We start from the raw sequence: 54,513 nt of genomic DNA, 5'->3' as shown, positions 1-54,513 counted from the left end.
TTCCTTCCTAAGTGGAGCACTTTGCATTTATCTTTATTGAACTTCATCCTGTTTACCTCAGACCATTTCTCCAATTTGTCCAGATCATTCTGAATTTTGACCCTGTCCTCCAAAGCAGTTGCAATCCCTCCCAGTTTGGTATCGTCCTCAAACTTAATAAGCGTACTTTCTATGCCAACATCTAAATCGTTGATGAAGATATTGAACAGAGCCGGTCCCAAAACAGACTCCTGCGGAACCCCACTTGTTATACCTTTCCAGCAGGATTGGGAGCCATTAATAACTACTCTCTGAGTACGGTTATCCAGCCAGTTATGCACCCACCTTATAGTAGCCCCATCTAAATTGTACTTTCCTAGTTTAGCTATAAGAATATCATGCGAGACCGTATCAAATGCCTTACTAAAGTCTAGGTATATCACATCCAGCACTTCTCCCTTATCCGCAAGGCTCGTTATCCTATCAAAGAATGCTATCAGATTAGTTTGACACGATTTGTTCTTTACAAATCCGTGCTGGCTATTCCCTATCACCTTACCACCTTCCAAATGTTTGCAGATGATTTCTTTAATTACTTGCTCCATTATCTTCCCTGGCACAGAAGTTAATTTAACTGGTCTGTAGTTTCCTGGGTTGTTTTTATTTCCCTTTTTATAGATGGGCACTATATTTGCCCTTTTCCAGTCTTCTGGAATCTCCCCCGTCTCCCAGGATTTCCCAAAGATAATAGCTAGAGGCTCAGATACCTCCTCTATTAACTCCTTGAGTATTCTAGGATGCATTTCATCAGGCCCTGGTGACTTGCAGGAATCTAACTTTTCTAAGTGATTTTTTACTTGCTCTTTTTTTATTTTATCTTCTAAACCTACCCTCTTCCTGTAAGCATTCACTATATTAGACATTCCTTCAGACTTCTCAGTGAAGACCGAAACAAAGGAGTCATTAAGCATCTCTGCCATTTCCAAGTCTCCCGTTACTGTTTCCCCCTCCTCACTGAGCAGTGGGCCTACTCTGTCCTTGGTCTTCCTCTTGCTTCTAATGTATTGATAAAAAGTCTTCTTGTTTCCCTTTATTCCCCTAGGGGGCTCCAGCTCCAATCCAGCCCCAGGAGGCCCTAGGTCTGGCTTGCTCATGGGGGTGGGGAATGGGATGCGAGGTTTTCCCCTCTAGGGCAGGGGGTGCATTTCCCTCTTATACCCAGTTATCATCTATCTCGCCCATCTGCTGTAGCATTTTCTCCATTTCCTCCAGCACATCCTGCTGCTTTCTCCCAGCATCCTCCACGCTGTGGCTTTCGAAGTAGTGATCCCGGAAATAGTACAGGCCATTGACGAATTCCTGTGAGGATGGGGGACAGGTGGATGAGAGGGGCAGGGGTGGGAACAATCACATCAGTAAATTACACTCTAGCAGCCACAGCTACGTAAGGGGGCATGTAGCCTGGTGGTTAAGGCACTGGGCCTAACACTCAAGAAACCAGAGTTCAAAGCCCAGTTTTACCAGAAACTATACCAGTAACCTTGGGTGAGTCACTAGGCTAGGGATTTTTAAGGAATGAGGCCCCCAAATGCCACTGAAAGCCAGTTAGGTTCCTAACTTATTTGCAAATCCATGTAACAGAATCTCTCTGTGCCTCAGTTTTCTGCCTAAATTGGGATTTTCAAAGCTGGCTGAGGAATTTGAAAATCAGTTCCCATTATTAGATGTTTTACCATAGTACCTAGGAGCCCCCGTCATGGCCCAGGGCTCCTCTGCTGTACAAGCACAGAACAAAACAGCATCCCAGTTCCAGAGAGCTAATTAATGGGAACTGGGCTTCCTAATCCAATACACAGTTCTGATCTCATCCATTTTAGATGGCAAGCTCTTCAGGGAGGCACTGTCTCACTGTGGGTCTGTGCAGCACCTGGCACATGGGGCCTTCACTTCAGTCAGGGTCTGGGCAGCACTTGGCACAACAGGACCCCGATCTTATTAGGGGTCTGTGTGGTACCCAGTGAGGCCGTGATCACACTTAGGTGTCTGAATTCAAAGTGCCCAGAGGATCAACCTGTAGATATGAGCCCTACCAGCTGATGTACAGGCCTCGCACTCTGCAGCCACTCATGGCTTTCACCACTGTTGTTATTAATAATCTGTCTTATGCTAGCATTTGTCCAACGTCAGAGATCAGGGCCCTATTGTGCCGGGTGCTTCACAGACCCCAACTGAGATCAGGGCTCTCATTGTGCCTGACGCTGCAGAGATCCTGACCAAGATCAGGGCCTCATTGTGCCAGGCACTGCACAGACCCCAAAAGAGACCCCCTATTGTGCTGGGCACTGCACAGACACAGTGGGAGACAGACCCTGCTCCGAAAAGCTCCCCTGTGTAAACAGGCAAAGGAATGACCATTATCCCCATTTTATAGACAGGGAAAGTGAGGCACAGAGGGGAAGTGACTTCCCAAAGCTCAATGGTGGAAGTGGAAGTGGAAATGGAAATGGGACCCAAGTCTAGTGCCCCAGCCAGCCTCTTAATGCCCCAAATCTCAATGACTCCAACACAGTCAGACCCCTCCCTCCTCCCTCTGCTAATGATTTTAATTACAAACCCAGTGCACAGTTAATCAAGGTAGTGTACAAATGTTACATCCCAGGGCACTTAACAGGCTATTTCCCATTACAGGCCTGTTATTTGCACCCAACTTGAGCTGGGGGCTTTAAATAGCAAAAGGAAAATGGCTAAACTCACCCAGATGCTCACAGAGAGGGTGCAGGCCAAAACATATGGCAAAAGGGAGAGGTTAATTCAGACACAGGAATTGCAAAGGTAGATGGTAGTGTACGGGAGATATAGGGTGAGGCTCTGTGTGTGTTTGTGTAAGGATCAGTGTGTGTATTGGTGTGAATGCACAGTGATTAATGTGTGTGTGTGTGTATCGTGTGTATGAATCGTGTGTGTGCAGGGATCAGTGTGCACTGGTGTGTGTGCAGGGATAAGAGAGGGTGTGTGTACAGACAGGGATCAGTGTATGAATCACCGTGTGTGCAGGCGCTGGTGTGTATCTGTGCTTTTCTTGTGTGTGTGTGTATGGATTGGTGTGCATATGTGTGCACTGCTTTGTGTGTGTCTGTATATGTGTGCATTTATCTATGTATCGCAAAGTGCCTATACCCATGCAGTCGGTGTATCTGTGCATTGCTCTGTGTGTGTGTATGTGTATCATGGGGGGAGGGGGTCGGGGTATCTGTGCATTGCTCTGTGTGAGTGTGTGTGTGTGTTGGGGGGGTCAGTGTATCTGTGCATTGCTTTGTGTATCGGGGGGGTGGGGATCGGTGTGCCTCTGCATTGCTCTGTGTGTGTGTGTGTGTGTGTGTGTGTGTGTGTACACGTATCGGGGGGGTAAGGATCGGTGTGTCTGTGCATTGCTCTGTGTGTGTGTGTATCGGGGGGTCGGTGTGTCTGTGTGTATCGGGGGGTCGGTGTGTCTGTGCATTGCTCTGTGTGTGTGTATCGAGGGGGTCGGTGTATCCGTGCATTGCTCTGTGTGTGTGTATCGAGGGGGTCGGTGTATCCGTGCATTGCTCTGTGTGTGTGTGTATCGGGGAGGTGTATCAGTGTGTCTGTGCATTGCTGTGTGTGTGTGTGTGTGTGTGTATCGGGGAGGTGTATCGGTGTGTCTGTGCATTGCTCTGTGTGTGTGGGGGGGGTGTATCGGTGTGTCTGTGCATTGGTGTGTGTGTGTGTGTATGTGTCGGGGGTCGGTGTGTCTGTGCATTGCTCTGTGTATGTGTGTGTATCGGGGGGGTCGGTGTACCCGTGCATTGCTGTGTGTGTGTATCAGGGAGGTGTATTGGTGTGTCTGTATATTGCTGTGTGTGTATCGGGGGGGTCAGCGTATCTGTGCACTGCTCTGTGTGTGTGTATCGGGGGGTCAGTGTATCTGTGCACTGCTCTGTGTGTGTGTATCGGGGGGGTCGGTGTATCAGTGCAATGCTGTGTGTGTATCAGGGGGCCGGTGTAGCTGTGCAATGCCGTGTGTGTATCGGGGGGTCGGTGTATCTGTGCACTGCTCTGTGTGTGAGACTATCGGGGGGTCGGTGTATCAGTGCAATGCTGTGTGTGTGTGTGTGTGTGTGTGTGTGTGTGTGTGTGTATCGGGGGGTCGGTGTATCAGTGCAATGCTCTGTGTGTGTGTGTGCGTGTATCGGGGGGCCGGTGTAGCTGTGCAATGCTGTGTGTGTGTGTGTGTGTATCGGGGAGTCGGTGTATCTGTGCACTGCTGTGTGTGTGTGTGTATCGGGGGGGTCAGTGTATCAGTGCATTGCTCTGTGTGTGTGTGAGTATACCAGGGGGCCGGTGTAGCTGTGCAATGCTCTATGTGTGTGTGTGTGTGTATCGGGGGGTCGGTGTGTCTGTTCACTGCTGTGTGTGTGTGTGTGTGTGTGTGTGTGTGTGTATCGGGGGGGTCAGTGTATCAGTGCATTGCTCTGTGTGTGTGTGAGTATACCAGGGGGCCGGTGTAGCTGTGCAATGCTCTGTGTGTGTGTGTGTGTGTGTATATCGGGGGGTCGGTGTATCAGTGCAATGCTCTGTGTGTGTGTGTGTGTGTGTGTGTATCGGGGGCTCGGTGTATCAGTGCATTGCTCTGTGTGTGTCGCTCTCGCTCACAGCCCCCAGGAGCCGGCAGACACACAGTTCGCTCCCCCCGGCCGCGGCCGCGGCAGCCCCGCCGGTACCTGCAGGGTTTGCACGGCCTGGCGGCTTCCTCCTTCTCCCTCCGCAGCCATGTTCGCCGAGCTCCGCCCCTCCCTCCGCCTCGGCTGAGCGCGCTGCAGGGCGAGCCTGGCCGGGCTGCGGGGAGAGCAGGGACCTCTGCGGGGCGGGCGGGGGAATGCGGCGCTCGGCGCTCACCTCCCCCCCCCAACACCCCCCTTCACAGCCGTTGCATCGCTCTGCACACACACAACTCCTGCACTATACCCCGGGCATTGCTCTGCACACACAGCCCTGATTGCTGCTTCCCCCCACAGCTCCTGCATTGCTCTGCACACACAGCCCTGATTGCTGCTTCCCCCCACAGCTCCTGCATTGCTCTGCACACACACAGCCCCTGCATTGCTCTGCACACACAGCCCTGATTGCTGCTTCCCCCCACAGCTCCTGCATTGCTCTGCACACACACAGCCCCTGCACTGCACCCTCACAGCCCCTGCATTGCTCTGCACACACACAGCCCTGACTGCTGCCTCCCGCCACAGCTCCTGTATTGCAACATCCTACACAGCCCCTGCATTTCTTCCCCTTATACACAATCCCTACGTTCCTACACACACACTCTCTCTCTCTCCCTGTGCTGGCATTGGTCCCCACACCTTCCCCCATTTACCAGCCCTCTACAGCCTAGACTGGTGTCAAGGATCTCTCTTATCCCAGACGGCTCAGGTTTCGTTGTCCAACCACAAGGAGACAGGCAACGACCAGCAAGAATCCCACTATCAAGGTCTTTATCGTAGCATGCCATACAACAGAGAACTGCTCATCTCACTCTGTACAGAACCAGCCCCCCCTTCACAAATTCAAACTGCTTTTTATTAGCTATTCTGTCGCGTCATCACTGTATCTTCCCAGCATTTGTTCCCAGCATACAAAACAAAGAACTGTTAATTCTTTGATAACTTCATGCTTAGTACAAAAAAGAATACATGTTACTTTAAAAAGTGTCTGTAAGCATTTTCTTTCCCAGCCTCTACAAGCATTCTCTTATCTAGCAAGGTTACACAGATGTCTGTGCTAGCCTGTCTATCCCAGCCAGTAAATTAACCAGTAGGCCTTGCTGTGTTATTGCTAAGCTGAATGGGTTGCTAAGCAGAACTAGACCACAACCACACTCATCACTGGAGTCCCCACATTGCCCACTCCTGGGATCCCTTTTTAGTTCCATGCCCTGCTAGAGTTGCCAATGTCTATGTTTCTCCAGGATTGTCCCTTTATAGCTGTCCTGGGAAGTCGGTCTGGGAGCTATCAGCTATCCAGTGTGATGGGCTCAGGACCATCGCAGCTGTCCCGTGTTTTTGCATCTCAGAGGTTGCAGCCCTACAGACCTCCCAATAGTCTGCTTTGATTCTTTGACCCCCACTGCTATGTCCCGGTTGAAGCAGGTCCTATCCCGTGGGGCTTGCTGGGTTTGGTTCCCTGAGCCAGGCGTTGTGCCCTGACTCCCGGTACATGGGTTGAAGCTGTGATGGGTTCCCCCTGGGGTGCCACCTGGAACTGGGGTTCCACTGAGCCCTCTGACACACCAGCTCGGGCTCCCTCTCACACTGTGCTGCTGTGATGAGCTGTAGACCACTCCCAGACTTACACTCTCACCAGCACTTGTACAGGCAGGGATACACCCAGCTGCAGTTAAATGCAGTCTGACCAAACACTGCATGAACCAACAACAATAGAGAGGCTACAGCCAAGATACCCCCAGCTTCCCAGCCTAGGACCCCAGAGCTGTACTGCCCTGCCCTGGTTGAAACTTCAACCAGTATAAATTTATTACCTGGAGAGGAATATGCAACAGACTTGTGTTAACCAAGCTGAGATTTTTCCCCAGACACTTCACTTAAAGGCACACTGGTTTAGGTTAAAACATAAAACAAGTTTATTAACTACAAAAAGATAGATTTTAAGTGATTATAAGGGATAACAAACAGATCAAAGCAGATTACTTAGTATATAAACAAAAATCCAAACTGAGCCTAAGATACTAGAAAGCCTGGATATGAATTAGCTAGTTCTCACCCTGACTGATGATACAAGCAGACTTGCAGGTTGTCAAGGCACAAGCTGCACTTGCTTTGCAGCTTGAGCTTCCCACCCCCATTCCAAGTCCTTTTCTTCCAGAGCTTCTCTCAGGTGCTGAGTTGTGGGGGAGTGAAGAACAATAGATGATGTCCCTCCCTGCCTTATATAGCTTCTCCATATAGCAGAAACCATTTGTTTCAAACTTGGGTCTCAGACCAGTTTGTGGAAAAATACAGGTATCCAAAATGGAGGTCAGAGTCATGTGCCCTGGTCACATACCCTTGCAGAGTCATAGCAGCCATTACTTATGGGCTGTCTGGAGCGTTCTCAGGAAGGCTCACCAGGTGAGAAATAAGCTTCTCCTAAGGCCTGTTGATTTTCCTAATGGCCCATTACTCTGAATGGGCCCTTCCCAACCAGCTACCTAGACTGGCAACATCTTCCTGAGTGTTCTTCACTCCCCAGGTGTAACTACATTTGAAATACAGATACATAGTCAATAGTCATAACTTTACACACACAAATGATACATGCATACAAACAGGATAATCATATTCAGCAAATCATAACTTTTCCAATGACATCACATGATTCATCTTGTACAAATTGCATCATAATTATGTCATAATCATCATAATCATCCCCCCATGAATATGGGGTGTAGTGTCACAGAAGCGATGCTCATATTTAGCCTGACCCCATTGAGGCGGGAGTGGGGACACAGCCAGGCCAAACACAAACGTCGCTGTGACTCCGTACACCAGGAGCCATAGCACAACACCTGGAGCGAGGAGCCTAGCCCAGCCAGCCCCACAGGACAGAAGTAGCCACTGTAGAGTGAGTATGGAACAGGCTTGCTCTGCAACTCCCCTCAACAGTCCCCCCACTCTGGGGGCAGCACCTGACCTCTCAGGGGCCTTCCACCCCCAGGCAGCACCTAGCCCCCCCCACATCCCCAGGCCTCCTTTCCCCTGGAGGCAGCACCCATCCAACTTTAGCCACTTGAAATACTGGCAGGTGTGACCCTACCCAGCCTGCGCTGCCCACCTAGGGTTGCCAGCTTTCCAATTTCTGAAAACACGACACCCCTGCTCTGCCCCCTCCCCCTGAGGTTCTGCCCCCTCCCCAAAGCTCTCCCCATCCTCACTCCTCTCCCCTCCAATCGTAACAAAAACACCTAAACCCCAAAGCAGGAATTATTGCAGAAAATTGCATGTTTCCTACCTCCTCTTTCAATTTTAACCTTTATCACATGTTCTGAGGAAAAGGGGGTGTTTGAAAATTTGCTGCAATACTTATATTCATATTTGTCAGAGTGCTCTGGGAAGTGTCAAGGAGTTGCTCATTACTACTGCAATAGGTACCATTACCTATATCCCTAACACTGCACCGAACCAGAGATGCTATAGAAAAGAAGAGGGAACAGACTGCTGCCATAATAACCCTTCAACAGAGAACAGTTGAGATACTGATAGTTACTACACAAGGTACTGTGCATCAGCATGAAATATAAAAACAGAAAATGCATTTCAGCAACAGAAACCTGCTATGATTCTCCCTCTTTCCTCTGTACAATGAAAGCAAAACATGGACTTTTGCCTGCTGCATTTTCATTTTGGCTGAAAAGTTAATTCTTGCCCTCTCCTCTGTCAAAGAGACAGCACCTTCGCCTTACCTTCACCAAAATCACATTTAGATCAGCTGAAACATTCCTCTCTGCAGAGACCTCTGTGCTGTACAGAGAAAAAGTTCCACAGCTCAACTAGGCAAGTCCTGTAATAACTCGAAAAAGGCAGTGGATATTTAGGACCCTCTTTAATACACATCACTGAGGGAAAAATTTAGGGAGCGGAGATACTGACTCTACTGAGGTAGAGCACCTCCAGCGTGCTCCCACCCCCACCAAAAAAAGGTTCCTAAAAAAGTTACAGACCTTTGAATAAGCTCTAATACTGACACAATCTCTCACACACACACACACACACACACACACACACACACACACACACACACACACGAGAGGATGCAGCACATAGTAATTCCAGGGTGTTGGGATCTGGGGGCAGGAGTGGATTGTGGGATTGTGGTCTCTGTGTTTCTCCTGGGAGGGGAGCTGCGTCTAGGTCCTGCGGAGAGGGGGCAGGGTACATGCCCCAGAAGGGAAGTGAGGCTCAGAGCAGCAGCTGAAGGGGCTGGCTGGGGACACGGCGGCTCCGGGCTATGTGTGCGGGAGATGGGAGGGGATTGGCAGCGAAGTGAAACGCTACTTGCAGCCCTCTCCTCCCACCAGGGGGCCAGTGGAGCCCCTCCACCTATGGGAGCAGGGATCCTCCCAATGGGGCTGAGCAGGAACCTCCTTCTGCTGGGTGCTGCACAGGGGCTTGCTGGTGTGCGGAGATGGGGGGACGTGCCCTACTCTGGCCACTCACCTGTGCAAGGCAGGAGCTGGGGGATTACTGCTCAGGGAGCGGTAGGGCAGGAGCAGCAGCGGGAGAGGGAGGAGTGGTGCAGCTCACACTGCTCTGAGTGTGCTCTTGCTGCCCATCACCACTGCTGTTGCTGGCACTACTGCTGATGCTGCTGCCACTGGAGGAGGCAGCCTGGTGGCAAAGGAGGCTCTGTCACGGGCAGGCGCTGGGGGAAGCTATGTGGGGGCATGGTTGCTTGCTGCTTCCCACTGCCAACTCTGTGCCGCGGTCCCCTTGCAGTGCCTCCCTGCCTGCCAGCCCGCCTACCTGGCCCCAACTGTTCTGGTGCCCCTGCAGGTGGTAAGGGGAAGTTACTCACCCTGCAGTAACTGAAGTTCTTCAAGATGTGTGTCCCTGTGGGTGCTCCACTCTATGTATCGATGCGTCCCAGCGCCACTGATTGGAGATATTCAGTAGCAGTGCCTGGTCGGGATGCAGGCGCTCAGTTGGTATCTCCCGTCTCGTTGGAATATTCCTAAGTGCCTGTGTCCTGCACCCCCTACATTTCCTTCTCTGCTATGGAGCAAGTATACGAGCACTCCAAAGCAGAGGGGAGAGCGGTGGGGAGTGGAGCACCCACAGGGACACACATCTCGAAGAACTTCAGTTACTGCAAGGTGAGTAATTTCCCCTTCATCTTCGAGTGCTGTCCCTGTGGGTGCTCCACTCTAGGTGAATGTGTAGCAGTTCCCACTATGGTCAGTGGAACTTTGGAGATGCGACAGTGAGTACTGTGTAGAGTACTGTATGGCCTACTATGGTGTCTGCCGTGGTATCTTGCGTGATAGCATAATGTTTGGCAAACGTGTGTTCAGAGGACCATGTAGCCGCTTTACAGATGTCAGAAATGGGTACGTTATGTAGGAAGGCAACGGATGTCAACATAGCTCGAGTGGAATGAGTTCTAATGCCTTTGGATAGTTGAATATTTTGAATATGGTAAGAGGATCTGATGTAGTCAGAGATCCATTTGAACAGACATTGTTTAAAGATAGCCGTACCTTTTGATCTTTCGGTGATGAAGACAAAGAGTTGTGGAGATTTAAGAAATGGCTTAGTCCTATCTAAGTAAAAAGCGATTGCTCGCCTGACATCGAGAGTATGCAGGGCTGCCTCGTGTGGAGTCTTGTGAGGTTTGGGATAGGAAGTAGGTAAGTATATAGGTTGGTTAAGGTGGAAGGTGGATGCCACCTTAGGGACAAATTGAGGATGTGGTCTCGGAGTGACTTTGTCTTTGGAGAGGATTGTGTAGGGAGGATGGGCCATCAGGGCACTTATTTCACCTACTCTCCTTGCTGACGTTATTGCAACTAAGAAAGCCACCTTCATAGTCATATGGAGAAGAGGAGGTAATCAAAGGCTCAAATGGAGGTTTCATGAGAGCGTGAAGAACAAGGTTAAGATTCCATTTAGCCACCGCTGGGTAAATTTCAGGGTAGAGATTTGCAGGCCCATGAGAAATTGTTTTATGGTGGAGTGGGTAAAGAATGAATAACCTTCTAACAGGTCATGGAAGGTGGTAAGCACCGCCAGGTGCACTTTGATGGAGCTGAACGAAAGTCCGCCCTGTTTTAGTTTCAGGAGGTAGTCTAGAATGCTCGGGACGGTCACCATATTGAGTGTTAAGTGATTACGTGAGCACCAGAGGGCGAAACGCTTCCACTTCTGCAAGTAAGTTTTACGAGTGGAGTCTTTTCTACTGTGCAGGAGGACTCATCGGACTTGCTTGGAACAGGCTAATTCATGGATTTGGAACCATGAAGGAACCAGGCTGTCAGGTGGAGCTTTGGAGCTGGGGGTGAAGAACCTGAGGAAGGAGATCTGGCCTGTTGGGGAGAGCCCATGGGTGACAGGAGGACATGCTGAGTAGGTAATGATACCACGTCTGTTTTGGCCAAGCCGAGGCAATAAGGATGACCCGGGCCTTGTCATCTATGATCTTCCAAAGAACCCTGTGTAACAGAGGGATTGGTGGGAAGGCATACAGGAGAGGGTTGTTCCACGGGATGAGAAAAGCTTTTCCTAGGGATGCAGTCCCGAGTCCCGCTCTGGAGCAAAACAAGCAACATTTTCTATTCTGCGTTGTGGCAAAGGGGTTTATTGACGGGGAGCCCCAGAGGGAGAAGAGCTACCCTTGTCTGTTGATGTAGTACATACATGCTATGTTGTCTGTTATGACCCAAATAGATTTGTTCTTTATGAGGGGAAGAAAGTGAAGGCATGCTCGCTTCACTGGTCTGAGGTCTAAGAGATTTATATGTAGGTGCATCTCTGATGCAGACCACCGCCATTGTGCACTGTGTCCCTCGAGTTGCACTCCCCAACCGATTAGGGAAGCATCCTTGGTGAGCATGAGCATTGGGGATCGTTGCTGGAACAAACCCCTCGTGCAGAGGTTTTCTAGGGTATGGCTACACTTGAAATGTGAGTGTGGTCGGAGCGCCAGCACTGGGAGAGAGCTCTCCCAGCGCTGCACGTAAACCACATCCCTTACGGGTGTAGCTTGCAGCGCTGGGAGCCGCACTGATTACATTGAGGCTTTACAGCGCTGTATCTTGCAGTGCTCAGGGGGGTGTTTTTTCACACCTCTGAACGTGAAAGTTGCAGCGCTGTAAAGCGCCAGTGTAGCCAAGCCCTTAGTCTTGTCCAAAATGTAGGGAAGCTATAATATTGCGAGGAGGGGTTAGCAGCATCCCTAAGGTGAGGACCCCCAGTTAGGGTCGAAGCAGTTGTTCCAGCACCAGCGAACAACATGCCAGCCCAGTACAGGGTGCCGTTCAAGTGGAGGAGATTACATTGCCCTCCACCAGGGAGAGCACAACCCATTTGGTGACAGCCTCACCTAGGGCGCTGACATTTGGGGGGCAGTGACCATGGTGGCCAAACATCCGGCTGCCGCAGTTGTTGGCGGTATTTCGGGGGCCGGACCTTCCACTGCCTACGGCGCAAAAAAGGCTGCCGTCTCTCCTGCCCTCCACTCCGGATACCTTCGAGGCCGCTAGAGGGCTCAACGAAATGACAGCCGCGGTACCTACGGCCCCAGCACTGGCCCGAGTTCCGGTACCTTCCAAGGGCAAGCTGACGATGTTCAGACTCTTGGCCCCTGGACCAGCATCTCCACGCCGTTTGGAGTCCTGGCATCATTCCGAGTCCCAGCACCACCCCAGGTACTGGTCTGATTCACGGCACAAGTTAGACTTGTGGCACTGGTCTCGCAGCCCTGGCTCTTGGAGCCGCTCCTGCTCGAGATCGCGGTTGACTGCTGGAACATGGTCCCGCTCGAGGTCCGGGTCTCGTTCAGTGACCTGACGGCATCATACAGATGGCCACCGCATGGAACACCGATCACTGAGTTGGCTGTTGCCATGGCACTGGTCCATGGCCTGCTACCACTCTCTATCACGGCACCGCTCCCTATTGCAGCACTGGTCTTCTGAGCGACACTGCTCTCCATCACGGCACCTCTCCATCGCGGCACTGCTCTCCATCATGGCAGCACCGGTCATCCAAGTGGCACCAGTCACGAGAGTGAGTTGTCATTGCACATCAACATCAAAGAGCTCAGAGCTTTACACCTTGCATGCAAGCCTTTTTCCTTCACTTGCAGGGCCACTGCGTAGCAGTCCTAATGGACAACACCACGGCCATGTTCTACCTGAACAAGCAAGGCGGAGCCTGCTCATCGCTGCTATGCCAAGAAGCCCTCCTTCTGTGGGATTTATGCTTAGCCCACTCCATCAGCCTTGAGGCCTCGTACCTGCCGGGTGTCCAGAACTTTCTGGCAGACAGCCTGAGCAGGCATTTTCTCTCACAAAAGGTCGATACGTCTAGATATCATTCTTTCCATTTTCCGCACCTGGGAGTTTTCCCGAGTCAACTTGTTCACTTTGTAGACCAACAGGAAGTGCCCAGCCTTCTATTCCTTCCGGGGCCACAGTCCGGGCTCAATAGCAGACACCTTCCAGATCACGCGGTCGGGTCAGCTGCTTTATGCCTTCCCTTCTTTCCCGTTGATGCACAAGGTGCTCATGAAGGTCCGCCAGGACAAGGCAGATGTCATTCTAGTAGCCCCTGCCTGGCCTCATCAGTGTTGGTACCCGACCCTGCTGGACCTGTCAATCCAGGCTCCCCTGCATGACATCTCCCTTTCAGCGCCGACCTCATCTCTCAGAACCACGGTCTGGACGCTGAATGCGCCTGTTCAGACTCGGTAAGGCAGGTGCTTCTCGAAAGTCGCAAGCCGTCAACTAAGCTCACCTATGAAGCCAAGTGGACAAGGTTGTCCAGCTGGTGCGCTCAGAGGCAGGTGCCCCTGCTTCAGGCTCCAATCCAGTGCATCTTGGACTACCTGATGTTCCTAAAGGACCAGCATCTAGCCTTTGGATCCCTTAAGGTCCACCTCATGGCCATCTCTGCTTGGTCCAGTAAAAGATATCACTTCGCCCATCCTCTCTGGAGATTCATTTTGTGATCTTGGGCTAGTCGATTGTGTGTGCACATTTTGATGGGGAAGTATATGGCTATTAAGGCAGGGGTGGGCAAACCTTTTGGCCTGAGGGCCACATTGGGGGTGCAAAATGGTATGGAGGGCCAAGCAGGGAAGGCTGTGCCTCCCCAAGCAGCCTGGCCCCTACCCCCATCTGCCCACTCCCACTTCCCACCCCGACTGCCCCCACAACCCCTCATCCATCTAACCCCCCTGCTCCTTGTTCCCTGACCACCCCCTCCCGGGACTCCCCTGCCCCTAACTGCCCCCCCAAGACCCCACTCCCTATCCAACCCTCCCTGCTCCTTGTCCCCTAACCGCGCCCTCCTGGACCCCACCCCCTATCCAACGCCCCCCCCATCTCCTGACCATCCCCTCCCCGAACCTCTGCCCCATCCAACCACTCCTTGTCCCCTGACTACCCCCCGGAACAACCTGCCCCTTACCCAACCCTCCCTCCACTTCCCCCCCTTACCATGCTGCTCAGAGTGGCAGGACAGGCTTATTGGAAAGCCTGGAAGGTGGGCAGGCACAAGCCATGCTGCATGTGCAGCTGGGTGGCTGTGGGAGAGGGGGGACAGCAGGGGAGGGGCTGGGGTCAAGCCTCCCTTGCCAAGAGCTCAAGGGTCGGGCAGGATGGTCCTGTGAGCCCTGGATGGGGCCCGTGGGCCATAGTTTGCCCACCTCTGTAGTAAGGCAACTACTTCCAAAGTGTATTTGTACTTTTCTGCAAGGCTTTCAGTGCAGGTGTGGGGTGCACCAATGGCAGTTTCACAGGTGCCAGTAGATGGCTTATTTGCATATGCCATTATAGGCTATGACATGGGCCAACACAGATTTCTATTGTCCCACCAATCCCGATTTAGTGACTACCAGAGGTGTCTGCTCACACATCAACCCAGGATTCTTTGCTTTGGGTGACACCTCTTTTGACAATGCAGCTATGCAATGTTTTCCTGCTGATGAGCGTTTGGTGTTTGCCAATAGAGTATGGGCATGAGTTCATATGATGGATTTTTGTAAATCCAACAGGGTTTCATCCCATGGCAATTTTGAGACTTTGTGTCTGTTAATGTGAGTCTGGCTGACACCAGTCTCTTTTTTGGTTCATAAAGTGGCCTCTTTAGGGCATTCAACCACACTGGCTTGGCATGAGCCAACATCACCAAATTTAGCATAGCATAAGCACACCATGCACCATAACCAGTGCCTCAGACAGCTTTGATTTGACCCAATGGGTGTTGGTGGCTAAAACCACTGGTGAAAATAGTGTGTATAGGACAGACGAGGGAGTTGTCCCATTGGGTTTGACAGTGCCACTGAGTCACAAATGGCCCCTCACAAAACAGTGGCTGTACCTTGGTGCTGCGTGAGGTGAATTTGACACATGGTTATATTTGGGGGCAAGACTGACACAGGGTATCGGGAGTAGTTAGTATCACCCCAAATACTATGGGGTTAGTCTCTCAATGAACCAGCTTTTTTAAACCACGCAGCGGTTAAAAGCATTTAGAGGCAGGAAAGGGCAGGAAAACGAGCAGCTGCCTCTCATGGGTAAAGTCTCTGCGCGTGTGCCGCTGCTTCAGCATGTTTCCCCCTCACCCTGGAGCATCTCAGCCCCACGCCCACTCCCTCACACTCGTGGCAGTTCCTTCCTTCAGCCACCCAAAACATCTCAAGCTGCCCACCCTTCTTTGGTGCCAAAGCGGGAAAATCAGAGGGTCGGGGGGGGGTGTGTGTGTGTGTGTGTGTGTGTGTGTGTGTGTGTGTGTGTGTGTGTGTGTGTGTGTGTGTGTGTGTGTGTGTGTGTGTGTGTGTGTGTGTGTGTGTGTGTGTGTGTGTGTGTGAGTGAGAGTGAGAGTGAGAGTGGGACGTACCATTGTTCAGAAGGGGGAGGGAGAGGAGTGGGTGCGCAAATCCATCTAGATCTTCACAATATGCTGCAAAATATTTTAAGTAGAGGCTGGTATCCCAGAAAGCGTCTCAGTTTACTGTTTAAACAAAAATAATTCCCTTCTACAGAAGTGGTTTGGTCCGAAAGTTCCTCCCTGGCTTCTGCAGGGCCACTGTGGGGAGGGGGTGACAGATGGGGGGGAAAGGGCATGATATGGTGAACTGAGCGTCAGCAGCACACAGCCTTCCCTGCTGACAAGCAGACAGGCAGCCCCCTGTGTAGAGTGCTGCTAGGCTGGCACCCAGGCCCCATGCCTGCTCCCCCTCCACAGGGCACCCACCCACTCGTGATTCACATAAAAATGGCACAAATGCGTTCCCAGTGTAGAGGGCACCCACTCCCCATCAACAGGGGACCACATGCTCACTGCTGGCCCACATCAAAACGGGATCCCAGTGAGAACATCACACACATGTCCCCTCCCTAACCCAGGGATCGGCAAAATTTGGCATGCAGCCTGCCAGGGTAAGCACCCTGTGTCAGCCTGCCACGCCTGCAGGTTTGACGGATCGCGGCTCCCACTGGGATCGCGGCTCCCACTGGCCGCGGTTCACCACTCCAGGCCAATTGGGGCTGCAGGAAGCTGGCTGGCTGTATGCCAAAGGTTGCCAATCCCTGCCCTAACCCACATCAAAATGGCACTGAGCCCAAATGAATATCAAAATAGCACTCACACAGTGCACCTCTGCCAAACCCACCTCAAAATTGCATCCATGGTCCCCCATAAAAACTTTATCAAAATGGCACTCGCACACCACCCTCTCAACCCACATCAAAACAGCACCTATAGGATCCCGCCAACAGCCAGATCAAAATGGTGCTTTTCTGCATGACATAGGTGATAAGTGAGCAACCATTTCTTTATTCTCTCTACCCTGCCTCCAACACTGATGGAGCTGCTGCTGGAAGGGGACAGGATGCTAACAGACATCTCCATTTGTCCTAATTTCACCTCCCCCCTTCCATCCCCCCAAAATAACTATGTCATAAAATAACTCCATGTGGATTCAATCAGCCACCCAACCTGATAAGTGCAAACCTTACCATCTAGTTTGGAGGGTTCAATAGTGTTGGATTATGTTGTTAATTTGAATTTAGCTTGGTGGTTTGCATATTTCATTGCTTCTGTAGGCTGAGCTTATGGTATACATCAAGGACTCTTTGCATTTCTCGATGAGTACCCTATATGCCACCCTCCAATTCAGGGGCTTGCTGCAACTCCCCCCATGCCAGCAGCTGTGTGTGCCCCACTTCCCCATTCTTCCCCATCATCCCCAACTCAAGGGGTCTTTCTGCACTCTAGTTTCCTCTATGGAAGGAGCTGCATGCCTCCTTCCCCCAAACCAATTTTCCTCACTAGATTCTGTGCACTCCCTGCTCTTCTCCCACTCCACCCCCCGCCACGCTGAGGCTGTGTGCATGCCCCATTTTCCACACCCCATTATTTGTCTAGAAGCTATTCAGGGTGCCAAATGTTAAATTCTGTTGGTAGGACACACACATTAGATAGGGGCATTGTTATGGGGGAAAGGGGTTAATGGCTGCCATTAACCAGTTCTTGAGTCTATAGTCAATTGCAGAGTTGCCTGAATCTGCAGTTGTGCTACACAGCTAGCAGGGGCTCTGTGTATCCATCCAGCTCTCTCTCTCTCTCTCTCTCTCCACTTTCCCGTTCAGTTTTCCAATTTTCTCCAAAATCAATAGATTCTTGGCCCTCAGCACCTCAAACATTCCCTGAAAAAACTGGAAAGGAGAGCATAGTGTTGAAAAGTGATCACATTACACATGTACAGACAAATACACAGAAATGCTATCAAATTGAGTGAGACTGTCACACACAGTAAAAAGGCAATCACATTAAAAAAATAAAACTGCAAGTTCTGCATAAGGAGGAGTTCCACATGATTGACAAATAGGATAATTACAAAATTTTTAGATTCATTCTGCTTTAAAAACATGGTTTTGGGGAAATGCTTGTTTTTTTGTTTTCAGCTGAATCCCCATAAACTCGTTAAAACTCTTGATGACCAAATGGCCCATGTTTTCTCGGATGGCCCTGGTTTTGAGGGTCCAGCTTGGCATCTCTTCTCATGACATTGAGATTTTCTCCTGACTTCCATATTATCCAGGATGTCTAAACTCAAAACCACATGTTGCTGAAGTCAGTTCACACAGCCCTAGTGCTCAGCTCCATCTCTCTCACTGCTGTTCAACACAAGAGCGGTAATATGTAGGTGATGTGCAGTGGTGGCTGCCCACTCAGTGGGAAAGTATCTACATATTTGGGGTGGAGAGAAAAAAGGGATGAGAGGATGACAACACTGGGAGCACGAAATAAGGGTCTGTGCTGGTGTCAGGCGAGTGAGGGAGACGTAGTTTAAATACATTTAGGTTAAGGATTTTCAAATCTATGGCATATGCCTGTTAAATTCCCATTAATTTTTTAAATGGGAACTGAGTGTCCAAATCCTCCACACATTTGAAAATCTCAGCTTAACCTAAATGGTGCTGGTAGTAGAAGACAGACAGTGGACACGGGAGAGTAAATTCACAGAAAAGTGGAAAGTAATTTTGGACCAAGCAATAAATAGATCAATGTTGATTAACTATCCGTAGCCTCAATTTTGTACAAGTCCACAGATATTACAGTGACTAAGAGCTTTAAAAATATCTGGGATTTTCAAAAGGAGCCTAAAGCAGCATGCCATCTAAAGCCCTTAAGTCTCCTGTGAAAATCTCAACCACAACCACTATTGACCTGGGCTGAATTCACACCAGTGGATTACAGTTGAGAAAGCTCCATTTCCCCCTCAGTTCTACTACTGAACTTTTTACAAAAATACCCAACTCTTACACATCCATTCTAGTTTAATCCTGTTTTTAGTACAAACTTTCCTGGACATAACTTCGAAGAGTCCCTGTAATACAGATCAGAGACAGGCCAAAACTTTTAATCTTCAGGGCCCAAATTCTCTCTTACAATTGACGTCGGTGGAGAGAAAGATACATTTTCCTTGAAGGCCCATCTCAAATCATCCCTGTAAAGATAAGGAATCTCAGTATTAAAGATGCAGAATGCAGCACACAGTTGCCTCTTGGAAAACTAGATAGCTTAACTGCACTAACTCCTCCCAGCTGAGGCCAGCATAGCTCCTACCGCTTCAGCTCAGGCAATCTTTCAATTCACATTGTAAAATTACTATCTGGTTACCATAGCCCACTGCCCAAAGTTTACAGAGAAATATGTACAGAACAGCTGGTTTTTCAACCCCATTTCTTTCCCCAAAAGTCCAGTCCCCCTCTGCCTTTTTGAGTGTCTGACCCTGCAAAATTCAGAAGTGCCAACGGACGGCCAAACCCATCCAAGAGCACTCTGAGTGAAGAAAGGCCAAGTTTAATCTGCGATGACACAAAATCTCACTGCCCATGGCTCATGGCAGTACGAGGAACGGTCATCACGACCACTCTCCCTTAAAATGAGCAGCTCTGAAAGCAACAGGATTCCCTAGAGAGATACACCATGAATTTCCCTAATGAGCAAACCTTTACTAAGCAGTTTCCTTACTAAAATCCTGCAGAAAGGAGTTCCTATTCATATGTGCAGAAAGATACGGCTTTCTGAAGGCATCTGCAGCTTCAGGTAATGAAAGACAGCCTGGCAATGTTTGGAAGATCAATTCAGAGACTGTTTTGTCACTGAATGAGGAATGCATGGTATATGCTATGCCAGACATTTGTTACTGCTAGGTCTGCCATAGTACCTCTTTCTCGTCCCATACCTGCCCCCATGGTGACATTGGCCTGGGGTACCAATATGAGGCCATGCTAAGCAACTGGATGGATACGAAATTCCAGCAGTACTTACATCTGTGATTCCTATAAGGCATCCAGGGTGAGGAGGGAGAGGAGAAACCATCCAATTTTGTTTTTAGAGTTCCTGCCCTTATAGATACAGGGAGGAAATATTTCCAAGTCAATGGAGAGAAAGGGGAAAAAATAAAAAAAATTAAAAAATAAGAGCTATCAACTAAATGGAAGACTTTTCCTTGCATGTATACTCCTTCATTTGCACAAAAACCAGAACCAAGTTTCTGAAGAGTCTGCATGGATCTGCTACTTGTTCTCCTCACTGCCTGGGACTTATGGGGTTGCATTGGAGACCATTAGAACATCAGCTTTCCTCCAAATCAGACCTCTGCTGCAGGTGTTTGTTTCATTAGTCTGCTCAGGGCATGTGTGTAATCAGGGTATTCAGGTGAAACACGGACTGAACATGCAGTTCATCACAGCAGAGTCCTCCTAGTCCTACAAGTGGCAATGCGGCTGCCCCTCCCACACACAAAACACCACCCAGGACTCTGAAACCTCAAGTGGTTGAGAATTTCAGCTGCTTCCTCACCCACCTGCCTCATGTTCCAACATGGACTCCCGAGCTTCCCAACTCCACCTGCAAGAAGATGACAGATAAAATCCCCACAGGTACTAGCCAGTAGAAGCAGGGAGGTGATTTCACCCATGTATATGGCACTAGTGAGTCTGATACTGGATTATCACATCCAGTTCTGGAGTCCAAATTTTAATAAGGATGCTGAAAAATTAAAGACGGATGCCTTTCTAGGAGGGATGCGTTAATCAAATACAATCAGAGGGATCGCTAGGTGAAGTTCTCCGGCTGGTATTAAACTGGAGCTCAGACTAGGCAATCTAACAGTTCCATCTGGCCTACAAAGATCTGGCTTTTCAATAAGGCCATATGAGTAACTTGTAAGGGCACAGCAGTTCCAGCCAGGGAAATGGCACAGTGAAGTTACCTGGAAATGCAGTGAGGCGAGAAGGGCTAGTGCATGGAACTATTTAAAAGCAGCATGCAGGGATAGGGGGGATAATGGTTGAGTTTTAGAAATGGGAAGGAGTCAGGGATTCATAGGGGGGATTACTAGGTGACTTTCTATGCTTCCTACGATGCAGGGAGTCAGTCTATCTAGTCATAATGATTCCTCCAGGTCTTAAACCTTAACCACATCTACTAGATTTCATTGCAGGCTCAAAATGGGAGAGGGAGTTAATACATCTCTCCATCCGCAATGCAGTGGGGTCTGCTCAGGGCATGCGTCATCAGGTGAAAGACAGATTGAATATACTCATGGCAGACTCCACCCACACCCTCAAACCCAGCTTTGACACTACCAGTGACAAAGCACAGAAGGATCTCATGGGTCTGAGAAGAAATGTCTTGTGGGCCGGGTCTCCAATCAACACCCACCCTCAAGATAGTTGTGTAGTTAAGGCTCTGGACTGGGACAACTGGGCTCAGTTTTCAGTTCTGCCACAGGCTCCCTGGGTGACCTCAAATAAGTCCTTTAAAATCTCTGGTTTGGGTGCCTAACTCCACTGGGCTCCTTTGAAAAAATCTCAGTCTTCAGCTCTCCTCATCTGTAATGCTGATACTTCCTGTCTTCCATCCTTTACAACCTAAGCAGAGAAAGCTAACAAAAAATCTTTGGGACAGGGATGGTCTCTTTAAGTGACTCTACAACCTCCAGCACAGTAGGGCTTCTAGGCAACAGTGTAATATAACTACTAATAAAACAGTGGATGGGCCCATCAAGTCAAGCATCCTGCTTTCATAGGGTGACCAGGCAGCAAGTGTGAAAAATCAGGATGGGGGTGGGGAGGTAACAGGAGCCTATATAAGAAAAAGACCCAAAAATCGTGACTGTCCCTATAAAATCGGGACATCTGGTCACCCTATACCTCCAGCAACACACCTCTGGCTACTCCCCACTAGCCCTCACAGAGATCAGAGCAAGCCCTGAAAGCACAGGAGCTGATTATCCTTAACTCAGCTCATGTAGGCTGTTAAATCACTCAGTCCCTTTTCTTTAAGGCCCTACTCAGCAGGAGACTCTTACCCCTACTATCCTGTGTGCTCAGGTCCGGGATGTTTCATTTCAGCCCATTTTCAAGATTCAGTTACTTCATTTGTCCTCTTCAGCCTCAATCATTTTGTGGGGTTGGGGAGTCAGTCTCCTGCCTCTTCACCATCTGAAACAGGAAAAGTAACATTCATAAGACCATGATCCACAAACCCTCTTCCTCTGCCCTGCTGCTACAGCTATACTAGAGATCAGAGTTGCTTCTGGACCCATCTAAACCCAAATTCCCCAGCACACCACAGGCTAGTTCTACCTGGGCATAGCTAGGCAGGAAAAGCTAACACTATACAAGGAGGGGAAGACAGCAGGACTAAAATGAAGTCACTTCTAGGGTGGAGAGAGATAGCCAGAGCAAAGTGCAACAGGAGAAGGGGGAAGGGGGGGATATTTTAGCACAACGGTTCTCAACTGGGGGCCCGTGGCTGCTCCATGAAGCAGGGCTGGCATTGGGCTGGCTGGCGCTGTGATAAAAGAAGTTGGGCGGCAACTTCCTTTTATGGGCATCCAGCCAGCCAGCAGCTATAAAATCCCTCTTAGTCGCTGTTATCTAATTGTGCTACCCGTAAAGCAAGGGTGGGCAAACTTTCTGGCCTGACGGCTGCATCCGGTTTCCAAAATTGTACAGAGGGCTGGTAAGGTGGGGGGGCGAGGGGGGCTGTGCCTCCCAAACAGCCAGGCATGGCCTGCCCCCCCCCATCCAACACCTCCCCGCCCTGCTTCTTGCCCTCTAAGGCCCCGCCCCGGAACTTCTGCCCCATCTACCACCCCCCTGTCCCCTGACGGCCCCCTGGGACTCCTGCCTCATCCAACTCCCTTTGTTCCCTGGCAGCCCCTGGATCCCCCGCCACAACAACTCCCACCCTTCCTGACAGCCCCCCTGGAAACTCTGCCCCATCCAACCACCCCTTCTCCCTGTCCCCCCCGACCCCTGCCCCAGGGGACCCCTGCCCCCATTCAACCCCCGTTCCCTGCACTCTGACCACCCCAAGCCCTATCCACACCCTCGCCCCCTGACGCTCACCCCAAACTTCCCTGCCCTCTATCCAACCCCCTCTTGCTCCCTGCCCATTACCATGCTGCCTGGAGCACAATGGCTGGCAGTGCTATAGCCACACTGCCCAGAGCAGCAGGACAGGCAGCCGCACCATCCAGCTGGAGCCAGCCACGCCACCGTGCAGAACAGAGCACCTGGTCAGGTCAGGCCCTGCAGCTGCGCTTCCCCAGGAGCTCATATCCCTACAGCCAGAGCACTGCACCAAGGCAAGCTGAGGCTGCAGGGGAGGAGGAACAGTAGGGGAACAGGCCGGAGGCGAGCCTCCCGGGGCAGGAGCTCAGGCTGTAGTTTGCCCACCTCTGCTGTACAGTTAAAAAAGTTTCACTGCTATGCACAGGGAAAAAGAAGTGAGTGGGCACCTGGCCAAAAGAGCCAATGAGAAGACTAGAACTTTTTAATATTGAAACAAAGATTCCCTTTTTGTCTGTCTGTGGTTGTTCTCCCAGAGAGAGGGTACAGGGCAGAGCTATAGTGTAAGAAGCCTGGGGTCAGGTATGAAAAATCCTCAGTATCATACCTAGAAACTATTAATTTGGAACCCCGAGTACATAAGTAGATTAGGAAATGTTTAGGATGATGCATTTCGGTTTCTCATTTTGTATTGCTTTATGGCTTGTGGACTCCTCTGTGCTAACCCCAGGTGCTTTTGTTTTGCTTGTAACCTTTAAATCGTATCTCAAGAAAACTATTCTTGATGCTTAATCCTTGTAATTGTTTTTTTTAAATCTAGCAAAAGCCTAAATACCCAGATGTAAATATTAATTAAAAAAAGAAAAAGAATACCTTTAAGAGTAGAATTGGATTTGTGTGTCTGAAGAGGTTTGTGCACATGTTGTTTAACTACCTGGTGGCAAGAACTGATTTCCTCATTTTTTTTTCCTTCTTTCTCAGCTCTTCCCTGGAAGCGGGGAGGAGGGTTAAAGGGCTTGAGGGTACCTCACAGGAAGGAATCCCCAAGTGCGCCTTCCTGGGCCTCAAAGGGGTTCTGCATTTAGGTGGTGGCACCATCTACCAATCCAAGGTCAGACAGAAACTGAAACCAAGGGACTTTAATACAAGCCTGGAGTGGCATGTATTTGTTTTTAGAATCCTTGTGGGCTCCCCACCTTCTACACTCAGAGTGCCAGAGTGGGGAATCAGTCTTGAAAGGGGCCTAGGACAGAAAACGCAGAGTCTCGAGCCCCGCAGAGCTAAAGCCTCAAGCTCTGCCAGGCAAATACCCCTCCTGCTCCCCTGAAGCCCAGACACCGCCCCCATCCTCCCCACCCACACACCCCTGCTGGACCCTGGAGTTTTTAATAGCATTTTTCTGGAGACTTCAGAGAAAAAGGTTGAGAATCCTTGTTTTAGCAGACAGACAATTGGCTAAGCTCCCTACTATGCTTACAAACAGGGGTGGCATGTTTGTAGAAATTTTGGCAGTGCTCAGAACCCATCCCTGTCCAAACGCCACCTTCCAACCTGCCCAAGACTCTGGGAGGGAGTTTGGGTGAGGGAGGAGGTCTGGGGTACAGGCCCTAGGCTGGGGCAGGGGATTGAGGTGCAAGCTCTGGGAGGGAGTTTGGGGATGGGAGGGGTGCAGAGGGATGAGGTGCAGGGCTGAGGGATTTGGAGAGTGGGGGGGCTTAGCGTGAGAGTAGGGATATAGGTAGTGAGGGCTCTGTCTGGGGCTGGCAATGGGGGGCTTGGGGTGTGGGAAGGGCTCAGGGCAAGAGTAGGAGTGGGGAGGTGAGGGCTCTGACTAGGACTGGGGATAAGATGTTTGGGGTGCTGGAGGGGCTCGGGTAGAGGGTGCAGTGGGGGGGCGCCCAGCCCCAAATGTTGGAAGAGCAGGGCCCCTGGCTCTGAATATTGCCCGAGAACCACGTGGGTATGGCCCTTTTAACGTCCACAGTGAGCAGGCAGGATCTCAAATTTTGTTCACGCCCCAAGCAAGAGACCTGAACAGCTTCAGACCAATAGCATTAATTTCTCTGCAGAGGAAGAGAAGAACCAATCCTGGACAATGAGGATTTAAAATCTGATGTTCACATCACTAAGGCAACACCAGCCTGAAGGCCTCAAGACACTCACAAGCTAGTAGGTTAGCAAGGCCCAAAAGCCACAAGTCATTCCTACTACGCTCCATGATCGTAGCTGAATGCTGGATCGGTCAACACAACTGGCAACTGACACTTTGATAAAGTCAGAGCTGAAAACATCTGCTATAAGCCAAAGGCCAGAGCTGAAGGTTTGACACACCTCAGCCTGCACTAACTGGGGGAAGGGAGATAGGTGGTCTGGCAGGCAGGACCATGATCTAACAGGAATACTCTAGAGTCCTCGCTCCAGGTTGGAAATTACCAAGGCCGTCCGGGGGGGGGGGGGAGTGGGGCACTTTGCCCCAGGCCCTGGGCCCCCATGAGAGTTTTTTGGGGCCCCTGGAGCGGGGTCCTTCACTCGCTCCAGGGGCTCCGGAAACTCCCGTGGGGCCAGGGCCCTCGGAGCTTCTTCTGCTCCGGATCTTCGGTGGTGGGGGGTCCTTCTGCCCCGGAGCAGAAGGACTCCCCGCCGCCGAATTACTGCCAAAGCGGGACCCACTGACTAAGTGCCAGGTCTTTGGCGGTAATTCAGCAGCGGGGGCCCCTGCCGCGGGTCTTCAGGGCACTTTGGCAGCAGGTCTCAGAGCAGAAGGACCCCCCACCGCCGAATTAACACCGAAGGTGGGGCCCCCCCACCACCAAAGACCCCAGGCCCCATGAATCCTCTAGGCGGCCCTGGAAATTACCCATCTTGGTGAAGCCCTTAAAGAGAGGTAGACAATTAAAATCCAGGAGTCCTCCTTCTCTACAGCTAGGTTGGACTCCCTTGCTCTAGCCACTGGTTCACACTCCCCCAAAGTTGGGAATAAAACTCAGGGGTCCTGACTCCCAGCCCCCCTCTTCTAACCCACTATAGTTGCTCCTAGATTTCAACAGTTTTGCTGTTATATAGAGTTTAGATCCCTGGGCAAGAGATTCCCCTTCCTCTGTAAGAAGTCAATCTCATACCAGCTCATTGCTCCCCATATCTGGAACATGGCACTGGTCCAACGCAATTGTTTCCTCCCAGCAAATCAATTCCATTTTCAGCCTAAAATGAAGGGATACAAACAGTGGTTTAGGATACACAGACCAAAACCTGGCAAGCAGAACACATCCAACACCACCACAGATATTACATTAGAGACAGGAGGTCTAGAGGGACCTTCAGCTCCCATCCTTCCCCCAAACACATCCCCCGCATGAGCAATCTCACCACTGCCAGCAACGCTTCTGAACCCCAAGTCAACCCCCCTCCCAGCTCATTCCACACCCCGAAGGAGGCTGCTAGCCCTAGAACACGTGGCGGAAGTGGGAAGCCACCTTCCTAACCCTGCTCCCCCCGCAGTAAGGGCGTCCTTTGTTCAGCCTTCACCGCTGCCATGTACTTTTTCCTCTTAAAGGGACATACACCCGTACACAAAACTCCTGCCATTTATTATGGTTTGGTTATAGCAGCAGGAACTGGCCCCACGACTTTGCTCCCCCTCGAGGAGGATTCACTGGATTAAAGGGCAGAATTTAACTCCTGGGTTCGCTCCCGAGCTCTGCAGCACGCTCCCTGCCTGCCCTGAAAAAAGTCACCAAAGCACATCGGGGGCAGGCGGGGGAGAAGAGATGAGTAGAGAGGGGTAATAAACTCTTTCCACAGCACATTTCGCTTCATGCAGGCCTGAAGAGAAACGCTGCGGCCAGCCACATGGTCATTTATTAAAACCCAGGGACAAATCAGGCCAGCCGTTTCGCCCAGATACTGCGAATTCAATGGGAATTTCAACACAATCTCACAGTTTTAACAGAGCATTTTCCCACTAACCTTCTGCCCCACCTGTTCTGAATTCAACAGCCCCAGGGCCCGATTCCCTCCGCCGGAACACCGCTCTTCACCACCTACAGTCTGAACACGGGGTTCGATCCTAACACGTGGGTAGCCAGCAAACGATTCAAACCGCATTAGAGAACTTGCAACTTCCCCACCACACTAACCTCGCTCTCGGAGTATAGAAACAGGATACAGAAAGTACAGTGAGGGTGAAAGAGAGACAGATAAGAGGAAGTGGTAAGTGGGAGAGGGAAGACAGCTGCTTTGCGATTGGCTGAGAACACGAACTAGTCAGTGTTATTTCTCTGATTGAAGTGAACGAGAGGCAGAAACATTAATCCGTGGCTTCAAACCATGTGTCGAAAGACCTTTACAGAGCTGATTTTAGGAAAATGTGTATGACAGAAACCCGTGGTTTTCTGTGAAATCTCAAAGATTTTTCAGTCTGTATTAGGGAATACAATCTTGAGCCAACATTTGAAAAGCTAGGCTGCAGTTTTCAGAGGCACTGTCCAGAAATCCGTAGGTGGGCTGTAAATTGGGCTGACATTCAAAAGTACTGAGCAACCCTGCTCAGCATTTCTGAAAGTCACTTATTTAGGAGGCTAAATCAGAGTTTAGGAATCTGCATTTAGGCTCCTAGTTTTAAAAAATTTAGCCCTGTAATGGTGGGGTCATTTTGATTTCCAAACCCCTTATAAATAGTGTAATATCAATAAACATATTTCACATTTATATATCACTTTGGATTTTCCTCATTCTGAAGTCCCAGGACTGGAAAATATGGAAAGATACCGGCAGTAGAGAGCCAGGTCGTATAGGCACCTAAAGATGCTGAAAAGTATCTAGTGGGATTTCAAAAGTACCTAAGCACCCTAACTTCCATAGGCACCTAATACCCTCACAAGCCTTTGACAATCCTAATATATATCCAGATTCAGAGTCAACAAAGGCTAGGGGGAGGCATCTGCAATGCAGGACTTCAATAACATTTGTGGGTAACAAATGTGGAAAATCTTGGCAAAATCTGCAAAGGAAAATAATAAAATCTCTTGTGTACCATGCTTCCTACCATACTGTTTTCTCACTTACACTGACATAACCCTGTTAACTTCAGCCAGCTCCAGGTTTAAACTGGTGTATTTCACAGCAGAATTGTCCTTTCCCTGCGTAGCCCAAAGGTAAGCATTATTGTCACCATTTTACAAGTGGAGAAACAGGCTCTGAAATAGGGGAAGGTGCAGCTTCTCAAAGGTACTGAGGTGTATAACTCTCACTGGGAATTAAGCACCTAAATATCTGTGAGATCTGGGCCCAAGTTACTTGTGTGAGTCACTGGCCCAGCTGAGAATAGAACCCAGGTCTCCTGATTCATTCTCCTCCCAAAATTGGGAATAAAGCCTAGGAGTCTGGATTTTCAACCTCCCTCTCATCCTCAGCAGTGAAGCCAGATGCAAAGAATTCATTTAGCTTTTCTGCAAGGGCCTGGTCTTCCTGGAGTGCTCCTTTACCACCTCGATTGTCCAGTGACTCCACTGATTGTTTGGCAGGCTTCCTGCTTCAGATGCACCTAAACATTTCTTTGCTGTTGATTTTTGAGACTTTGGCTAGTTGCTCTTCAAATTCTTTTTCGACCTGCCTAATTATTATACTTGACCTGCCAGAGTTTGTTTCTTTCTATTTTCCTCAGTAGGATTTAACTTCCAATTTTTAAAAGATGCCTTAATGCCTCTAACCACCTGTTTTTAATTTATTTTTAAGAAAGAAAGAGAAGTACTTGTGGCACCTTAGAGACTAACAAATTTATTTGGGCATAAGCTTACGTGGGCTAAAACTCAATTCATCAGATGCATTGAGTGGAAAATACAGTAGGAAGATATACATACACACACAGAGAACATGAAAAGATTGGAGTTGCCTTACCAACTCTAACGAGACAAATCAGTTAAAGTGGGCTATTATCAGCAGGAGGAAAAAATCACTTTTAAAGTGGTAATCAGAATGGCCTATTTCAAACAGCTGATAAAAAGGTGCGAGTAACAGTAGGAGCAAAAATAGCATGGGGAAATAACTTTTACTTTGTGTAATGACCCATCCACTCCCAGTCTTTATTCAGGCCTTATTTGATGATGTCCAGTTTGCAAATTAATTCCAGTTCTGCAGTTTCTCGTTGGAGACTGTTTTTGAAGTTTTTTTGTGTAGGTCTGTAACTGAGTGACCAGGGAGGTTGAAGTGTTCACCGACTGGTTTTTGAATGTTGTAATTCTTGATGTCAGATTTGTGTCCATTTATTCTTTTGTGTAGTGCCATGGTTGTACTTTAGTAGTCCTCTTACTATGTTTTTTAATTTGGAGTAGACATTTAATTTGAAACTCTGTTATGATGTTTTTAAAAAGTTTCCATGCAGCTTGTAGGCATTTCATTTTTGTAACTGTACCTTTTAATTTCCATTTAATAAGCTTCCTCATTTTTGTGTAGTTTCCCTTTCGGAAATTAAATGCTACTGTGGTGGGTTTCTTTGGTGTTGTTCCCCCTTTCTCCCCCCGCCAAGGATTTTACATTTAATTATATTATGGTCACTAATACTGTGTGTTTCAACTATATTCACCATCTGGACCACATCTTTTGCTTCACTTTGAACTAAATCAAAGGTGGCCTCTCCACTTGTTGGCTCCAGGAATAGCTACTCCAAGAAGCAGATGTTCATGGTGTCCAGAAACTTTATCTCAGCATCCTGTCCTGACATGTACCCAGTCAATGTGAGAATACAGTAGAACCTCAGAGTTATGAACCCCAGAGTTACGAACTGACCAAGCTAATAAAAGGTGCAGGTGGAGGGTGTGGCAAAGGTGTTCAGTTTTATGAGAATAGAAAGTTGGCAATCCTAGCCCAGAGGCACCATAGGAGATGTAGTGTATTTCCTGCCTCCATTTCCCATCAGCTGCTGCCAGGCCGGCCTGGCCATCTCCTTTCTAGGGTGAGGGGCCAGCAGTATGAGACTGAAAGCGGAAGCTGCCGTGATGCTGGGGAGTAGTCCGCGATGCTCTGGGAGGTGCCGACCTTGCTGGGAGGGGCCCTGCCCCCCCATGGGAGATGCTGTCTTCCCGCCTCGCCCCATGGGCTGCTCTGCACCAGCCCCAATGCACTGCGGGGGATGCAGACTCCAGCTTGCTGCACTGCAGCAAGGACCCCCACAGCCCTACCTCTCCTTACCCACCCCAACTCCCCAATACCCGCCAAGTGTCTCCAGTCTCAATGCTCCAATCCCAGCCAGCTCTCACCCTTCTCCACTACCTCCCAAACCCCTGTTATGGAAGCAGGGCAACCTCCATCCACTGTTCCCGGTCGGAATCCATTAGCGAGATTATTGGGTGATGTCACTTTCAGTCACTATCCTGATCAGACTCTAATGGAGCGTGCACTGCGGCAACATATTTTAGAGTGGTAGCCATGTTAGTCTGTATCAGCAAAAAGAATGGGTAGTACCTGTGGCACCTTAGAGACTAACAAATTTATTTAGGCATAAACTTTCATGGGCTAAAACCCACTTCATCGGATGCATGCAGTGGAAAATACAGTAAGAAGATATATATATACACAGAGAACAAGGACTCTGTGTATACAAGGACAAGTGCAGCGTCCTGCACTTAGGATGGAAGAATCCCATTCATTATTACAAACTAGGACCTAATGGCTAGGAAGCAATTCTGCAGAAAAGGACCTAGGAGTTACTGTGGATGAGAAGTTGGATATGAATCAACGGTGTGCCCTTGTTGCCAAGAAGTGTCATAACATTTCTTCCCAGATCTGGACCTTAGCGTCCAGAATATGGGTGTTAGCATGAAAACCTCCAAGCTTAGTTACCAGCTTGGACCTGGTAATGCTGCCACCAGCCAGGAATTATACAGTGCCTAGCTCACTGTGGTCTCCCCAAAACCTTCCCTGGGAGACCACCAGACTCAGATTCCTTGAGTCTCACAACAAAGGGAAATAACCCCCTCCCCTTGTTTCCTTGTTACTTCCTCCCAGGCTCCCCTCCCTGGACAACCCTAGGAGATTCCCTGCTTCCAGTCCTGAAAACACAAGTACCGAGAGAGCTAATCTCTCTCCCCCCCCTCACCCAGAGGGTATGCAAAGTAAGGCTTAGTAAATCTAACACAAAGAGATTTTCCCCCTGACTTCTTCCTCCCACCAATTCCCTGGTGAGCTGCAGACTCAATTCCCTGGAGTCCCCACTAAAGAAAAACTCCAACAGGTCTTAAAAAGAAAGCTTTATATAAAAAGAGTGAAAAAGGACATGATATATAGTCTCTGTATCAAGGTGGCAATATACAGGGTCAATTGCTTAAAGGGAAAAAATGAATAAACAGCCTTATTAAAAAAGAATACAGTTCAAAACACTCCAGCAACTACACACATGTAAATACAAAAGAAAACAATATAAACCTATTGTCTTACTATCCTTGCACTTACAACTTGGAAACAGAAGATTAGAAAGCCAGGAGATAGAAAAATCACTCTCAGAGCCGAGAGGGTCAGACCCAAGACAAAGAACAAAGAACTCACACCCAAAACTTCCCTCCACCCAGATTTGAAAAAGTTTTGTTTCCTGATTGGTGCTCTGGTCAGGTGTTTCACGTTCCCTGTGTTAACCCTTTTACAGGTAAAAGAACATTAACCCTTAGCTATCTGTTTATGACACGCCCCCCAAATTGCAGACAGTAGGGAACCTCACTGGAGGCGATTTCCTCCTAGAACTTTAAAATAAACAGATTAATACAACACATGCACCTTTACATATACCACTAAGTATATAACTAACAAACTTTTACACTTTAAGAACACTTTTTAACTACTGGATTCTGGGAAACTCTCACGGGAGAGAGCATCAACTACTTTGTTAGAAGCTCCTGAAATGTGCTGAATTTCAAAATCAAAATCTTGGAGAGCTAAACTCCAACGAAGAAGTATCTTGTTGTTCCCCTTGGCAGTATGAAGCCACTTTAGCTCAGCATGGTCAGTTTGTAGCTGGAACCGCCGTCCTCAAACATATGGGCGTAGATTTTACAGGGCGTACACAATGGCGTAGCATTCCTTTTCACTGACTGACCAGTGACTTTCCCTCTCAGACAATTTCTTGCTGAGAAACACGACAGGATGGAAGTTGTGATCCGTTGCTTCCTGCATGAGAACTGCTCCTATACCACGCTCAGATGCATCCGTGGTTACTAGAAATGGCTTGTCAAAGTCCGGGGCCCTGAGCACAGGGTCAGACATGAGCGTCGCCTTAAGTTGGGTAAAGGCCTTTTGACACTCATCAGTCCACTTAACTGCATTTGGCTGGGTCTTTTTGGTCAGGTCGGTCAGTGGGGCAGCGATTTGGCTGTAGTGTGGTACAAATGGCCTGTAGTACCCGGCCAAGCCTAAGAAGGATTGGACCTGTTTCTTTGACTTTGGGACAGGCCACTTTTGGATAGCATCCACCTTGGCCTGTAGGGGGTTTATGGTTCCTCGACCCACCTGGTGTCCCAGGTAAGTTACTCTGTTTTGGCCTATTTGACACTTTTTGGCCTTAACAGTTAGTCCGGCCTGCCTGATGCGCTCAAAGACCTTTTCCAGGTGTTCTAGGTGTTCGGGCCAGGAGTCAGAAAAAATGGCCACATCATCGCCCAGTGCAACTGCATATTCGCCCAGTCCTGCTAGTAGACCATCTAGAAGTCTTTGGAAGGTGACGGGTGCATTTCGCAGCCCGAAAGGAAAGACATTAAATTCATACACCCCCGCATGGGTGATGAATACTGACCTTTCCTTGGCAGGTTCATCTAGCAGTACTTGCCAGTAGCCCTTGGTTAAGTCTATTGTAGAGATGAACTGGGCACGTCCCAACTTCTCCAATAGCTCATCGGTGCATGGCATTGGATAGTTGTCCGTACGAGTTACCGCATTTAGCTTATGGTAGTCCACACAAAAGCGTATTTCCCCATCTGGTTTGGGTACCAGAACCACTGGAGATGCCCATGCACTGGTAGATGAGCGGATTATACCCATCTGTAGCATGTTCTGGATCTCCTGTTCCATAGCAACTTGGGCATGAGGAGACACCCGGTATGGTGGGGTTCTAATTGGGTGAGCATTACCTGTGTCAATGGAGTGGTATGCCCGTTCAGTCCGTCCTGGGGTGGCTGAGAACAATGGGGCGAAGCTAGTGCACAGCTCCTTGATTTGTTGCCGCTGCAGGCCTTCCAGGGTTGTGGAGAGGTTCACCTCTTCCACGCCACCGTCTTTTTTCCCGTTGTAGTAGACACCTTCAGGCCACTCAGCATCATCTCCCTGGACTGTAAACTGACAAACTTGTTAGTCTCTGGAATAGAAAGGCTTGAGAGAATTAACATGGTACACTCTGGGCTTTAGTGAGGAATTGGGAAATGCTATGAGGTAGTTCACAGTTCCCAGGCGCTTTTGGACTGTGAATGGCCCTTCCCATGATGCTTCCATCTTATGGGCCTGTTGCGCCTTCAAGACCATAACCTGGTCTCCTACCTTGAAGGAACGTTCTCTGGTATGTTTGTCATAGCAGGCCTTTTGCTCTTCCTGAGCATCCTTTAGGTTTTCTTTAGCAAGGGCTAAAGAGTGTCGGAGGGTGCTTTGTAGGTTGCTTACAAAGTCCAGAATGTTAGTCCCTGGAGAAGGGGTAAACCCCTCCCATTGCTGCTTCACCAACTGTAATGGCCCCTTAACCTCGGGACCATACACAAGTTCAAACTGTGAAAACCCTAAAATGGGATGTGGTACAGCCCTGTAGGCAAAAAGCAACTGCTGCAATACTAGGTCCCAATTATTGGAGTTTTCGTTGACAAATTTACGTATCATGGCCTCCAAAGTTCCATTAAACCTTTCCACCAGGCCATTGGTTTGATGGTGGTACAGGGTGACAACCAAGTGGTTCACTCCATGAGTTTCCCACAGTTTTTGCATGGTCCCTGCCAAGAAATTAGATCCTGAATCTGTAAGGATGTCGGAGGGCCAACCTACCCTGGCAAAAATCTCTGTTAGGGCCTGACACACAGCGTTAGCCCTGATGTTGCCTAGAGCTACTGCTTCCGGTCATCAGGTAGCAAAGTCCACGAAAGTCAGTACGTAGTGCTTTTCTCTGGGTGTCTTTTTTGGGAAAGGACCCAGAATATCCACAGCTACTCGCTGAAATGGGACCTCAATTATGGGGAGTGGCTGAAGAGGGGCCTTGACCTGGTCTCGGGGTTTTCCCACTCTTTGGCATATCTCACAAGACCGGACATACTTGGCAACGTCCTTGCCCATCCCCTCCAAGTGGAAGGACTTCCCCAATCTGTCTTTGGTTCTGTTCACCCCAGCGTGGCCACTGGGATGATCATGGGCTAAGCTTAAGAGCTTCCCCCGGTACTTAGTTGGAACCACCAACTGTTTTTGAGGATGCCATTCTTCCCAGTGTCCACCAGAAAGAATGTCCTTGTATAAAAGTCCTTGGTCTATAACAAACTGGGATCGGTGAGAAGAGCTGAGAGGCGGTGGGGTGCTCCGTGCCGCCGCCCAAGCTTTCTGAAGGCTGTCATCTGCTTCCTGCTCAGTCTGAAACTGTTCCCTTGAGGCTGGGGTCACCAGTTCTTCCTCAGACTGTGGACTTGGGCTTGGTCCCTCTGGAAGCGATGTAGGTGATGGGGTTGTTTCCGTTGCTGGTGAACCGCTCTCCGCTGGTGCACCTAAGGGTATTTCAGGCTCTGGCTGAGCTTTTTGGGTATGGCTGTCTGTTGCTTCTGCCAGTTCTGGCTCACTGGCACCCTCTGGCATTGAGTTTGAAGATGTGGTTGCAATTGCTGGTGCTGGTTGCTGTTCCAGTTCCGGGCCTGGGACTGGAGGTGCTGTGGCTGTTTCAGTGGTTGCCATGGAATCAGGGTCCATTACCTCTGTCTGGGTCTCTGGTAACACAGACGGGGCATCTGTGGACGGCTCAGGAAGAGGAATGGGTCTGGAAGTTTGCCTGGTTTGGCTGCGTGTAACCATTCCCACTCTCTTGGCCTGCTTCACTTGGTTGGCCAAGTCTTCCCCCAGTAGCATGGGGATGGAATAATTGTCATAGATTGCAAAAGTCCACATTCCTGACCAGCCTTTTTACTGGACAGGCAGTTCAGCTGTAAGCAAGTCTACAGCTTGAGACATGAAGGGGTAAATTGTCACTTGGGCCTTAAGGTTGATGAATTTGGGGTCTACGAAGGATTGGTGGATAGCTGACACTTGTGCCCCCGTGTCTCTCCACGCAGTAACCTTCTTTCCTCCCACTCTCAAATTTTCCCTTCGCTCCAAGGGTATTTGAGAGGCATCTGGGCCTAGGGATCTTTGGTGTGATGGTGGTGTAATGAACTGCACTCAGATGGTGTTCTTTGGTCAGTTGGCCTTGATATGTCCCAGTTCATTACACTTAAAGCTTCTTCCAGATGACTGGTCACTGGGTTGAGGTGGGTTACTGGATATTGGTGAGGTGGAAGAATAGGGTGTCTGTGGCTTTCCTTGGGTTGTAGGTGGGGTCTTTGGTTGCCCTCAGTTGTAGGGTTTATTGTCGGTGTGCCCTCTGGGGTATTTGTTCCCTTTGACAGTAGCTTTCTTGCTTTCTGCCACTTCCATCCATCTGGCTCCAATCTCCCCTGCCTCGGTGAGATTTTTGGGTTTTCCATCTTGTATGTACCGCGTTATGTCCTCAGGAACACCATCCAAGAACTGCTCCATTTGTATGAGGAGGTGCAGTTCGTCCAAGGATTTAACATTGTTTCCTGATATCCAGGCCTCATAATTTTTCCCAACGTAGTAGGCGTGTTTGGGAAATGACACATCTGGTTTCCACTTTTGGGTTCTGAAACGCCGACGGGCATGATCCGGGGTTATCCCCATTCTGTATCTGGCTTTGGTTTGAAAAAGTTTATAGTCGTTCATTTTCTCCTTAGGCATTTCAGCTGCCACCTCTGCTAAAGGTTCACTGAGCTGTGGCCTCAATTCTAACATGTACTGGTCTTTAGGGATGCTGTACCCAAGACAGGCCCTTTCAAAATTTTCTAAGAAGGCCTCAGTGTCATCACCTGCCTTGTAGGTGGGAAATTTCTTGGGATGTGGAACCATAATTGGCAAAGGGTTGTTAGGATTGGCTGGAGCATGCTGCCCAGCCTGTGCTAACTCCAGTTCATGTTTTCTCTGTTTTTCCCTCTCTTCCCTTTCTTGTTGTTGTTTTTCCATTTCTCGGCGGTAGGCTGCCTCTTCTTCTTGTAGTTTTCTGTGGTGGGCTGCATTTTTGGCGTCTTCTTGTTTTTGTAGCCTTTCCCTCTCTTGTTTGTGAGTTGCCTCATCTCTGGCCATTTGTGTTCTTAGTAGTTCTATCTGTTTTTCCATTGCTTCCAGCTGTACTGCTTCTGGTTTTTGTGACATTCTGGTTCCTGTTTTCTTGTGTTGGGGTGCCCTCTGGTGTTTATTATCTGAACTGCAGGTTCTCTGTTGCCTCCTGGGGTCTGCCTAGCAACAGTGCCTTTTTTCCTTTCTTCCTCTAGCTAATCTTTTAAATGTAAAGTAAACCAGAAAAACCACTTTATTTGCATGTGTATTGTGCTGGGTACCTGACTGTCAATCAGAGTGCTATAGTCTAACAAAAGACTCTTAATAGTTCCTTAATGGTTCCTTGCATAATATGCAAGCTACTGCCAGGAGAGAACAGAAAACAAAAATTCTCTCTGGTTCCTTTTAAAACAAAACTCTCTCTGCTTAAAAGCCCCTAGCAGAGAAAAGAAAAATATAATATTCCTACTGGCTTCTGGATTCTATCTATCCCACAACGCTGCACACCATGTCATAACATTTCTTCCCAGATCTGGACCTTAGCGTCCAAAATATGGGTGTTAGTATGAAAACCTCCAAGCTTAGTTACCAGCTTGGACCTGGTAATGCTGCCACCAGCCAGGAATTATACAGTGCCTAGCTCACTGTGGTCTCCCCAAAACCTTCCCTGGGGGACCCCCAGACTCAGATTCCTTGAGTTTCACAACAAAGGGAAATAACCGCCTCCCCTTGTTTCCTTGTTACTTCCTCCCAGGCTCCCCTCCCTGGACAACCCTAGGAGATTCCCTGCTTCCAGTCCTGAAAATACAAGTACCGAGAGAGCTAATCTCTCTCCCCTCCTTCCCCAGAGGGTATGCAAAGTCAGGCTTAGTAAATCTAACACAAAGAGATTTTCCCCCTGACTTCTTCCTCCCACCAATTCCCTGGTGAGCTGCAGACTCAATTCCCTGGAGTCCCCACTAAAGAAAAACTCCAACAGGTCTTAAAAAGAAAGCTTTATATAAAAAGAGTGAAAAAGGACATGATATATAGTCTCTGTATCAAGGTGGCGATATACAGCGTCAATTGCTTAAAGGGAAAAAATGAATAAACAGCCTTATTAAAAAAGAATACAATTCAAAACACTCCAGCAACTACACATATGTAAATACAAAAGAAAACAATATAAACCTATTGTCTTACTATCCTTGCACTTACAACTTGGAAACAGAAGATTAGAAAGCCAGGAGATAGAAAAATCACTCTCAGAGCCGAGAGGGTCAGACCCAAGACAAAGAACAAAGAACTCACACCCAAAACTTCCCTCCACCCAGATTTGAAAAAGTTTTGTTTCCTGATTGGTGCTCTGGTCAGGTGTTTCACGTTCCCTGTGTTAACCCTTTTACAGGTAAAAGAACATTAACCCTTAGCTATCTGTTTATGACAAGAAGGCTAACAGCATTTTGGGCTGTATAAGTAGGGACATTGCCAGCAGAATGAGGGACATGATCATTCCCCTCTTTTCGACATTGGTGAGGCCTCATCTGGAGTACTGTGTCCAGTTTTGGGCCCCACACTATAAAAAGGATGTGGAAAAATTGGAAAGACTCCAGCAGAGGGCAACAAAAATGATTAGGGGGCTGGAGCACATGACTTATGCGGAGAGGCTGAGGGAACTGGGATTGTTTAGTCTGCAGAAGAGAAGAATGAAGAGGGATTTGACAGCTGCTTTCAACTACCTGAAAGGGGATTCCAAAGAAGATGGATCTAAACTGTTCTCAGTGGGGAAGGTTTAGATTTAAGTTTGCTATTAGGAAAAACTTTTTCACTAGGGGGGTGGTGAAGCACTGGAATGGGTTACTTAGAGAGGTAGTGGAATCTCCTTCCTTAGAGGTTTTTAAGGTCAGGCTTGACAAAACCCTGGCTGGTATGATTTAGTTGGGAATTGGTCCTGCTTTGAGCAGGAGATTGGACTTCAGGGCAGGAGTGGGTGACCACCCCGCTACACACAGAGCTGGTTGGATGCTCTTTGATCACAAAAATTCTTCAGCAAATGTTGCTGTTCTTCACTGAATAATTTACACCACGTAGCAAGTGACTAGTGATTTTCGGAGGGTGGGCGCGCAGCACTTTCAAGGCCATTTAAAATGTCTCCTGTTGAGCACTGAAAAAGGAGACTTACAAAATCATGAGTCAAGTCTGAAAATCTTGGCTTTTTCCAATTTTTTTTTACATATACAGATAAGAACATAAGAATGGCCATACTGGGTCAGACCAAAGGTTCATCTTGCCCAGTATCCTGTCTGCCGACAGTGGCCAATGCCAAGTTCTTTGGAGGGAGTGAACAGAAAGGCAATCATCACATGATCCAGCCGTCACCTATAGAATTTCTGGTTAAAATGTTTTAAAGCTCCTAAGTCCCATTTTCAAAAGCACCTTATTCACTTAGGAACCCCCTGATGAAGTGGCTTAGGCACTTTTGAACATTTTGCCCTCTGTCTCACTAGGCATTTGCAGTGCACTGTAGAAGCCTGAAGGGCAAAGGAAATGATCATAGTTTCATATACCATAAATATTGTCTTTCTCCTGTACCAGGAATGTAGGATTATCATCCTTGTTTGGGTCATGAAGCAGATAGCAGCTGATGGGATCGTGTCAATTCATCTCTTTCTTCAGTTCATCAAGTCTTTTTTCAAGTGGTCCAGAGTTTGGTTGGAAGGAGACCAGCCCGCTGGCCAGAACCTGTGTCATTCTGGAAAAGCAGCATCAGAAATGATGTTACCCTTTTCCCATCCTCTTTATAAGAGACAGGAACCTCACTTGAGCGAACTTGTGAAAATCTCTTCCAAAGGGAATCATTACAATGTTGTGCATCATAAGCATTTTTTTTAACTCTGACAAAATCTGAAGAGATCTTGTGGATCTGTTGGATAGGGAGGCTTGGGGCCATAAGCTGAGGAACTGCTCCTTTGGTTTCTAGCGCCTCATGTGTTTGGAGAAGCAGGACTTGGTACATCTCTTGTAAATAAACAAGACTGCATCTGAGCGAACACCATCCTCTACTGGCTTCTGCTTCCAGCTGGGAACTCCCCCAGAGTCCTGAACTATGACTAGCTGCTTGGGTTGGAAAGAGGCAACAGTATTATTGTTGCCATAGTTCACAGAGGCCCTGTCATGGACTAGGCACTGCAAAAGGCAGAACAAAAGGACAATTACACCCCAAAGTGCTGACAACATGTGTGCTGGGGGGAGCCCCCCTTTGGGGAGGCTAGCCCCTGGCTCCACCCCTTCTGCCCATGGCCAGAGCCCAGAGACCCCTTGCCTCCTGTGGCCAGAGCCACAAGTACCTCCCCTCCCCTGGCCGCAGGGGCATTAGGCTGGCCAAAGCCCTGAGTACCCCGCAACTTGACTGGAGGAGCCTCGGGCTGGGCGAAGCCCTGAGCACCTCCGGCTCCCCAGGAGCCTTGGCCTGGCAGAAGCCGTGCCATGCCTCCCCTCCCAGGACCCAACCCTCCCAGGGGAAAAGCCAAAGGATCTGTTAGAAGATGCTTTTGATATTCCCTATGCAGGTTTCGGGGCGGATGAGGACATGGTATGTGCCACCTCAGCCACCCCAGAACCTGCATGGAGCATAATAAAACAAAAACTTTGCCACCAAACTCAGGAACTAGGGTCTGGCGGGTGTGGCTGTGGCAGCACTAAGGGTGGAAGAGCCTCCTCTGGCCTATTATACCCACCGCCCATGGCTGACAATGTAAGGAACCCACAACGGTGCTCACCGAGTGACAACACAGTAGTAAGTGAGGCCTGGGGCACAGAGTCACAAAGGTATTTAGTATCAGAGGGGTAGCCGTGTTAGTCTGGATCTGTAAAAGCAGCAAAGAATCCTGTGGCACCTTATAGACTAACAGACATTTTGGAGCAAGAGCTTTCGTGGGTGAATACCCACTTCATCAGATGCATGCATCTGACGAAGAGGGTATTCACCCACGAAAGCTCATGCTCCAAAACGTCTGTTAGTCTATAAGGTGCCAAAGGTATTTAGGCATCTAAACCCCAGCTTTCAGCACTTAAGGCCCAGTTTTAGGCTCCACCATGATCCACAAAACCCCTGCTTGACTGCTGCCTCATCCTGTAGGTGCCTAAGTGTTCAGGGTAAAAGTTCCCTCAGCGTCTGAGCAGTTTATACCCCAATTCCACAAAGTACTTGAGGACATGCTTAACTTTAAGCACAAGAGAATTCTCAGAGTTCCATGGGACAACAAGCATCCTTAAAAACTAGGCACATGTTTAGATACCTTGCTGAATTGGGGCCGTAAAGAACAAGCCTCAGAAAGCAAATTCACTGATGGTGTGAGCTGGAGTAAGGCCTGGATTCAATCCAGCCATACGGCCACCAACTCAGCAAAGTATTATGATACCACTGGCTCAGTGGTCTGTCAACGTTGCCCCACAGCAGATTCCAATACTCTCTGGAAGTAGGCAACCTCCGTATCTCTGTGGGTCCAAGGGCAACCTTCCAGTCTAAGGGCTGCTCCCTGGATCCTGCCTCAATTCAGTCCTGGTTACAAAACCATTAGAACTATTGTGGGACCTTTTCCTGAGCAAGGACTCAACAAGAGAAGTGCTGCATTCTTTATATCTTGGAGTCTTGGAATCTAAATTAGTTAGGCAACCCAGTCCCTCAGGATCTTTTGAAAATCCTTGCCTATCCAAAGAACAGATTCCTTTCTGAATGATGCATTCAAATTCAACCATAATTTGCTAGATGCAGGAAACACTTGGTGGATTCTCTGCAATGTGTTATGTGAGAGTTCAGACCAGATGACCACAGTGGTCCCTCCTGCCTTTGAAATCTATTAATCTATGGATTTTGCAGATCACTATTCATAGGACAGTAGAACAGACTGCCTTGGGAAATTGTGGAAGCTCCTTCACTGGAAGTTTTCAAAAGGAGGCTGCATAGCCATCTTTCTTGGATGGTTTAGACACAACAAATCCTGCATCTTGGAAGGGGCTGTGGTGCCTTCTAACCCTATGGTTCTATGATTGGCTCCAATGGTACAACTCATATATCAAAAGTAAGGATGAAGAAAGTACTAGGGTCCTAAGTAACAACACAAGAACACTGTGCTAAAGATCTACCAAAAGTTGGACCCTGCAGGTGATGGGTCTTTGCAAGCCAAATTTTGCAAAATAGCTACTAACTTTGGGTTCCTCAGTTTAACATCAACCAATCTGGTCTTTCTTTCCAAAATTGCTGCACACTCACAACCCCAACAGAAATCCATGCAAACTTAAAGTACTCAGCAAATCGGAAAACCCAGGTCTCCATTCTCACAAACTGGGCACCAAAAAGTGGAGGCACCCCGATTAATGGATAGGCTGCACAATTTTGGCCATCAGGCTTGAATTATTTTTGGAACTTCTGAGAAGCCTCAGCTCTCGTTGGCTTTAGTATGATCTTGAGGTGGTCAGCAATGCTGGAATTTAGGCCCAAAGCTGTAAACCACTTTCGGAAATAATCACCAAAGATTTTAGTTGTTCTTGTTTTTTTAATAGATTAATGGATCTAATGGCCAGAAAGACCCATTAGATCAGCTAGCCTGACCTCTTGAATAGCAAAAGATGGATAATTTCACCTGGTTACCCCCGTACTGATCCCAATAACTTATGTTTGAAAGGCAACCAGTCTGGACTGGAAGTTTTTAAAAGACTGAGAACTCACTGTTTCCCAAGTGCTGGCATTCGCAGCCCATGGGAACTTGACGACTTGGATACAAAAGTCGTGCATGAATCACACAGTTTTCAAACTATTTAATGTGGCCCTTTGTTGGTGACATATTGGCCCAGTGCAGAGCTCCAGATTACATTAATTCAGGAAGTAGTTTATGCATAGTCTCAACACAAGCTTTGTTTGCCCATTCCTAAGAGGTGCTGAGCACAAACAGCTCTTGCTGGCTTCACAACCAGGGTTCAGCTCCAAATTCATTCTGTGTAATTGACCTAGGCCCAATTCTTCACTTTTTGAGCCTGATCCTGCCACAACCTTACGTGAGTAACCATAACTCACTCTAGTGACCATGCTGGCTTTGTTATGAGCACTTGCATGAGTAACTACCAGTTGTGTGAGTAAGGGCTTCATGAGGAGGCCACTTTTGCAAGCAAAACTCAATGGACGACTCAGTGGATTGAAGAAGACCCTTAGGGCTAAATCTACACTGTAGGTGGATGTGAGCCCCCCAGCCTGAGAAGACAGGCTTGTACTAGCCACAAGTGAGTGAAAACTAGCAGTGTAGACATTACGTCTAAGGCAGTAGATCTGGCTCTCAAACGCAGCTCACACTTTGCATCTCTGCAATATCCACACTGCTAGTTTTAGTGCCCTAGCTGGAACCAAGCTAGCTCTCATCTATGATATAGACATTCCCTTAAGGACCCAATCCTGCAATCCTTATTCTTTTGGGCAATGTGTGATCGTTGCTGAGGAGGGCAGGAGAACTCTGGGACTAACTGCTAGAGGAAGAGTTACTCACTTGAGTGCTGAAACATTAGTTGATTATGTTAAACTTAATGAATCCTTGCTATTCACACTGGTGTTCAAGGCAGACAGTGCTCTGGGGAGGCTGCAGTTGTTTGTGGAGATCAGTGAGATCACCCATAAGGACTTGTATTCCTAGACATGTTCTTTGGCTCACACTTATATCTGCCTGCTGAGCCACAGAAGAAATTGCCCTTTGTTCTCAAGGCAGGTGAGAAATGTTCTTGATTTTATTAGAGAACTAATAATGATATTGTCTCACATTGTTCTTTAAGCTGTGTATTGAGAGCTAGGTGGGATGCACTGTGCTTTACAATGGAAGTAAAGACATGGTCTTTGTCCTAAGAGCCTATTGACTCAGCTGATCATGGCAAGACAAAATGCTGGGGAGATAACAACAGGCAATGGATGGATGGAGTGGGACAGAACACACACAACTGGGCAATGAGCATTGCTTGGCTAGTAGCACAGGCATCTTTCTTTCTTTCTTTCTTTCCTTCCTTCAGGACTGGAAATATTATTGGAGACATTCTAGAATAAGGTGATGGTCCGAAGACTGAAATGAAGGTGGAGAGAGATGTTTTGTGCAGAACTGGTTCAGGGAAGGCAGTTCATGGCTTTGAGTACCATTTCCACTGAAGTGTAATGGGAATGAGGTGCCCAAACTGTCAGGCAGCTTTGAAAATCTCAGCCTGGCAGCAACGGAGAAGGTGCAAAGATGCTAGTGAGAGAAGGGAATAAAGGGGGTCTGGAAAGAAGTGGAATTAATGGGGTCGGGATCTGATGAGGAGTGTATGGTGTGGCCGTGTAGACCTGGGTCCATCCAGGAGCTGGAAGAAAGGAATAGGAGAGATTGACAGGCTGGGAATATTTTATGTTTTCCCATAAAGCTAGTGTGTGTTAGCTGGTGAAAAACCTGGTTTATCTGGGAGGGGGTTGCAAAGGAAAAGGGTGAGGGAGATGCAGACCTCTTCCTATCTTTACCCATTGTTACTGAACTTTTCTTGTCCACCTGTTTCATCCTGCCCGTAAGTTCTCTGGGGCAGGTGCTCTCTCTTCAATACATGTGTATGAAACACCCAGCACAACAGGGAAGTAATTGGTAATTGAGGCCTCTATATACAAAATTGGTACATTCTCTTTTTTTATTTACTTGAATCATCCTTTTTTGATGGAAAACTGTTATTCTGGAAAACTTTCACCCAGCTCTAGTCAAAAGACTAGAGACATTCCAGAGACTGCTGTGGTCATGATACATGTAAACATCAATAACATGGCAAAGGTGAAAAGGAGGCATGGGAAGCTAAAGATACAGTACTAGGAATTAGGGTTAAATACTTTGTTAATAGCAGTAGCCAAAATTACTGTAAAATTATTTAAAAGGATGAAAATTATATTTGTTGGTTTTTTATTATCAATACAAAAATGAGGAGAAAAAGCATGAAAAAGAAAATTTCCTAAGACATAATGTCTATCTAGCTGTCTAGTTAATAATTAATCATTAAATTAAACAAATGGGCAAACTCTATGTGTTTGATTGCTGTAATTGTTAATCTCTTACTATCAATTCAATAAAATCTTGGCATTTTATTTTTAAATTTCTTTTATCTATAAAGGTAAGATTTTCCATTGTTGATATTTGCCAAAGTTTTTAGTGGTAAATAGAGTTATTATCATTGTGAGCGTAGGGTGACCAGACAGCAAATGTGAAAAATTGGGATGGGGGTGGGGGATAATAGGAATCTATACAAGAAAAAGACCCCAAAATTGGGACTGTCCCTATATAATCGAGATATCTGGTCACCCTATGTGAGGGAAATGTCTATATTATTTTATGAATATTCTTCGTTCGTCTATTTGTTGGCTTGTATTGGTGTTGGTTGCTATATTGTTACAAAGAGGTTAACTCTCAAACAAGTGGACCGCAGGTAGGCAGGAAGAAAGGTATAATTTTCAGATTGCACCATTCACCAATACTTATCAGGACAATTTAGGTGTCAATTCCTTTGATGTTTACCTGTGACTGAGTCCGAACCTCCAGCTTGATATGGGGGTCGGAGGAGAGATTCAAGCGGGAAAACTGAATCAAACAACTTTGTAGTCGATGAAAACCAGAGCCTCGAAGCTTGGCAGAGACAGACACAGGAAGAAAGGGAAAGTAGACTGAACTCCAATCCTAGAAGCATGGGTGTTTGGTTAAACTTTAAGTAAGACAGGTACATATAGGCCTTCTGTTGTTTAATTGTTATGCTTTGATTCCTGCTGTTGAGATTAAATGATACTTTGTTTTGAAAAGGCTGTTTTGTGGTCACTGGGTTCACCACTAGTCCCAGATCCCAAAGAGAAGCCTTGCAGGGCAGCCAAATCCAGCTGGGCCTGTGGAGCAAACACAGTTGGTACCCAACGGGCTGTACCCTTGTCTGATAGTGGGCGAACTGTTGGATTCCACCCCAGAGAGGTGAAGGCAAGAAGCCTGTCACCAGAACAGGTTGCATTCAGGGAGACGCTGAGAGAGGTCAGAGGTGCTGCTAGCCCTGAACTGTGACAACCAATATTAACTGGTCATTTGTTTCATGATGATTTCCATCAATCAAAGCATCTAACTGAAGCTGTAACCCTGCTTCTGAAACAAGATTCATGCAGATGTTCCCTTATGCCCATGCAGAGTAACATCCTTCTTAGTGGTAGTTACCATGTTCATTATGCTACTTCTAGGGGCTAACCAAGCATGGGCCCTTTAGGGCTAGGTATGGATAAACATAGAATAAAAGAAAGTCTCTGTTCCAAAGAACTTTTAACCTAAATAGAGAAGTCAGCTAAAACATAGGAGAAAGGGAGAAAACATTGATTTCAGTTATCTCCACATGGGCTACAGGTTAATCCACATGAATCTGATTATAAGATCAGGGCCTGAGAAATGGAGTGTGAATACAATCTGTGTGAAATATTTATGACTTTCTGGTATTAAATTAAAATCATAATCCCAATTTAATGGGATTTTTGTCTCAAGTAATCTTGATTGCGCAGGTCAACATTCTTATATATGTTGAGTTAGTATCTCACTGCTTGAATGGTCGTATTGAAATCAGCAGGGAGACTGGAATTTTCAAGTGCACAAAGGAATGAGGTGCCCAAATCTCATTGAAGTTAAGAAGCATAAATTTTTTAGGTTCCTTTGAAAATCCCAGCCTGAGAGAAAAGGTAACAGAATTTCTCTTTTGCAATTAGGGGCACACATTGGTGACTAAGGTATTATTGACGAAAGAGGTAGAGTCTGATGCATAGTCCTTTATTTCCTCTTCATTCAAGCCCACTCGTAATGACTGCGCTTCAGAATAAATACTTTGGCCAGCTCTGGTTATGAGTTGAGTTGAGGGAGAAAAGTGATTCTGTTTCACGAAAGATTTCAATATTTTGAAACTGAGTTTCATTCTAAATGGAAACCACCCTTTTTGACATTTTCTGTGGAAAGAAATAGAACCCCGTTTTCAGGACTATGTGGCTGCTGGGCTTTTCTAGAGCCACAGACTTTTGGAGAAAGGCATCCAATCTTGGTTGATAGAAGGCCTGGAGATGGTGGATACACCATGTAATACCTGTCTCTGTTTGTCTTCCAGTTGAACGCTTATGAAGAAATGATGAACTGGAAACCAACAGTGGTGACTGAGTTTCTTCTTCTGGGATTTTCTACCTCTCCAGAGCGGCAGGTTTTACTCTTTGTGGCACTGTTAGCCATTTATCTGGTCACTGTGGTGGAAAACCTCCTCATTATCCTTGTAACTTTGGTTGATCCTGTTCTTCTCACCTCCATGTACTTTTTCCTCTCTAAGGCCTGGTCCACACTACACAGTTAAATTGATTTAAACAGCGTTAAATCGATTTAACTCTGTACCCGTCCACACTACAAGGCACTTTAAATCGATTTTAAGGGCTCTTAAAATCGATTTCTGTAGTCCTCCCCAATGAGAGGAGTAACCCTAAAATCGATATTACTATACCGATTTAGGGTTAGTGTGGACAGAAATCGAAGTTATTGGTCTCATTCTTTTACTGTAGCTACCCAGAGTGCACCGCTCCGGAAATCGATGGTAGCCTAGGACCATGGACGCACACCGCCGAATTAATGTGCCCTAGTGTGGACGCATAAAATCGATTTTATAATATCGGTTTTATAAAACCGGTTTTAGTAATTTCGATTTTATGCTGTAGTGTAGACGTAGCCTAATTTTTCTGCCTTAGAGGTCGGTTACACCTCGATCACTGTCCCCCAAAATGCTGGTGAGCCTCATCTAAGGGGATAAACACATCTCCTTTGCTGTCTGTGCCATGCAAATGGGCTTCTTCCTTTGCTTTGGGAGCACTGAATCTTCCTTTCTGGCCACCATGGCATATGATCGCTACATGGCAATATGCAACCCCCTGTGTTATACCATGATAATGAACAAGAAGGTGTGTGTCCTTCTGGCAGCCACTTCCTGGACTATCGGCATCCCAGCCCAGGTAGTGCAGACCGGTTTGGTGTTCACTTTACCCTTCTGTAGCTCCAGAGAGATCAACCATTTCTTCTGTGACCCAGCCCCTCTGCTGTTGCTGGCCTGTGCTGACACCTCCATGAATGAAACCTTGACTTACATCATGGTCACTTTCTTTGGAATGGTGCCCTTTGCCCTGATTCTGTTGTCCTACATCCAAATCATTGCCACCATCCTCCATGATGCCATCAGCTGCGGGCAAGAAGAAAACATTCTCCACCTGCTCCTCCCACCTCATTGTTGTGGCTTTATTCTATGGTTCCAGCATCCTCCTTTATTTACAACCCAGATCCAATGAATTTCCAGACAGCGCTAATCTTCTCTCCCTGTTCTACACTGTTTTGCCTGCCATGTTGAACCCTTTTATCTACAGCCTGAGGAACAAGGATATCCAAATGACCCTGAAGAAAAATATGTGGAACAAAATGATTCCTCGCTAGCACTGAGTGGGAAACAGATTTTCCACCCTGTTCTTCCTCAGGATGAATCTAAGGCCTACTAAAATTTTTGACAAAGAACAAGAGCAATACCCACCCACCCCAAAATAGCCAGGTCATTAAACCCATGGACAGCAGGTAAAATAGGCTAGGGGAGACTACTTCCCCACAACCCAGGCTGTGGTCCCACCCACACTCTGCTGCAAGGCTCCACCCTCTCCCCCAAAGCCAGCAGGGGCTCAGCTCTGGGTTTCCTGGTTCAAAACGGGGAGAGCAGAGATTCGAATTCAGCTCACCTACGTCCCTTGAAGCACCAAGCTATAGCCTCCAGCTTCCAGCTCTGTAGAGCTTTAAATATGGAATTATTTATAGAAAGAGAACAGCTCCCACCAGCACAATTGATAGACTCACCCCAGACTCCTCTGATCAGTGTCCTAACCCCAGTCTACCCTTGGAGTGGGCTCTCTTCTTTAGTTCAGATCCCATTCTAGACCAATGAAACATTCATCAAAACCAAAATTTTCCCTCCAGAATTTCCATTTCAACAAATTGAAATTTTCCACTGAGAAAAAAAATAACTTTATTTGAAAAATCTCCAGTGACCTCTAGTCCTCAGAGAATGTGACTTGTCTAATAAGCACACTGTTGGGGTCCCAGCTGACAGAAGTCTATTGGTTTAGGCTTGGTTTGAGGCTCCTTGGGCATGATTTCTGAGGTGGGCTGGGCTCTCCCAGTGACCTCTGCTGCTGTTATGAGCACTCAACACTTCTGAAAATCACACTGTAGGCCTATCAAGTTGGTGGCCACCCACAAAAGTCCTGATGGAAGTGACTCTCCAACATTGCTTCAGAAATCTGTAGCAGAAGCAGAGGTAGAAGCCAATTTTCCTTGGCCTGAGGCCACTAGACCATCCCTTCTCTTCTGTTAGGCCTGTGTGCCATTGGCTACACACTTTCTAGCTTCTGCAATGAACAAGAGCAGGGCGTAGAGCTGCCTGGAAAACAGAATTTCCTTCCTGTGGGTGTTGGAACAAATTTTAATCCCAAGTCAACAGCCCAGGGACAAAAAGTGAAACCTTGAAAATTGTTCGCAGGCTCATGGGGCTGCTTGACTTTCTGGGATGCCCAAGGAGATGGGAAGCTGCCTATCCAGTGAACTAGCTGCTGAGGCGTTGATTGTTCCAGGGGGCGAGGTTATGGCTGCCCAGGGAGTCAGCTGCTCAGGGAGTTGGGGAAAGTCTGCCCAGGAAGTGCGCTACAGCGGAGCCAGTAACGCTGAGTGACCAGCAGGCTGTCTGGGACCTGTGCAGTCCTGGTCACCTGGCAGCTGGCCTTCCATTTGCTAGGCTGGCTGAATGGTGGGCACTTTAGCCAGTCTGCTTCCTGGCCTGGTTACATCGAAAGCTGGGACAGAATCCACCTGTTCCCAGGGAGCACATCAGATCTGTTGAATCAGCAACACGGGTCTGTCAGGAAATTTTCAGTCAGCTCTAGCAAGGTCTCCTCATCCCTATCCACTACAGATCTCCATTCCAGTCACTGTCCATTCTGGGGTCCTCTGGACCAAATCGCCACATGCTGTAAATCAGTGCGGTTCCATTCACTTCAGTAAAATGTCACCTGTGAAATGGAGTGGCTGATACTTGTCACTCTTCAGGGACAGAGGTCTGAGATCTTGCTTGTTAATAAGGTGTTTGGAGTGCACAGATTTCCTAATAGCGGTCATTCAGAAGAATACGATCCTGGCTCCCAATCCAGTGCACCTTCCCCTGGGCCAAAAAGTAACCTGGTGAGGGAAAGGATGCTGATGGCCATCTGTTTTATCTTCTGGGTATAGTTCTGTGTGTCTGACTCAGAACAATTTAGGAAGATCAATGTGGCCTAGGATAGTGGTTCCCAAACTTTTCAGGGTCATCCCTCCCCTTACTCCTATCTGGACCCCCCCTCCAGGAGCCAGGGCTGTGGCTCTTGAGGTGGGGAGGGAGTGCGGATGGGGTAATGGGGCTGAGGCTGGGGCTGCAGTTAGGAACAGGTCTGGGGCCAGAGCCAGGGATGGGGCTGGAAATGGAGCCGTGGCTGGGCCATGTTGAAGGCTGGCAACCAGGGCCATGGCCAGGGGTGGGGCTGAGGTTGGGGTCCAAGACAGTGGGCGGAGCTGGGCACAGGGCCAGGAACCAGGGCCACGGCTGGAGGTGTGGCTGGAGCAGAGTTGGGTGCTGCCCCCTTCCCGCCCCGCATGGGGCCTGGCCTGGGCCCCACCAAGACCCCCAAACATTCCTCCACACATGCCCCAAAGTTTGGGTACCACTGGCTGAGGAGCATGGTTGGGAGTTGATATTTTCAAAGGGTCAAGCATATTTTACTCTCTTAGCTTCCTCTGATAAACCCCAGCTGGAATGTTAAGGACAGTAAGCGACAAAGGTTGAATGAAATTGGTTGAACTAGTATGAATGGTGATTTTCCATGGCTTAGAACTCAGCCAAATCAAGACACACTTTTATGGCCACCTCTGAGTTCTAGACCATCTCAAATTTCAATTTCCTACTTGAATCCTTTGAAGTATTAGAGCTGTACAAATGTCTGTCCCAGGTAATTCTCAAAGGTGGCGAATTTCCACCCATTTGTCACCACCCTGCTTCTTGGAAACAGCTGAAAAATGGAGCCAAGGCAGAGGCCAAGTCGCTATTGCAGAAATTTACAGCCCACATATTTAGTGGAGCATAAAAACTCTGCCCTGGCAATCATTTTCAGATTTAGTTTGAAGTGCTGATTTTTAGGGGTGAACCTAAAATATTACAGTTAATTTAAAAAAAATATAGGACAACTGACTCACAATTCCCCATCCATAGCACTGAATTTCAAAACAGGAGTATGCCAAACTAAAATAAAAATCTCTGTTTTATGAATTCTTCAAATTGTTATGAAATACAGAAAAATATGTATTAAAAACAAACTGTAGAACAATGGCATTTTTATGTGAATTCTTTTTGTGTGTGTGTTTTAAGGTTTTCAAAGGTTCACAAACTTTGGATAGCCATCCTTTAGTACATGAAGTTAAAATCAAATGTATGACCACTACTACTAAATTAATTTATAAATGAATAATTCAGCATTGATCATTACATTCTGAACCAGCAGAGTAGCAGGTTGGAGGTCTAGGTTGGCTATTAGGAAAAACTATTTCACTAGGAGGGTGGTGAAGCACTGGAATGGGTTACCTAGGGAGGTGATGGAATCTCCATCCATTGGGATTTTTAAGGCCCTCTTGACAAAGCCATGGCTAGGATGATTTAGTTGGTCCTGCTTTGAGCAGGGGATTGGACTGAGGTCACTTCCAACCCTAATGTTCTATGATCAACACACAGGCATGGTCTACACTATGAGTTTATTTTGAATGTAGCAGCATTAAACTGAATTGACGCTGCACCCGTCCACACAATGAAGCCCTTTATTTCGATATAAAGGGCTCATCATATTGATATCTGTACTTCCCCCCACAGAGGGGAGTAGCGCTGAAATCGGTATTGCCATTTCGAATTAGGTTTAGTGTGGTCACAATAGGGACTCACTACAGTGCCACGTGAAAGTTAAGGAGCTCAGACAAGCCTACCAGAAAACCAAAGAAGCAAATGGAAGGTCCGGGGCAAAGCCGCAAACATGCCACGTCTACGCTGAGCTGCATGCAATTCTAGGGGGGGCTGTCACCACTACCCCACCCCTGACCATGGATTCCGAGGAGGGGTTACTCTCAGCCATGCCTGAGGATTCTGTGGATGGGAAAGATGATGATGAGGAGGAGGACGAGTTTGCGGAGAGCACACAGCACTCCATTCTCCCCAACAGCCAGGATCTTTTTCTCAGCCTGACTGAAGTAGCCTCCTAACCCTCCCAAGGCATTATGCCAGACCGTAAAGCCATGGAAAGGACATCTGGTGAGTGTACCATTGTAAATATAAAATATGGTTTAAAAGCAAGCATTTTTTAATGATTAATTTGCCCTGAGGAATTGGGATGCATTCACGGCCAGTACAGCTACTAGAAAAGTCTATTAATGTGTCTGGGGATGGAGCGGAAATCCTCCAGGGACATCTCCATGAAGCTCTCCTGGAGATACTCCAAAAGCCTTTCCAGAAGGTTTCTGGGCAGTGCAGCCTTATTCCATCCTCCATGGTAGGACACCTGACCTCGTCATACTAGTAGCAAGTAATGTGGTATTATTGCATGACAAAGCCTGGCAGCGTATGGTCCCAGTGTTTGCTGGCATTCAGGCAACATCTGTTCTTTTTCTCACTGTGATATCTTCAGGAAAGTGATATCGTTCATGATAACCTGGTTGAAATACAAGAATTTAATTAAGAGGACAGAGCCTACTGGGCTGTTTGCCTGTGACTAAAAAGAAATCCTTCCCTGCAGTTAGCCAACGGGGGGGAGGGGAGGAAATTGGCTCTGAGTTTTTTCTCCTTTGGCTAGCAGGGATCTTCCCTGATACCAGCCACGCAGTGGGGGGAAGGGTAAAGCAATCATTGCAGAGAATTGGAAGGGGAGGGCTAGTTTGGTTTCTGCTGCTGCACATTAACAGGAAAGCCGCAGCACTCAACGGGCTTTGCTTGGTATGTGGGAAAGGAGGGCACTGGTTTTATGAAGGCTGCAGAAGCTGAAAGACAATGACTTACCATGGCCGCATGCAAGCCGAATTCTGTTGCCCGGACCTGCACTGGTGATTTATAACCCCAAAGCCTCAGGCACTCAATATTAAGATGCAAAATGCTACCTTGTACTGAAATCAATGTGCTATGTAATGTGAATAGTGTTGCTCACCGTGAAAGAGTATAAGCATTGTTCTGTAAAATGTATCTTTTAAAATACTTCTCTCACTTTTTTTCCCTCCCTCCCTCCCACAGCTGCAAATTTTTCAAGCCTCCCTCCTCCGTCCCGAAGGCTATCTCAGATAAGGTGGCAGAAAAAAAGAACGAGAGACGAAATGTTCTCTGAAATCATGGAATCAATCTGCAATGAAAGAGCTCATTTGAAAGAGTGGAAGGACGCAGCATCAAAGTACAGGAAAGATGCCAGTGAACGTGAGGACAGGAGGGACGGTCGAGATGAGAGGTGTCGGCGGGAAGATCAGCAGTGGCAGGATGCAACGCTGGGGCTGCTGCGTGATCAAACTGACATGCTCCAGTGTCTAGTGGAGCTTCAGGAACAGTAGCAGGATCACAGAGTGCCACTACAGCCCCTGTATAACCACCCTCCCACTTCCCCAAGTTCCATAGCTTCCTCACCCAGATGTGTAAGAATGCGGGGGGGAGGCTCCGTGCACTCGCCCACTCCACCCCAGTGGACAGCCCAAGCAAAAGGCTGCCATTATTTTCCTTTTCCTTCCCTCCTATCCTCCTCCCAAACCCCACCCAGGCTACCTTGTCAGTTTTCTCCCTCCTTTTATAATCAGTTAATAAAGAATACATGATTTTTAAACGATAGTGACTTTATTTCCTTAGAAAGCAAGCTGTGATCGAAGGGGAGAGTGGGTTGCTTAGAGGGAATGAGTCAATCAAGGGGACGGGTTTTCATCAATGAGAAACAAACAGAACTTTCACACCATAGCCTGGCCAGTCATGAAACTGGTTTTCAAAACTACCTTGTCCCTGGAGCGCAGGGTCTCTCCTCTGCCCTACATTGAGAGACTGAGCCCTCATTGCTCAGTGTGTAACGGGGGGGTGGGGGTCGCCTGGCCTCCTGTACACCACGGACAAGAGCCTTATATCCAGCAAGTATAAATGGGAGCGGTTCTCCCCGGGCTTTGTCTGTGGGTCTGGAAACCGGGAAGGGCACCGCCCCTCACTCCCAGGCTGGGGTGGCCACATGGCCGGAGTGAGACTGCTGCCTAGCCCTATCCCCATGGGGGACAGGACAGAGTGGGGGAGGGGCACAGGAACACACACCAAAGCTTCTCACCTGTGATACAGGAGCACAAGTCGCATGGACTTTCAACAAACGCCTTATTATTTTCAACTTTTCCTTTTCTATATATGTAAGCAGAGTCAGGATGAGCTCTACCCTGACATCTGGTGGTGAACTATGGCGAGTGTGGAAAAGAACTTCAGGAGGTGATCTCGTTTGCACAGGCACACCCACCCCACCTAGCATGAGCCCATGGCAGCGCAAAATGGTCACTTTGGCAGCTGTGGAATCCCTAGTTTCTCTGTTATTGGGGCAGGAATAGAGTGTTGTTACCTTGAATATGTGAATCAAGGACAATGAAACTGTTATATGACCGCATTGTTTCCCTCCTTTATTAAAAGGCTTTTGCTACACTCAGACTCCGTGCTTGCGAGAGGGGAAATATTGCCTCCTAGAGGCACCCAGGGGGTGGTATTTAAGTGTCCCAGATCACTGGGTGGGGCCTCAAGCTGGTTTTGCATTGCGTTATTGAAACAGAACCCCTAGAGACTGAACCCGGCCCTTGTTACTGCAATTCAGAGGGGCAGAAGGGTTATATATATATATACATATATATATATATATAGTTTTTTTATCTATTACATATACAGTATTTTTATTTTATTTTACACACACACACACACACACACACACACACACACACACACACATATATGTATTAGTGTTTTTGTAATTTTATTTTCATTTAGTCTTGGCAGAATATTTTTTTTTAAATAATTTTAGAGTGATGATATTGATTTTTTAAGCGTTTTTCAAATCTGTATTGGCTTTAAATTTTCACATTTGCACAAAACTATGGGTTTTAAGCATTCTTTATTTCTGTTTATTGATTTTTAATGTTCACAGTGGGAAGAAATAAGAGAAGGGTTGTGATGACAATCAATATTTTATGACTGTGAATGTTAAGATTCAAAAATTTTAAAGCTTTGTATTTGTTAACACAATCAAACTGTCAACACCACACATCTAAATTTACAAAGGAAATATCCTTAACTCAAACTCATAAGTTCTCTCAAGCAGCATTTTTCTTTGCCTACCTGGAAATTTTGATTATTAATGGCATTTTCCTCCCTGCAGTTTTGCATGTGTATGATGAAATCATTCACTGATTAAAATCTAATCCTTACAAGCCTCTGTATATTTATGCTTTGTCTAG

General features: G+C 47.8%; 1 long non-coding RNA gene and 2 other non-coding genes across 6 annotated transcripts; all 3 read right to left on the bottom strand.

Moving 5' to 3' along the window:
• Positions 1-17,445: 17,445 nt before the first annotated feature.
• Positions 17,446-26,737, bottom strand: LOC127031347 (uncharacterized). 4 transcript variants are annotated; one of them, XR_007768514.1, is made up of 5 exons: positions 26,564-26,737; positions 25,705-25,786; positions 21,598-21,730; positions 19,551-20,132; positions 17,446-18,723 (listed from the first exon to the last, which is right to left on the bottom strand). It is a non-coding gene; the product is annotated as an uncharacterized LOC127031347 (long non-coding RNA). The 4 variants fall into 4 exon arrangements; XR_007768516.1 differs by having other exon boundaries at positions 17,446-19,627; positions 20,089-20,132; XR_007768513.1 differs by having other exon boundaries at positions 17,446-20,132.
• Positions 18,997-19,143, bottom strand: LOC127032000 (small nucleolar RNA SNORA79). Its single transcript, XR_007768698.1, has one exon. It is a non-coding gene; the product is annotated as a small nucleolar RNA SNORA79 (small nucleolar RNA).
• On the bottom strand, positions 19,904-19,980 carry LOC127032002 (small nucleolar RNA SNORD126). Its single transcript, XR_007768700.1, has one exon. It is a non-coding gene; the product is annotated as a small nucleolar RNA SNORD126 (small nucleolar RNA).
• Positions 26,738-54,513: the final 27,776 nt, after the last annotated feature.

The sequence above is a fragment of the Gopherus flavomarginatus genome, chromosome 11 (genome assembly GCF_025201925.1).
Source record: "Gopherus flavomarginatus isolate rGopFla2 chromosome 11, rGopFla2.mat.asm, whole genome shotgun sequence".
Lineage (NCBI taxonomy): Eukaryota > Metazoa > Chordata > Testudines > Testudinidae > Gopherus > Gopherus flavomarginatus.
This window is presented reverse-complemented; position numbering and strand designations above follow the sequence as displayed.